The 69,171-nt window shown below is 45.5% G+C and overlaps 6 protein-coding genes and 1 pseudogene across 13 annotated transcripts; 2 read left to right on the top strand and 5 right to left on the bottom strand.

Moving 5' to 3' along the window:
• Positions 1–1,112: 1,112 nt before the first annotated feature.
• Positions 1,113–7,426, top strand: LOC120651492 (G-type lectin S-receptor-like serine/threonine-protein kinase At1g34300). 3 transcript variants are annotated; one of them, XR_005666210.1, is made up of 3 exons: positions 1,113–3,937; positions 4,547–4,662; positions 6,935–7,426. XR_005666210.1 is itself a non-coding variant. In XM_039928981.1 (2 exons), the coding sequence occupies exon 1, from the start codon at positions 1,449–1,451 to the stop codon at positions 3,930–3,932; it is 2,484 nt and encodes an 827-aa protein (XP_039784915.1). In that variant the 5' UTR covers positions 1,113–1,448; the 3' UTR covers positions 3,933–3,937; positions 6,935–7,426. The 3 variants fall into 3 exon arrangements, 1 of the variants encoding a protein (XP_039784915.1); XR_005666209.1 differs by having other exon boundaries at positions 1,113–4,088; XM_039928981.1 differs by lacking the exon at positions 4,547–4,662.
• Positions 7,427–8,452: 1,026 nt separating this feature from the next.
• LOC120648715 lies at positions 8,453–13,364 on the bottom strand. Its single transcript, XM_039925402.1, has 9 exons — positions 13,250–13,364; positions 13,028–13,158; positions 12,785–12,866; positions 12,577–12,715; positions 12,318–12,469; positions 11,829–12,225; positions 11,656–11,711; positions 8,938–9,019; positions 8,453–8,822 (listed from the first exon to the last, which is right to left on the bottom strand). The coding sequence occupies exons 2-6, from the start codon at positions 13,146–13,148 to the stop codon at positions 11,964–11,966; spliced, it is 756 nt and encodes a 251-aa protein (XP_039781336.1). The 5' UTR covers positions 13,149–13,158; positions 13,250–13,364; the 3' UTR covers positions 8,453–8,822; positions 8,938–9,019; positions 11,656–11,711; positions 11,829–11,963.
• A 416-nt stretch (positions 13,365–13,780) lies between these two features.
• LOC120651490 lies at positions 13,781–24,328 on the bottom strand. Of its 5 annotated transcripts, none has more exons than XM_039928975.1 (5): positions 23,757–24,008; positions 23,423–23,507; positions 23,145–23,206; positions 22,943–23,004; positions 13,781–14,078 (listed from the first exon to the last, which is right to left on the bottom strand). In XM_039928975.1, the coding sequence occupies exons 1-5, from the start codon at positions 23,896–23,898 to the stop codon at positions 13,893–13,895; spliced, it is 537 nt and encodes a 178-aa protein (XP_039784909.1). In that variant the 5' UTR covers positions 23,899–24,008; the 3' UTR covers positions 13,781–13,892. The 5 variants fall into 5 exon arrangements, 4 of the variants coding, with proteins under 4 accessions (XP_039784909.1, XP_039784910.1, XP_039784911.1 ...); XM_039928976.1 differs by having other exon boundaries at positions 13,811–14,048; positions 23,757–23,999; XR_005666208.1 differs by lacking the exon at positions 23,757–24,008 and adding an exon at positions 24,211–24,328 and having other exon boundaries at positions 13,815–14,048.
• LOC120651491 lies at positions 21,180–22,643 on the bottom strand. Its single transcript, XM_039928980.1, has 3 exons — positions 21,811–22,643; positions 21,489–21,737; positions 21,180–21,408 (listed from the first exon to the last, which is right to left on the bottom strand). The coding sequence occupies exons 1-3, from the start codon at positions 21,900–21,902 to the stop codon at positions 21,321–21,323; spliced, it is 429 nt and encodes a 142-aa protein (XP_039784914.1). The 5' UTR covers positions 21,903–22,643; the 3' UTR covers positions 21,180–21,320.
• Positions 24,329–27,762: 3,434 nt separating the features above from the next.
• LOC120651489 lies at positions 27,763–39,727 on the top strand (annotated as a pseudogene).
• Positions 39,728–43,024: 3,297 nt separating this feature from the next.
• On the bottom strand, positions 43,025–50,557 carry LOC120651487 (serine carboxypeptidase-like 2). 2 transcript variants are annotated; one of them, XM_039928973.1, is made up of 13 exons: positions 50,138–50,557; positions 49,823–49,968; positions 49,389–49,465; positions 49,152–49,274; positions 46,405–46,525; positions 46,273–46,310; positions 46,089–46,190; positions 45,778–45,858; positions 45,494–45,673; positions 45,297–45,368; positions 44,855–45,087; positions 43,781–43,826; positions 43,025–43,631 (listed from the first exon to the last, which is right to left on the bottom strand). In XM_039928973.1, the coding sequence occupies exons 1-13, from the start codon at positions 50,305–50,307 to the stop codon at positions 43,548–43,550; spliced, it is 1,473 nt and encodes a 490-aa protein (XP_039784907.1). In that variant the 5' UTR covers positions 50,308–50,557; the 3' UTR covers positions 43,025–43,547. The 2 variants fall into 2 exon arrangements, with proteins under 2 accessions (XP_039784907.1, XP_039784908.1); XM_039928974.1 differs by having other exon boundaries at positions 46,423–46,525; positions 50,138–50,553.
• A 1,693-nt stretch (positions 50,558–52,250) lies between these two features.
• On the bottom strand, positions 52,251–56,577 carry LOC120651486 (serine carboxypeptidase-like 2). The gene is made up of 6 exons (XM_039928972.1): positions 56,177–56,577; positions 55,909–56,054; positions 53,644–54,553; positions 53,432–53,545; positions 53,241–53,286; positions 52,251–53,147 (listed from the first exon to the last, which is right to left on the bottom strand). Exons 1-6 carry the CDS (start codon positions 56,413–56,415, stop codon positions 53,061–53,063), a joined length of 1,542 nt encoding a protein of 513 aa, XP_039784906.1. The 5' UTR covers positions 56,416–56,577; the 3' UTR covers positions 52,251–53,060.
• Between the last annotated feature and the right edge of the window lie 12,594 nt (positions 56,578–69,171).

Here is a 69,171-nt window from a genome sequence, read left to right as displayed (position 1 = left end):
TACGTTAAAATTTACATAAAACACCCAAATTCTTTTTAAAAAGGATATTGCTTGCGAGCGGGATTAACTATGAGCGATTTTAGATTGATCCAAGGCTCCAAAAGTCGATGTAATGTGTGCAAAACGCCTAAGCAAACTATGGACATACCTGTAGCCAACCAAATAACTGGAAAAAATGTCTATTTTTATTACCCGTAACAAGAGATGTCCCTTTTCATTTCTTTGCAAAAAAATTGAGTCCCCCCCCCAATGTCAAAAATGTCAAAATCTATGAGGTGATAAAAAGACATGATATCCTATGTAAGAAGAAACTGAAGATTTTGTTATCATTACCTAAGAGAATTAGTCAATTTTTATGACATAACTTATGATGTCTTATGTCAACTCAATTGGCACGTGGTGTAATGGGATATATTGGGGCAATTAAAATGGTTCATATATGAGTAAATCGAATAAGTTTTTGTTCAGGCCCAAAGTGGACAAAGTGTGAGCGTTGTGAACTGTACTGTATAATCTCGAAAAATAAAAACAATCGACTTGTCTTGCACTAATTCAAAGATGGCAATCGACTTGTGCAAGTAAATCCTAGTGGAAGAGCAACATACAGTAGATATTTTCAAACCGGTGCGTGAGAAATCGAGAATCGTGAACTACTGAACTCTGAAATGGAAATCCAAGTCAAAAGTCTTGGGTCTCCCCCGGCCCCGGCCGACGTGGCCCGTGTGGGGCCAACATTTCTGTTCGTTGTCTTCGGGAATAATAAATAAAGTGAGCGTGGACAAGTCCACCACCGGCTCCAATGTGCGATCCCGATCCGATCCATTATTCCTGCGCCCACATGACGTGACTTTTGGTTTCACCGGAGGGGAAAGGAAAGAAAGAAATTGATTCCAAAATTTTATAAGATTCCCATCACATCGAATGTTTGAACGCATGCATGAAGTATTAAATGTAGCTAAATAAAATAACTAATTACACAGTTAGATTGTAATTTGCGAGACGAATCTTTTGAGCCTAGCTAACCCATGACGGGACAATAATTATCAAATACAAACAAAAATACTACAATGCTTTACACCCAAATCTTTACGCAACTAATCAAGGCCCAAGTCCATTCCAAATTTCCAATTCGCGGCGGCGACTAGACGACTGCACCCACTGTAGTCTCGGCAATCAGCCGGCTTCATCCTCCACAGGAGGACAGGATGATGTGATGGTGGTGGAATGGACCTGGAGCTGATTCGTTACGGTTAGCAGCCGCCTCGCCCGGCCGGGTCGGTCGCCCCGCGTTGTTTTCGTCTCGCAATCGCCATTGATTTCCAATCCACACCAGAGGAGGAGAGGAGGAGCAGTCACTCCGGGCGCTGGCTGCTCGATTCGCAGCGGCAGGGAGAGCGAGCATCCGTCTCCTCCGCCTAGCCCAGCCCAGTGCGCGGCCACCGGTGGCCATGGCGCCCCTCCCCCTCGTCCTCCTCTGCCTCGTCCTCCCCGTCGCGCCTCTCGCCGCCGCGCAGCCGATGCGCTCTTTCTCCGCCAGCGACGGGCCCTGGCGCCCCACCGAGAGCAACCGCACCCTCGTCTCGCCGGGAGGGGACTTCGCCGCCGGGTTCTTGCCGGCAGCCTCCGCCGGTCCGGGCACCTCCTACCGCTTCGCCGTCTGGGTCGTCGGCGCGAGCTCCGCCGACAGGACCGTCATCTGGTACGCCCACAGATCCAAGAACAACTCCGCCTACGTGGCCGACGGCGCCTCCGCGCTCGCCTTCGACGCGGCGGGCCGGCTGTCCTGGTCCGACGCCGGGAAAGGCACCGTCTGGTCGCCCGCCCCCAATTCCTCCGCGAACGCGGCGGCGCTGCTGCTCAACGACACGGGGAGCCTGGTCTACGGCGCGGCCTGGTCGAGCTTCGCCGAGCCCACCCACACGCTCATGCCGGGGCAGGCCATCCAGGGAGGCAACGGCACCACGACGCTCCGTTCCGCCAACGGCCGCTACGCGCTCGTCAACTCCGCCACGCTACAGCTCGAGGTCGGCGGTGGCCATCAGTACGCCAACGTCAGCAGCGGCAGCGCCCTGCTCAGCCTCACCGACGACGGCAAGCTCATCCTCAGCGGCGGGACCCCCCCGCAGCTCATCGCCTCCGACCAGGGCGCCACCAAGCGGGTGCGGCGGCTCACGCTCGACGACGACGGCAACCTGCGCCTCTACTCCCTGGTGCCCAGGACCCGGCGGTGGAGCGTGGTGTGGCAGCTCGTGCAGGAGCTCTGCACCATCCGGGGCACCTGCGACGCCGGCAGGATCTGCGTCCCCGTCGGCGCCGACGGCGTCAGCTGCGTCTGCCCGCCGGGGTACAGCAACGCCACCCTGGCCGGCCCCTGCGCGCCCAAGAAAAAGTACAGCGGCAGGGGCGGCGACGACAAGTTCGTCCGGATGGACTTCGTCGCCTTCTCCGGCGGCGCGGCCAGCACGCTGGCGGACCCCGGCCCCCTGATGACCAAGCTGCCGCCGCAGAACCTCGCCGACTGCGAGAGGGCGTGCCGGCAGAACGCGAGCTGCGTGGCGTTCGGGTACAAGTTCGGCGGCGACCGGACGTGCCTCCAGTACACGGCGCTGGAGGACGGGTACTGGTCGCCGGCGACGGAGATGTCGACGTACCTGCGGGTGGCGTCGTCGGCCAACGACAGCAACCCGTTCACGGGGATGACGGACATGATCGAGACGGTGTGCCCCGTGCGGCTGTCGCTGCCGGTGCCGCCGAAGCGGGCGCGGACGACGATCCGGCACGTGGCCACCATCGCGGCGCTGTTCGCGGCGGAGCTGCTGGCCGGGGTGGCGTCGTTCTGGGCGTTCCTGCGCAAGTACTCGCAGTACCGGGAGATGGCGCGCACGCTGGGGCTGGAGTACCTGCCCGCCGGCGGGCCGCGGCGGTTCTCGTACGCGGAGCTCAAGGCGGCGACGAGGGACTTCTCCGACGTGGTGGGGCGCGGCGCGTACGGGACGGTGTTCCGCGGCGAGCTCCCCGACCGGCGCGCCGTGGCGGTGAAGCAGCTGCACGGCGTGGGCGGCGGCGAGGCAGAGTTCTGGGCGGAGGTGACCATCATCGCCCGGATGCACCACCTCAACCTGGTGCGCATGTGGGGGTTCTGCGCCGACCGGGACCAGCGGATGCTCGTGTACGAGTACGTGCCCAACGGGTCGCTGGACAGGTACCTGTTCGTGTCCGGTGGCGGTGGCGGCAGTGGCGGCGGTGGCGCCGATGACGGGTCCTCGTCGCCGCCGTCGTCGTCGGAGCACCGCCAGCAGCCATTGCTTGACCTCCACACCCGGTACCGCATCGCGCTGGGCGTGGCCCGGGCGATCGCGTACCTGCACGAGGAGTGCCTGGAGTGGGTGCTGCACTGCGACATCAAGCCGGAGAACATCCTGCTGGAGGACGACTTCTGCCCCAAGGTGTCCGACTTCGGGTTGTCCAAGCTGACGAGCAAGCGGGACAAGGTGACCATGTCGCGCATCCGGGGCACGCGCGGGTACATGGCGCCCGAGTGGGTGATCCACCGGGAGCCCATCACGGCCAAGGCCGACGTGTACAGCTTCGGGATGGTGCTGCTGGAGCTGGTGTCCGGGCGCCGGAACTACGGGTTCCGGCAGGAGTCGGTGGGCAGCGAGGACTGGTACTTCCCCAAGTGGGCGTACGAGAAGGTGTACGTGGAGCGGCGCATCGAGGACATCCTCGACCCGCGCATCGCCGCCTCCTGCGCCTACGACGACGCCGCCAGCGTCGCCACCGTCGAGCGCATGGTCAAGACGGCCATGTGGTGCCTGCAGGACCGCGCCGAGATGCGCCCCTCCATGGGGAAGGTGGCCAAGATGCTCGAGGGGTCCGTCGAGATCACGGAGCCCGTCAAGCCAACAATCTTCTGCGTACAGGACGACTAGGCAATGTGAATTCCCGTGCCGTTTGTACAAATTACTGCTGCTAGTTACCACTGCAGGTCAGGATCGAGTTCCCCTGACTGGAAGAGATGAGAAGCTCATCTTTTGTGCCTGGTCTTTTTTTGAGACAGAGCAAGATCAAAACAGAGTTACTGTATGGTATGTACGGAGCATGAGTCAGTCAGTTAGGCCATGTTTAGTTCTCAAAAAAAAAATCTACAGTACCCATCATATTGAATTTTTCGACACATGCATTGAGTATTAAATGCAGTTGAAAAAATAATTAATTACACAGTCTAGCTGGTTACCACGAGATGAATCTTTTAAGCCTAATTAGTTTATGATTGGACATTGATTGTTAAGTAACAACGAAATATACTACAGTACCAAAATCTAAAATGTGATGGGGATGTGATGCCAGAAGGAGCCGGGAAATTGCTTTGTTATGCTACTAGTGTTTAGCGCGCGCCTATGCGCGCGGACGAGCACAGAACCTGAAAGGCGATTGTAATGGGAGTGCAAGGAGGGATTAGTTTAGAGTATATTATAGCATATTATAGCAGTGGGTTTTGTTGGATCAACTAAACTATAAGTTGTTTACATGTATTATTACATAGGAGGGCGATATGGTAAATTACAATTTGGACTGAGTGGGGTGAAGCGACTCTAGAATGACGTGCGGTGGGATGGTTGTTGATCGATCTTGTGGTCTGTGGGGTCATGCGCTGCACAGGTAAGTGTAGAGTTATTGTTATTGTTACTTGAATTTATAAGCGATTTGTAAGGGTATTGAAGATAGTGCTCTTACGGGAATGCATTTGAAGTCAGCGAGGGATGAGATTCTGTCTCTTCTTGGTCAGCATTTATGTTTCCACTCTGCAGGCTCGCGGTCGGAATCTGTTTCTATTTAGTTTCGGTAAATGTACCATTTGGAGTAGTGTTGAAAATATGAACAAAGTTGGTACTAATAGGCGGAATTTGGTCAAATTGCATACCATATGTGTAGTAGTCGCCATGAATGTCTGTGCCATTTGATGAATTGTATTGGGAGGGCTCGTTTGCTGATTTAGCAGGATTGGCCAACCAATCTTCATATTCTTTTTGAGCTGTTAAGAAAGGGAAAATATGATTTCGAGAAGTAAGCATATATTGTCATTGATTGAAGAAAATATGTTTTCTCGATGTCGTACCTTTCATTGTTTGGTAATCACATTCGGCAACCATATCTGGGTCTTCATATAATGCTATTAACTAAGTATAGTTAGTTTGTTTTCTTTTCCGATTAGATAGAGTGAGAGAAACTGTTTAGGACAAGAAAATGTTTACCTGGGTCATAGTGGCTTGAGCAGTCGTTCATATTGACATCTGCTGAAGGATCTTGTGCCCATTCTGAAGAAGGATTCTGCTCTTGTTCAATGTAAGACTGACTCCAACAAGGGAAGGTAAAATAGGTCATGCATTTCATCATTTGCATTCTACACAGTAGCAATGGCGGCAACACATTTTTTGTGAGCTCCAACAGCTGACGCAAATCGGAATGCGCCTCGCCTCCTCCGCCCATCCCACCCGAGCCCGCCGGCGGCGCCCCCTCCCCAAGCTCCTACCGCTCCTCCCTGCCGGGCAGACTAGGGGCCCGGCACGGTGGCTCCTCCGTCCCGGCTGGCGTCTCGCCGTCCTCCTCCGCCCACTTCGACCGCGCACGCCGCGGCGACGGCGTCCATCTCCACCGTGGCCGAGGTCGCCGTGCACCGGCTCATCTTCCTGGACTCGAGGCTTCGAGGTGTTCCTGATGGTGCTCCTTGCCGGCGGCAACGAGCGGAGCTTCGCACGCGCCGACCACGCCGCGGTGGAGGAGGACCTGCGCAGCCTGAAGCGCGCCTTCTGCACGTGCGGGGAGGGGCTGGTTCCAGAGGACGTGGTGGCGCGGGATGCCGGGACGGCCGAGGCTGTCGTGGACCTCATGGCGCACTACACGGAGTGCCTCATCGAGGTGTTCTGCGTCGCGGCGGCCGAGTCCGCCGGCGCCGGCAAGGGCGGCGCCACGCCGCTGCCGCCCACGACGCGAGAGGCCCGCCCACGAAGCGGAGGTTGGGAGGGCGCTGCGGAAATGGCGGATCCCGCCGCCCGGCGATGGCTGGAAGACGACGAGGCCCCGTCGCCCGGGATCCGCCGGAGAGGAAGAAGGCCTGACCTCCCCTGCTCCTCCGCGTCCCCTGCTCGGGAGGCGGTTGTGGCAGTGCCGGCCACTCCTTGCCGTGGGGCCGCCGTCTCCCTCGTCGCGCTCCTCCTCCCCGGCTCGGCCTGCTCGCCCGCGGCGGCGCTCTGCCCGCCACGCCCTACCGGCCCACCATGCGCCTCCACCCCGCGCCGCGCCACGCCTCCACCTCCGGCCCGCGCCGCGCCTCCGCCTCCGTCCCGCGCGGCCTCCCCGCCGCGGTCTCCTCCTCCCCTGCTCCTCCCCGCGGGCTTGCCGATGTTCGCCGGCCGCATATGCATTCGAGGAGAGAGAGGGAATGCAATTTCTCCTCCGACGCAATTTACCTCGCCGGTATGCATCTGCTGTTGGAGAACATGCCTCTCGTGAACAGTAGGAAAGGGAGAGGCAAAATGATTTTGCCTACCTCTGTTGAAGTTAGTCTAAGGCGTTGTGGCCAGGGTTATTGGAAATGTGTGTGTGGTGACGCCATCAAGGCGATGGTAATGAATGCCTAGTTGGTGTTCTGTCGGGATGGATTGTAAGTTTTTAGTGTAGGCATTCACTTTGCATGTGCCGGTGCTCTTGTCGAAATCAGCTGTCCTAATGCCACAATATGGAAGGAGGAGTGGCTTTAGGCAATCATAAAAAAACAGCTGAGGAGGTATACCTTCGATCTGCAGTGATACATGAGTGTTCCATTCTGCTATTTGAGAACGGTATTTGTTTGTCCATTGCACTAGAGTGAATCGAAAATTTGGGCCTTCTATAGTTTTGTGGTCTAATACAGTTTTCTTTTGGCTTGCATCAGGAAAGTATAGGATAAAATCTGGTGGGAAGGATGATATGTCGATTGGTTTGCCTGAGGAGCCACATTTTCTTTCAACGGCCATGTAAATGTCCTGTATTGAAGGAGGAGGAACGCATGGCCAACAAGGTGTCGCCACAAGAGCATTATGAAGCTTTTGTTCCTGATTGTAGATTGTTTCAGTCATGTCAACGATAGAAACTTGTTCACTATTATCTGCAGCCTTTTGCACGGAGTACAAGACATAATTAATTTATAATTATGGAGGCATTTATACCACTGTAAAAGTTTCTTACCATGGCGACGCCTTTGTTCCGTTGAATATGCGAGGCTGCTTTGTTCCAGCAGTTGTAAGCAAATGTCTGCGTGAGAAAGGAAACAGAGGCAGTAAGCCGGCGGCATGCACCGTTTGTTTATTTAGTTTTCCTCTCCTGGGAATGCGGGATTCAGTTTTGGAGTACATGGTATTGGTATAACACTATTTCAAATTTTGTAGATGGGTTGGATGCAGATATATCTCTCAAACTAAGAGGTAGTGTGTGAATCCTTTTTTTTCTTTGGGAAAGTTGTGTATCAGCAAGGTACTATAAATACTGTACTAATGCAACTTAAGATGGGGTGCAGGTTCTGTATGTACCGCTGTTTTCAAAGATGAAGGAGAATCTAAAAAAGGAGAGGGGCAGTTTTAGTTTGTATCTGTAAACCAGTTCCACAGGTTGCACAGAAATATTGTGTGAACAGATCTAAGCTTTTGTTCGCGGCAGGTGCATAACATCAAGACAAAATCTATTTGCTTTATGTGGTAGTCGAATTCCGTAAGCATAAACGGGGCATAGGTTGTGGAAGCATAGAATTGAATGCAGTGAACTTACTTTGGATTCAGCTTGTCTTGAATTGGAAGTCGGAAACCAACGACGCCTTGTGAGGAATAGACGCAGTGGCAATTTTCTCTTTTGCCGTGGTCGCCGAAGCGGTGTGTCGGTCGGGTTTGCGATATGCTGCTGGAACTTATATACGGAAGAAGCGAAGCTGGCAGCCGTTGGTTCCTACTGTAAGGTTCAGATGTGTTGAAGGATTTGGGCCATGGGCCTTCTATTGTGTTTGGGTCATTGAGAAGAATACGTAGATACGAAATTAATTGTTCGTGTGATTAAAAATTTGGAGGAGAGAAGGTTTACTATGCTGCGGGGCAGTACACTTTCGGTAGCCTAAGGGCATAGAATTTTGAATTGCGCAGAAAAGGTTAATATTTCTTGCTGGCAACAGGAAACTTGAAATCTGTGTTGCTACATCTATGTTAAGGTCGGGGGAATATTTTAATTGTATGGGTCTCCGTGGAGTGGGTGTTAAACTTACAAAGCAATCGTTGGATTAATCAGTTTCGATCTGAAATGAAAACCTTATGATGCTTACAGAAATTAATTTGCATTGCCGATCTTCATGGCTCGTTGGTCGCTGCTTGTTTGTGGGCTCAAAGCGCATGAGTAGCTGTTGGCAGAAGAATTGAAATCATAGCATTACTTAGGCAAGATCAGGAGCTTGTAATATAAACGTTCAAAGGATGACGATACTTTGGCAGATGGGATATATTACATGATGTAGGATTAGGTTGCCAGGATTCAGTGCACATGTACAGTGCGCATTACATTACCAGTACATAATATGCAAGCAAGGAGGTGACATCCCTGTTGGGCTAGATTGCTCTACAGCAACACGCATTTATTTGTGGGTTGTCAAGCTGCTAGGAATATTTACACAGGAGTTTGCGCACTCCAACAAAAGATTGTAGGTGCGAGCAGCTTTTCGTCACTAGGAGGTCTGTGGATGTAGTAGTAATTTCACAGATCCGATGGAGGATGATACAGTGGAAGTGAGGCTTTCAGTGGTGCACCTACAACTTTTAGTTCAAATTAGAAGTTGAACATAGAATACGTTCTCATATATAAATGGATGTAGCGAGTTCAGATACAGCTATCTGGAATTGGTGGAAGGCAGGCTGAACTGACCAGATATTTGTTCTTGTGAGAACGTAGGGTCTTTGCCTCGGAACCTTTGGTGCTTGATGGTTTTGGGTTGTCGTCAGAGGACCTGAAATTAGATGCGCAGTCATAAATTGGAAAAAGCGATAGTAAACTGTTGTAAGATTAATGCACTATTAATAGGTGTCAAATCAAATATGAGTACAAGAGGGTTATAACCTTTTAGGAGATGTGTGGGCTGAGGAAGTCTGCTTAGATGTTTCTGCAGCAGCTTTTTCTTTAGTGGTCCTTGACCGTTTAGGTAAGTCATGTTCCCCCTCTTTGGCAAAATTGAAGCATAGCAAATTTACTAAAAATTTATTTGGTTTGTGGATATGCAAGAATGTAGTTGTCGTAGTAACAAGGAATTGCTCATAGGTCAAGAGAATACATGTGCTTGAGAAGAGTGTGAAGCTACCTCATCGTCGGTTGTGTCGTCGTATGTGCGAGAACAAAGTGGTGGAAGCTTAGAGGAGAAGCGGCACAAGCGTTAAAGGAAAGGATGCTAGGTGAGGGGCCTTGGGAAGAAGGAGAAGACGCAGATGGCATGTGGCTAAAGATGGCAACATGTGTTCAGAAGGTGGCCTCAGAGGTGTTTGGCGTGAGTAGGGGAGGCAAATAGGAGGGGAAAGACACATGGTGGTGGAACGACGAGGTGCAAAGGGCTATTAAGGAGAAGAAGGAGTGTTTCAAGCGCCTCCACCTTGACATGAGTGCAGCCAACATCGAGGGCTATAAATTAGCGAAGAGGGTTGCAAAGCGAGCTGTGAGTGTAGCAAAGGGTAAGGCGTATGATGACCTGTATCAGCGGCTAGGCACAAAAGAAGGGGAGAAGGACATTTATAGGATGGCTAGGATCCGCGAGCGGAAGACAAGGGACATCAACCAAATCAAATGCATTAAGGATGAGACAGATCGACTGGTAGTGAAGGATGAGGAGATCATGGATAGATGGAGAGAGTACTTCGACAAGTTGTTTAATGGGGAGAGTGAGGGCCCTACCCTTGAGTTAGCTGACTCTTTTGACGATACCAATAGATGTTTTGTGAGGAGAATTCAGGAGGTAGAGATCGGGGAGGCTTTGAAGAGGATGAAGGGAGGTAAAGCGATGGGCCCTGATGGTATCCCCATTGAGGTGTGGAGATGCCTAGGAGATAGAGCAATAGTATGGTTAACTAAGCTTTTTAATCTCTTTTTTCAGTCAAACAAGATGCCGGAAGAATGTAAGAGAAGTATATTAGTACCTATCTTCAAAAACAAGGGCGATGTTCAAAGTTGTACTAACTACCGTGGGATTAAGCTGATGAGCCATACGATGAAGCTTTGTGAGAGGGTTATCGAGCATCACCTAAGAAGAGTGACAAGTGTGACCCAAAACCAATTTGGGTTCATGCCTGGAAGGTCAACCATGGAGGCGATTTTCTTAATACGACAATTGATGGAGAGATATATGGAGCAGAAGAAGGACTTGTACATGGTCTTCATTGACCTTGAGAAGACATATGACAAAGTACTGAGAAATGTCATGTGGTGGGCCTTGGAGAAGCACAAAGTCCCAACTAAGTACATTACCCTCATTAAGGATATGTACAAGGATGCGACGACGTTTGTCCGGACATGTGATGGCAACACCACTGATTTTCCTATTAACATAGGCCTACACCAGGGGTCAGCATTGAGCCCTTATTTATTTGCTTTAGTGATGGATGAGGTCACAAGGGATATACAAGGTGAGATCCCTTGGTGTATGCTCTTTGCTGATGATGTGGTGCTAGTTGACGAGAGTAGGGCAGGGGTTAATAGGAAGTTAGAGCTGTGGAGACGCACGTTAGAGTCGAAAGGGTTCAGACTTAGTAGGACCAAGACTGAGTACATGATGTGCGATTTCAGCGCGACTAGGCATGAGGGGGGAGACGTTAGTCTAGATGGGCAAGTGGTGGTCCAGAAGGATACTTTTCGGTATTTAGGATCGGTGCTACAAAAGGATGGCGACATTGATGAAGATATTAGGCATAGAATTTTAGCTGGCTGGTTGAAATGGCGGCAAGCTTCTGGCATCCTTTGTGACAAGAGGGTGCCACAAAAGCTAAAAGGCAAATTCTATAGGACAGCAATTCGTCCGGCGATGTTATACGGTGCTGAATGTTGGCCTACAAAAGGCGACATGTCCAGCAACTGAGTGTAGCAGAGATGCGGATGTTGCGGTGGTTTTGCGGGAACATAATGAGGGATAGAGTCCGGAACGAAGTTATTCGGGATAGGGTCGGGGTGGCACCAATTGAGGAGAAACTTACCCAGCATTGGCTGAGATGGTTTGGACATGTCCAACGAAGGCCTCCTGAGGCGCCGGTGCGTAATGGAGTTCTTGAGCGAGTCGATAATGTAAAGAGGGTTTGAGGTAGACCTAAACTGACGTGGGATGAGTCGGTTAAGAGAGACCTTAAGGATTGGAATATCTGTAAAGAGATAGCTTTGGATAGGAGCGCTTGGATACTAGCTATCAATGTGCCTGAACCTTGAACTTATTTCTTTCGGGTTTCATCTCTAGCCTACCCCAACTTGCTTGGAAAAAAAGGCTATGTTGTTGTTGTTGTTGTACAGACTAAGAAGTGGATTCCGTGACATGGCTGCATAAAGGCAAACAGAAGTTGCAGACATTTTGATTGATGTTGTAATAGCAGCTATTTTTTTGAATGTGGTACTTACCGAATCGACATTTCTTTAGCCGGAGTTTCAGCAGTTGTTGGGCTTGCTGGAGGAGTCTACAAATAGGAAAAGAGATATGTTCTGAGATTCAGTTGGTGCTAGTAATGGTGAAGTAGACGAACTAACTGTAAAATAAAATGCCATTATCTTTTACTTCTTATGGGCCAAAGTACCTGGTGCTGGGAAGCTAATTCAGAGACGATGTTCAACGCATGTTTGTCTAAGGTTCTGCTGGTACTAGATGTGGTGTCCCTTCGCTGCTCACTTGGCTGGGCAGCAGGAGCAGGTGCAGGAAGGTGAGGAATAGCTCACTGTCGTCCATATGAAGTGATTATTGAGGTGATCATGTACTTCTTGATACACGTGTAGAAACTCTGGCTCGTCATATTGATCGCGAATGTGAACTTATGAGAGACAATTCCTGCAATGTCTGGTGGGAAGTCCTCATCATGCCTGACAGTTCTCATCATTGAATCAACACTTCTCCCAACAATGCGCTGAGCAACAGGTCCAAAACATATCATTTCTGCTTCTGCGGTGCCATCAGTCGCTATAAAAGAGAGCTTGTATCTGCAATGGAAACGTTGATGGTGTCATTAGAAATATAGTGTCTCTGAATTGTCTAATGTCGTAAGGGTAATGAAGCATTGTGGATTGCTTACTTGTACTTGTAGTTTGAGCAGTCACATTGATAGCATCTAAAAGTGTTCCCTTCTACAGTGCACGCCTTACCACATCTAGTGCATGATGGAAACCACCAGGGCGCATCTGCGATGAGCCTGGCAATGGTAACTGTGCATAGGCAACCATTTGTCTGTGTATGAAGAATTTTCAAGCGCTCAGTTAATAACAGAAGTATAAGGTACTTATTTTATTAGAGTTTTTTTTCTAGCTTCCTGATTGTAGTCATGCATGACTTACCGGGAAATCGTACGGGTCTATCCTCTGTAGATCAGCGAGGTAGCTGATTTCTTGTTGCGGCATGCTTTGTGGCTGTTGAGGCTGGTTTGGAGGTGGTGGTGGTGGTAAATGGTTGATGTGAATTCTTTCGTTGCTAAGTCTGAAGAAGTTCATGTGCATAAGCAAGCAGCGTACACATGCCAATCTGCGAGTTAAGATAGCTGCACACCTGTTCGAAAACGCTGAGACTTCTGGAATGTCAGGATTGAAGTACCATTTACTGGCTGCACTGCCACTAATGTAGTCCTGACCTGTATTTCAATGTGTACAGAATGGTACGAAAAATCAGTGAGTTATGGAAAATAGTAATGGCGATGTAAAGATGTATACAGTAATACGGCGAGCTTGAAATAGAGAATCATATGTCCATGAAAGTTTCTGAATATAGATAGGACCAAATGACTAGGCTAACCTCGAAAGGTTTTCATAAGGCAGCCGACAAAGAGAACTGGAACTGGCTTGCCATCGTTAATGTTACAAAGCTCTTCAATATCAAAATTACTTGCTCGTTGGCCCCATAAAGTCATACTCATTTCAACATCTCTACTTAAATACAATTTAGTAGTTACTATGTGTAATGAATATTTGAAGACGCATGAGTGCAGCCAAAACTGGTAGAAGTAGATACTATTACCTTGCATTTCTTAGAGTAAGCTTCCTTGTAATGGTTGGATTCTGGTTAGGGGAGACCTCAACTGGCTGAATCTCACTTACTTCAGTCACCAAGCCGAGTACATATGCTCATAAGGGAAAGAGGCAAATGTTTAAACAAGCGATACACAGTAGTGTGAATAGCGTAGTAAAGCTCTGTGCATAGTTTGCTTGTTGTAATTTTGTGCCGAACCTAGAAATTTTCTGCAGTTCCCAACAAGGTCAGGCAGCTGATGAAAAGGAGTGAGGCTGTAAACATATTTTGGGAAACCACGAGGAGGATCTCTTGCAACTGCTACCCTTGTGTGATATGTGAACTCTATCATATAGCGGCCTTCAACAGCTCTGAAAAAGTTTTTGGCATTGGTAATCCTGAAACGGCTGATGACATAAATTTCACCTTCTTCAACTTGTGCATTGAAATCGTCTACCACGTCATGAGGAATCTCTACGTACATTGCATTACGCTGCAGGAAAAGGAAGATTTTCCATCATAATGCCAGTTCTTGCTGGAGAGGTTTTCCTTACGGCAAAGTCTAATTTTTTTTGGAGTTGTCAGAAATCTAAGGTGCGCAGCAGAGAAAGGAAACAATGGTTACAGTAGAGCACAACAGAGTGACTGTCAACTATTTTACTAACCTCTTGGTCGGCAAGTACAAGGTCAATATGAAGAATGGCTCCATCATCAGCAGGTCCCTGTATTCCCATTTTCGCACAACCTTGACGCAGATCGTTGCGAAACGATCACGAGGTTCCAAACCAGCAAGAGTGGCAAATGGCATCTTATATTTGGAGAGAAAATAGACGGCTAGCTGTTAGGAGAAGCAATTGTAACATATATAATAGTGCCACTGATTTGTAGAGCTGATATTGTAGTAAAATCATAAGATGTAGAATCAGTTCTTTAGCAAATGAGAAGAAAATGCAGGCAAACTTATGTTGAAGAATGTGAGCAGAATATAGAAGAAGCCATAAGCAGGCAAGTATGAGGAAAACGTACTGTAAGCAAGAGAAATTAAATACTGCAGTAAGTCATAGTAATATTTAGTGGTACCATTTCTTATATACATATGTGAACAGGAAGAGAAGCAGCCACAGACAAATACGGTAACAGGGCACAGTAATATCTACTATTACTGCTTGCTACATCCATATACAAACAAAAAGAGAATAGAGGGGAAAACTATAGACAAATGACCCCTTGCTACACTGGTGCTTGGGCTATTGCAGATAAAATTTCTTTGTAAACAATATTTTTTGTTTGATTGGTACACACTCCATGGTCGTCTTCTATTAGGATTTTTAAGCCTTTTCTAGAAGTAACACGCGAAACAGCAACATATAGTTGACCATGGCTGAACACTGGTGTTTTTAAGTAGATTCCAACTGTTTGTAGGGTTTGGCCTTGACTTTTATTGATCGTCATGGCATAACAAACTTTAATTGGATATTGTTTTCTCTCTAGCACAAAAGGCAGCTTTGTGCTTTTCAATGACAAGGTAATACGTGGGATTAGTACACCTTTTCCTGCATGCATTCCAGTCATGATCTCAGCCTTTATAATAGTGTCTCCCAACTCTAACACTATCAGCCTTGTCCCATTGCATAATCCCTCAGATTGATTCAAATTACACAGAAGCATAACAGGAACTCCCTTTTTGAGCCTCAAATCATGTTGAGGAAAATTATTTCCATTCAAAGAATTCAAAAATTCTACAGGGTATAATAGATCATACGATTCATGTGCTCCAGGACCTTTGCTAATTTTGTCACAGCTTAAATAGTGTTTTTCCTTGGTAGGTAACATGGACACAATATGGATATTGATTAAATCTGCAGTGTCATTTGTAGGTGTCAGAATTGCACGTGCTCTGAGGTATGAAATGTCAGAGTAATTAGTTTCGAGGTTCTCATATATGCTGTCGACAATGCATTGTATTTTATTTCCTGACGTCCAAAGTAAAAGGTCATCTGGAATAGTGACCCATGTGGCTTCTGATTCACCTTCGCGCGCTGTAGTGTCAAGTTTCCCTTCATCAACAGACAGAATTCAATCCCCAAATGATAACATTTCAGCGTAAGCAATGGAATGTAGAGTTGACGATGCTAGTCTCATGTTCTGATTTAGATGCAATACTTGAACACTTGGCCATAAAGGTGAATTCACAATTGCCGTGTTCACTATTTCCTCTCGGGAACCGCCTTCAATGACGGGCAAAATCTGTCTCAGATCACCTCCAAGAACAACTACCTTTCCACCGAATGGTTTATCTGCTGCCTCTTCTGAATGAGCTGCTAGGATATCACGAATTGTTCTATCTAAAGTTTCAAAAGCTTTTCTATGAGTCATGAGTGCTTCGTCCCAGATTATCAATGAGGTCTCAACAATTAATTCAGCGAGCATAGACCCTCGCTTAATATCACATACTGTATCTTCTTCGGCGTCGCAAGGTATTTTAAATCGTGAATGAGCAGTTCGACCTCCAGGTAGTAACAATGAAGCCACTCCGGAAGAAGCAACCGCGAGGACAAATTTTTTCTGAGCTCGTATGAATGTAACAATAGCATTCCATAAATAAGTTATCCCGGTCCCTCCGTATCCAGATACGAAAAAAAACCCAGGCATTCCATTGGAAACAGTTTGCGTTATAGTTTTAAAAGCATGCATCTGGTTGGTGTTTAGAGAGGAGATGTGCTCCTCAAATTCGCAAAGCAACTCAGCAATATCGTATGTTAATTCTTCTTGGATCAAACGGTTGCTATACACCTCTTGGGATGAGGTATTTTTTGGTGGCAAGTTGTAGTCTTTCATTTGGCCACCATTTTTACCGAACAGTATATCAAGGTCATCTAGCAAGTAATCTTTAAGTCTACTTTCATACAGCTCATACTTGCAATTTCTTGTGATACTCTTAAATTGGTACTGAATGTCGTCGGCTAAAAATTTCCAGACCTTATGAAAAAAGGCGTACTCATCGTTGACCTCGCAGTGTAAAAGCATTGTGACAAAAAGTTGTCTTAGTTGTGGAGATGTAGCCCATGGAACAACTTCATCGAAAGCATTCAGCCATTCTTTATCATCTCCAAGAAGGCCACGTGCATTGCACGCTGCTTTAAACGTCGGTAAAATTACACCTTTCCACGTGCGGATGTCTTCATAAGAAGTAGCCCCTTTGACCGTCATCAGTAGCATCCTAAGATAATATCGTTCCCCAACGGATGGATGGACATAGTAAACACGGCCAATTTTGAATCCTGATTTCCTAGGCTCCCAACTTCTAGACCCTTCATCCCAACGCCATTTGGATGGGAATTCACAGTAAGTTAGCTGTCTGGCAGCGGAATAAGATTCATTTGCAACAAACCATTGTGTCAACGTAGTTCGTCGCAAGAATTCTTCCGTTACTATTTCAGCCATGTTAGCATCTTCTGGATAAATTATGGTGTTCTCATTTGGCAAGTGCACAGAAAGCCTTTGCACAGCTGGAAAATGTCTGTGGATGTCGAAACCAAAGATACGCCAGCATGCATCTTGCTCACAAATGTAACGACAATCTAAGTATTCTTTTACCTCATTTCTTGTTTATGTTTCAGTATCATTAGCAGTCTCTTCACCATTGCGAAGTTTTTTGACATATATTTTAGCACAGTCAGCCCCCTTTGTTACATACTTGAATAAGTATTTAATAAAGATTCCTTTGTTGCACCATTTGACATTTATGTGGGCTTGGAATTTTTTGAGCAAGTACATATTATAGGGAACAATCCAACGGTTGTCTAGTTTTAGCCCTCCCTTTATATTGTACCGACCATTATTAGGTCTTTTGTATGTGGCAAAGCCTTGTTCATCGATAGTAGTCTTCTCTTGGAACTGTTTCGGAAAACCTTTTGTGCATTTCCCATTTTTCATGCAAGGGCAGTTGGGTTTTAGGGGCCCGCACGGACCATGAACCATGTGCTCGGCAACTAAAGCGTACCCTAAAGGATCCTCTTTTGGATCTGGTATTTCGGCACTAATGTAAGAGTCGATAAAATCTGGTGTAGGATGCATAGTATCGACTGTAAGCCATAAGATGATATGGGCATGAGGGGGTCCATGCTTCTGAAATTCTACAGTATGCAGTACTGTAGAGTAAACAATACAGGAAAATATAAGAGCAGACCGAAAAAAGGGAAAACAAAAGGTGATAAGCTTGAGCTAATAGCGCTTACCTGCACTAACGGGCCCAAATGCCGTGCCACTTTTAATGTCATGAAGCATCTATTCAAGCTTCATGTTGTACACCCTGACTACGATATCGGCTCTATCAGTACTTTTTTGACCGGGTTCTAAGATACCTTCAGATATTTCTCGCCACTTTGGGTTGCAAGTAAAAGTAGTAAAGAAATCTGGTGGTCCATAAACTCTACAGATAGCTATGGCGTCATGGTAATTTTGAACCATATATCATCTACCACCAGTATGTGAAGCAGGCAGAACAGTTAGTTTTCCCATCTCTGTGCCATCGATACAGCCACGGCCTACTGCATCAGCTATGCCTTGAAGATTTTTAGCACGGAGTTTAGATTGATTCTTAATTATGTACCAGTCTGTTTTCATCTACAGCAGCTCGAGCATCCACCTTTATTTGACTTGATAAAGAGCCATAGCATAAAAAAGGATTGGGTTGGTTGCTTCTATAATGGATCTGGAACAGTAGTAGTCCTGCATAGTCATTTTTACTCGAGCTCTACGGCTTGATGGTCTGTCCCCATTGTACAGAACGCCTATCTAGAAGCCACGGTCCCCATGAGGGAAAAGCAAAGGATATTGGAGTGCCATAAAATCAGGATGTAATGGTGATATTTGTTGTAAGCTCCCAGGGTGCGTTTGTATGATGATGTCTCGCTTGAATGTGTCTAGGGAAAAATCACCAACAACAAGCATAGCAAGCTCATCAGTACTGGGTAAGTTGTACTGGACGGCATCTCCTTCTTTGGCTCCAACTATTCTAATAACAAATTCCTCATTTCCATGATCGGCTAATCTGTCTCGAGCGGATCTAAATTTTTTGACAAAAGGATTGTATTCGTCTAACATTTTCAGTAAACTGTCAACTATAGTTGGGTCCAGAGAATTAGGAACAGAGTCACAAGAATCCAAAGCATTCAGTCTATTTTTAATTTCGTTAGCAGTGTCATAGATGTATAGTTGAATAAATTTTGGAGGAGTGCCATCCGAGGGGAGTAGCGATCCAATTCAATGGTGCACCTGACCATTTATCTTAAAAACAGGTGGCCCTCGGCCATCGTTGATAGATTGGTCAATGTTTGCCCCCATAGATGTGAATGCAAATAAACAGTTGTATTGTCTTATATTTTTCATTAATAGTTTCGAAGTAGTATCACCATTGGATGTTGCGAGAGAAGCTAACGGTTCAGGCCAACAACAAAATGCAGGTATAGCAACCTTTCCTCCCTTGCAGCAACTGCTATACACAATACGATTGTTCCGAGATGATGAATCTGATTTAATTCGCTCTTCGAACCAAAAAATGGCATCACAGTGTCGGCATTTGTATTCGGGAGGGCCGTAATAAGAACGTTGGCTGTAGGAAGCTGTTAGGCAGAATGCGAGCATTGGATCAGCGAAGCAACGAATGGACCCGGAACGAAAGGAAAAGGAAATGTAAGGGTATTGATCCACAAGGCTTAGACGAGGTCGGTGGCTAATGGAATCAATGACGAACCATACCTTTTAACGCATCTACGTAGTCTTCGTTGAAATGCCCACACCCGAGAGAAGTAGCAAAACCAAGTGCACTTCTTCCTAATAGGTTAAGCAGCAATAGGCTATTATGGCAAGCGAGTGATAAGCCATTAGGTAATAAACATGTAGGCAGGCATGGGCGCATGGCTAAGTGCACAGCACCCGATGAAGCTATTCGTTTCTCCTGTAACCTCTTCATACGCTTACGGCGGCGTTCGGCGGGATTTGAAACATCGGGCACGTAGCAACTGGTAGCATCTGCACCAGGTAAGTGGTGCAACTACTATGAGTACTTCGGTCGATACGGCACTGCTGATATCAATGAATATGAAAAGGAACACGTACAGTCTCGTTTTCGCCGTACGGTTCGCGTGGACAAGAGCACAGAAGAAGCTACATATAGCAGAGTACAGCAAAGAGAGAGTACCACACAAGAGTTGCTTATGTATAAGGTAACCAGGGAGGCCTGCAAATTAGCTTCAATTGAGAGTAGAAACGTACAGGAACTAATTGCCACATCTGAAGCAGTTCTTATCTGCAACGGGCGTTGACGCTCCATACCCACGCTGGTATAAAAAATTAAGGCTGGTAAGAAATGATTTCGAGCATAGCACAAGCGTGCACAACTGTGGACTTTTGGACGTGCAGGAACAAAATCCAAGCGCAGGAATTCTAAAATCTGGGGGCTAAAAACGTAGAAGGGTAAGAAAAGATTGAAATTGTTTGCCACAAGGCAGAGAAGGCAAACTTGCTGCGTTTGAATAAAGCAAGTAGCTCTGGGAAGGTAGCAAAATCTGTGGTAGTGGTACAAGACAGCAGCATATAAACATACCATGTACTGCTGCTTCAGACGAAGAGTTGCAAGTCAAATTCAGAAGAATAAAAAATTACATAGATTTGTTCCTCGCTGAGAAATGCCGCGCAAGAGGCGACAGCTCAAAGGCATGAGGCAAACTACGCGGCATTCTGTTTCCTTGTATGAAAAAGTCAGCAGGCATTTGGGCGGGTGTAGCAGTAGTAATAGCTTCAACAAATTTTCTGTAAACAACCATTCCTTCGAAGCTATAATCGGCGACGATGAACCCATATATAGACTGTAAGTACCGTACTGCCTGCAAAGCAGCTTTTTCGTAACCAGATATTGCATCTGGTTGGGCGTATGCCCAGAAATTTTTTTTGCCCGCCTAACAGTAGGTTTGGTGTGTGCAGTTCTATTTCTATCCCATAAAGCACAGTCTTGTCGTCACTGATTTCACAAACAGTAGACACATATGGCAACAAGCATCGAGTTGCCACAGATTGCAATAGAGACATATAACTGACACCAACGACGAACATGGTAACCTTCTCTCCGCCTCCTGGTTGCTTTATTTAAAATAAGATTTTGAAGGAAGTGTTGTTCGCAAATTTGTTGACGGAAATAAATTTGGAATATTAAGGAATTATGAATCACTCCGCACTGCAGAGGCAGCGAGGAGGACCACGAGCAGGTGAGGGATAAATAAAAGTCAGAGAAATACAGTTTGGCATGTTGAAGGACGGGAACGAAGCAAGAATGTGACAAAAGGAAATAGGAAAAACAGGGAGAAAGTAAGTGCAGAGTGTCAGTCATTATTTATATGACTGAATAGGAACTTAATTGGATGCAAAAACAACCTATGAGACAGCAAGAGGTGGCGGCCAGTGGTTCAAATTGTCGTAAAAATGAATTCACCTCTTGCAGCATGTGTAAGACACTGCGCGGTGGACACAGGCATTTCAGAGCACCCATCATAGCAGCACAGTGAGAAAATTGGTATTTGATACCTCTCACAAGTGGGCTTCGCTGAAATGAACCCTTTAGAGTGGGCTTCGCTGGAAAGGGCTTATCAAATGGGATCAAACTGCTAGAAAGGACTATAGGGATTTTGTATCTTTATTTACACAGGTTGAGTAAACATGAGCATACAACATTACTACTTTGCCCCTGCCCAGTTTGTAACCGATCGGATCCCTTCTTAATGTTATTCTTTCCCGTTTGGACGTACATGTGTTGTAAAAAAAGAAAGAAAGGCCAAGCGGCATCCTGGACACCTGTAGATGCTAGCCGCAAATCCCTGTCCTCACAAAGCCAATTTTTCTGATTGGTTGGAAACTTGGAATTTCATATAGGTGCAAATTGTCATTGAAGAACATAGACAATACTTATTCAATTCACATCTCACATAGACAGTATGTGAACAAGAACATACGAAAAAGATACATGCACAGTGAATGCCCAAATATTTTTAGTTCTCATTTCACTTGGTCTTCAACTTCCTTGGAATCAGCTTTTTTGCTGGTGATCTCTTGGGGGTGAATTTTGCATGGTTGCCTGCTCACCTCCACCTTCTCCCATTAGCATAGCAAGTCGACTGCAAAAGTGATATTGTGAGACATATTTCAGCTTTTAATTACATCAACACAACAGCAATAAATTGATAGTATTCCTAACCTTCTAGTCAGCCTGTGGGGGCTGGCTTGCATTATTGACTCTTTAGTTGGCTTTGATGGACTTCGGACAGCAACAATGTTTTCCTGGACATTTGGGGCTGCACCATTGTCATCGATATTTGCTTCATTTTCATGTACATTTGGGGCTGCACCATTGTCATCTATATTTGTCTTGGTCTTTTGCTTTTTCTGGCTTGGTACTTTAGCTTTGTCACCATACTTGGTGGTGTTCTTTCTTGGCTTTCTCTTCCTGCAAAATCAATTAAAATGGTTGTAGCTAGTTTGGAACATCAATGAATTAAAGAGATGTATTGTGTACTTGCCTTTTCTTTGTGCCATTAAGTCGGCACTTGTAGCTAGTTTCACCGTGACCCAACTCTCCACATCTGTTGCACCTTCTTTTGCCTCTAATCATCTTCTTTTTAAATTTGTCAGCCTCTTGGCAGCCTCCTTGTCAGCCTCATTAGCAGGCTCCTTGTCAACCTCCTTGGCAGCCTCCTTGGCATCCCTTTTTCCTTTGCTGCCTCCACCCTCTAGGAAGCCTTTGATCCTTAGTTTTCTGTACCTTCCTGCAGTCTTTTTATCAAGTGGTGCTCCAACCACAAAAGGCAAATCCACATTTGGCCAATGCGTTCGGTCAGGCAATGGCTCAATTATTGTATAATATGCATTTTTGAATCTCTGAACTGAGTAGTACTCATGCACAAAATCCTCCAAACTCTAAGGTTAATGAGCACAGCGGTCGGATTCATAGGTCCTGGCAAATTGAATCAAATGCACAAAATCAAAGCAAATCTGAGTACACACCTCAAAATCGAAATGAGTTCAACGCGCCATGGCCGCCGCCCGCGTGCAGAAGCGCCACCACGCCGGAGCTGCGGGCCCAAATCCGGCAGGACGAGCGCGGCGCTGCAGGCCCAAATCCGGGGCCAGACACGCGCGCCGGAGGCGGAGACAGGGACGGGCCGGGGCGCTGCCGCACCGAGCGAGGACGGGGCGGTCGGAGCGGTCGGCGCCGGCGCAGCAAGCGGCGGCCCTCAACTCCCTTTCTCCTTTGTTGCGAGCGCACGAACAGACTACGAGAGAACAGAGCCCCGTCCAACAAAACGGATCTCAAGCTGGTCAGGGGCAAAAGAGTAATATCCCATGTTCATGTTGACTCCAATGATATAAAAAAAATTATAAAATCCCCGGAGTCCTTCTCAGCAGTTTGGTTCTCTTTGATGTACCCTTTTGAGCGAAGCCCACTCCAAACGGGACATTTCAGCGAAGCCCACCTTCGAAAGCCATCAAATACCAATTTTCTCCAGCACAGTAGGCATCGGCAGCCAACAGTAAAGGCAAAGAGCACATATGGAAAGTAAAGGCAAAGAGCACATATGGAAACCGACATTCGCACCACATTCAATCTTAGAATACGTTCAATTCTGAAAAAAATAAAGAGGTCGCACTTACCGTGAAGGTGCCCAGAAGTGAAAGGAAATGGTCAAGAGAACCGAGGCCGGAGTCCAAATAGCCTGTTAAATACAGTAGTCCAGAAATCAGGAACATCTGACGGAAGCCAAGGCACCGACAACAAAGAAGCCGCAGCACGGCCTAAGGTGCTGCTGAACAAAGGGGGAGAATGCAACCAAAAAGATGAAGAGACAACACTTACCGTGACAATGCCCAGAAGCCAAACGAAACTTGCAGCAGTCCCAAGGGGTTAATCCAAGAAGCCTGGTAAGTAGAGTAGTTGAGAATTCAGGGAAACCTGACAGAAACTAAGGCCGGAAGAACAATGAAGATGTAAGACGGCTTCAAACGGTAATGAACAGAGGGACAAATGAGTAGCCAAGGGGAAAACAATCTTGCACCAGATGAGCCAAGAGAGTCATAGGGACAGGCTGGCCAGGGAGCTAATCGGCGAGGTGCGAGGTGACAACAGAAGCTCACCTCACGCGCAGCGAACGAGCAGGAGCAACGGAAAACAACGAGCACGTGTACGGAGGCAAGATTCCTCTCCGAATCCGAACAAGACCTGCGAAATAAATTGGGAACACAAAAGATATTTACATTTTGATATCAGAGAAATAAAGAGTACAAAGAGGAACGACCAAACAGAAGAACAGGTAGTCAATAACTGTGAAAGCACGGAAAGAAGGAAGCTACAGCACGGAGCAATGAAGCACTAAGAATCAGCAGCTAGCTGTGGGCGCGCCACAAAGACATTCCGGCAAAGAGCAGTATTCCTATCGATGCATGGGAGAAAGGGAACAAATCCACGAACAGACGGACGAAGATACAGCGACGAGGAGCTCCCTAGTCCCGGGGGTGCAAGGACGGCGAGCTCCCTGGTCGCAGCAGGCAGCAGCGACCGTCGAACCCTCACGCGCGAGCGGCGGCTGCTGCGCCGCCACCGCCGCCGCCATTGATGGCACCGTAAGGGTGATGAGGATAGGACGATGGGAGGCAGACCAAATTGACCCATCTAAATTGTCAACCCGAACCAAAGCAGCCCAGAACCCATAGCAGGCCACCTATGCGCAGGCCATGTTGGCCCAAACGCAGGCAGCGGAGCACAAAAACTGGTCCCGGAAGCAGTGAAAGGCTAGGAGTCAGCAGGTTGCTGTGAACGCGGAACAAGGCCGCCACAACGACGACGAAGAACGCAATTGCAACTCAGGCAAATAGCCGCAGCAGGGAAGGGAAAGGCGGAGAGGAAGAAGGCGGCAGAAACTTACCCCAACAGGAAGGAGACGGGAAAGAGGGTCAATGGAAGAGCAGGACATTGGAATTTATCCGTCGATGAATTTATCCCCGAACCGACGAAGCACCGTCGGCCAACGGTACGTCAGGATGAAGGAGGCACGTGGCACAAGCGCAGTGGCGCACAAGCGGTAATAAAGGCACGCGGCGTCCCGTAGGCACGGCACGCATCACCTGAATCTGGGCACCGAGATAAACACGCACGGAACCAGCACTGTGATCAGGCCGAGCAGCCCTCGGTTCAGCATGCGACGGGAACCGAGGGATCAAGATCGGACGCGCCGCCATTTTCCCGCCTACGTAGCCAGGCTGTGCGGCCGCGGCGCCCGCCGAGTCTGTTATATAGAAATGCATCTGGTCTGGCCCTTGAATTTCGAGGTCCCAAGCGTGTCCCTTTCTTCAGACCGGCCGGACAAACACGGGCGGCTTACTAGAGCCAGACTACTGTGCAGCGTTGACTTTGAAATGTCGAAGATTCAGCATGACTGACTTGCTATTGTATTATTTTATATGTATATCCAGCTTGCGTCGATCATAACCGGGGGTTAGCTAAAGCCAAGCCAAGTTAGGTGCGAAACACGTCACGAAAGCTCAGCTTTCAGCAAGAAAAGGCCTCAGCTCCTCTTTCTTTTTAAACAACAAACAAGATGAAGCACGTGCCATTCCTATCAAAAAAAAAAAAAAAAGATGAAGCACATGCCATGGTATTCGCATGTGAACACGCGACTGCCGCAATACCAATGGGCGGATCCGCTACAATGGTAGCCGTAGTATGTCCGCCTCCGATTTCATTACAGGATTCCATCAATCAAATCCCTTTCCCTCTCTTTATTAGTTTCCCAAGTCTGTAGAATTGGAGAACGTCTGACCATCTATGTTTATCTTGCTAGCTATTTGTTTCGTGCAACCTTTGTAACAGCAGTACATAAATGGCACGGTCTATGAATGTGCATCTCCACTACTTTTGATACAAAGTACATAAATGTATGTCTGTTGGAATTTACGGGCTTTGTTGGAATTTACGGGCTTGGTTCAATAATATTTCAGCTATTTCAAATAAAATCTCAAAGATCCATGGGAGCATGAGAAAGTGGAGGAGTGATGCAAACCTTCAGTCCCACATTGCTAGTGGAAGATGAGGATACCTAACTTAAATAGTGAGGCTATCTTTGCACCTCCAAGCTATATGATGGGGAGAGAAAAGAAACACCACACGTGCACGCTCGCTCGCCTCGCTCGGACCAGGGTGATGGCCGCGAGCGCGCGGCCCTGCTCTAGGGTTTTGCCTCTTCTCTTGCTGGTGCGCCGTTGCTGTAGCTTTCTCCATCCCGAGCGTCGGCGTGCATCAGCGATCGGGAGAGTAGATTTCCGGAACCTCTGTCCTTGCGATCCTGCGCCGGAAGAGGACGAATAAGGTTTTTAGGAAGAACATGTTTCCGAAACCTCCGTCCTTGCGATCCTGCACCGGAAGAGGCCAAATAAGGTTTTTTTGGGAAGCGCTCAGCGCGACTGCTCAAAGATCTTCATCACGGCTTGTTCTCTGTCCAAGTGAGGCACTGCGGCGAATCATCATTCGTCTTCCGGAAGACAAAAGATTAGTACGTACACTGTTGTTCAATTCAGTTCTTAATAATGTTTTCTAAGATCATGATCATGTTATGTTCTATTACTAGTTTGATAGAGTTGTTCATGCTAGATATTGTCATGTTCATAATTTATTTATTTTGGAATTTAGTCATGCCGTTGCCTAATTATTCAACAATGTCTATGAATGTGCATCATTTGAAATTTGTATACTCGCAACTTTGAATTTTAAGGGGTTTTCACGTTTTCGCGGAGAAAGTGGTTTGCACCAAATATTCCTATGTAAACCACCGAAAGATTGAGAACCCCTCTCAAATATGTTTGTTAGAAATGATACCTCGTAGTAAAATATTTCGGCGCAACAAATATAAATGCTCTAGCATTGACTAATCTTTCATACCCAAATAGAAATGTTGTTGCCCTTACAAATTAGTATCCAACTTGGTTATATTTAATGATCAGAAAATTTTTAATGATCTGTAGCACAGTGAAAAGAATAATCTTTCAGTAATTCAATATAATGTTTGCGCTCGCACTGTAAATATCATGCAAGAAATCCCTAATGCAACTATTTTGACTTTGTCTCTGGCTCATCCAGCGTATAGGTACCAGTTCAGGATAAGACTTGAGCAAATAATATAAACGTAAACCCCTAGTATACTGTATAGACCACGTGCATTTTTATTTCTTGAAGAGGATGAGATAGACTCTGTTTGGTTTCTAAATGTCCCCGGACTATTTTTAGTCTCTAGGCTAAAACAAAAAGTTGCTCTTGTTTGGTTTGAGGGACTAAAGGCCTGTTTGGTTTGGCGCCTATAGCGCCACACCATGCCTAAGCTGCGGCGGCCGATTCGGCCGCCACACCTGCGGCGCGGGATGTGTGGCGCGGTGTGGCGCCGTAGGCCACGAACCAAACACGCCCTAAAAGAACTAGAGATTATTAATTGCAATAGTGAAAGAACCAAATACCCATGCTAGTCTGCTACTGCTACCCACGCCAAACCACCAGTCTATCCAAACCACCAGTCCGCCTCGCCGCCTCTGACGCGACGAGATGGGGTCGCCCCCTCCCTCCTCGTCGCCGTCCTCCCACGGACACCGACCTCCCACCGGGCGCCGACCTCTCCCTCACGCTGGCGCCGTCCCCGCGCGTCTCGCTCCTCATCGTCCCGCCGCGCCTCTTTCTGGACGCCCCCATTGCCCGCAACTTCCCTGCTGTCCTTGCCGTGGACCCCTCCGGCCTCCTCCTCCACGCCAACCAGGTCCGTGCCGCCTCCGCCTCCGTGTTTGCCATCCCGGAGCCCAAGCTCATCTCGAAGCGGGCTTTCCTGGGAGTGGGTGGAGCAGGTCCAGGCGGCGGGCGAGCCCTCCTCCTCCTCCTCGCTGGAGGCGCCGGCCGCGGAGCCGCGGGGGGCGGCGCGGGTTGCTGGCTCCCTGGAGGAAGGTGCTGCGGCAGGTGGCCGGGTTGCGCCGCCGCCGCCGCGGGGGGATCCGACGGGGACGAAAGGGTGTGTGGCGGCGGCGAGCGGGATGCTGCGGGGGAGCAGGCGCAGGGGAGGGGGAAACGGGTCGGGGGGTGGGGCTCATAGGGGTAGGCTGGAATTGTAGGCTAAAAGTCCCAATAAGTTTCTATTGAGAGTCTTTTTTTTCTTTAGTCTCTAAAGGACTTTTAGCACAAAAAAAAGTCCTACCTGTTTGTTTTTTTAGACGTATAAGTCCCTGAGACATATGCAAAAGTCCCATGAAAGGGCCATAGTCATGCGGGAACAACCCAATTAACTTATCAGTTTGAGGAAATAGATTTTGTTGTAGATTGATGCCGGCCAGTAGCTTCCTGATAGGATCTGCAGCGATTGAAGTCGAACGGGATGATGAATGATGATGGCTGGCGCCGACACGACTACAGTGCGCGTGTGGCTCCTGCCTTGCCTATTGACGCCGATTTGGTACCGAATGTCTAGCAAGTTCCCTGATTCCTTGACGCACCTGATTCATCTAAAAGTGCATGAATTTGACCAGGACAGATCACAATAATGGAAGAATTTAGCCCACAGGCTACAAACCACATAAACCATCATGGCAGGGTGGGCTTACTGCCTGCCTCCTTGACCCTCACGGGCTGTCTCCCTTCTGCAGCCATGCCTCCGCCGCCATCTCACGTGCTGCCGCATCTCCCCCTAGTCCGCTGTTGCGCCTCTACCTCCACTTTACCCACCGCCCACCACGCCTCGCCTCCTGCCTGTTCCGGCAACCGCCTCTTGAGTTTGACGAGTCCAAGAAGCACTCAAGAAGTGTTCCCTCGCAGCAGTCAAATAAGATGAGATCCAGGTATGCCTCATCCCGTCTCCTCGACAACAAGATCCGCATCCACAAGGTGCGGCAAACACCAGAATTGCAGTTGGTGGATACTAACGCTGCTGGCTCACCTAAATACCTAATTACGTAGCTAGGCAATCGATATCTGAAATATTTTAATTAGTTATTGAGGCTATGTAATTGAGGTACCTAAAAACAACCCTTCCCCAGACCCCGCACAGTGCGGGAAGCCTACGGCACTGGGTACGCCCTTTTTTATTGAGGCTATGTAATTTAGGTACCTCATGGACCCCAAGCTATATAATTTTAAGTACCTCACCTTTGAAATCATCAAACTAATGATCATGACAAATATAAACAGGTAGAAAGAAAGAAACTAGCATACAATACGTTGCAAAACAAAATAGCTTGGGATCTTCATCATGGTTTGGGTGATTGTTAAGTCCTACTTCACATTGTAAAAAATGTTGAGCATGTACTATAATCATAATATAGGGAGCTCTTATTAATTTCTACAATATTATCAGTCTCCTCCTCCCTTGTCCTAGAAACCTATTAGATTGGCTTTCAATGGATATTTGCCGAAATTGAGATGCCATTAGGTGTTGTATACACCTTGTTAATTACTCCAGATGTTTCCAATTGTTTTAGTTTGTTCTTATCACATTAATAATGTCAGTACAAGATTATAGTTGGATTTACATTGTATTGGATGATTATGGCTGTCATGCTCTAGTGGGGCTGCACAACACATTCTTTCTAAGGTCATGCTTTTGAATGTGGTTTCTAATGCTGATAAATTTGTAGTGGGCTATCCCTGTTGAAGTTAACACAATTGAACTAGATGGAAAAAAAACATAATAAGCTCACATCTGTTTCAAAGGGAATTTATATGTGTACACTAGATGAACTAAACTTGGAACATACATGCTAGACTCTGTTGGTCCCTTTCGTGGCCACACCTCTCCATGGCACCTCCATCATCCCCATCATCGCCGCTGCCAGTGTCGAATGGCCACCTCATCATACTATACGCATCACAAACCGGTAACGCCATGGACGTCGCGGAACGTGTATACCGTGAAGCTGAGTGTGGTGGCTGTCGGGCCGTTGACGTCCTCTCCATGGACAGGTTCAATCTTGTAAGATCCGAACCCTCAAAACCCACCCTCACAATCTTTCCCTTGGATTTCATGTGAAATATCACTTGCTGCTTCTACTTGTTTGTGTAGAGTTGCTTGCCAGATGAAGGATTTGTGATCTTTGTCGTGTCCACCATGGGGCAGGGTGATCCCCTTGATTCCATGAAGGTAGGGACATTGGAATTTTATTTTTACATAGCAGTTTTTGGATTATCCATTTGTTAGCTACAACTTTGATTTGGGTTTTGCACGTGGTAGGGTTTCTGGAAATACCTTCTCCAAAAGCATCTGGGTGCACGGTGGCTGGAAGGATTACATTATGCTGTGTTTGGACTTGGCGATTCAGGATATCAGAAATACAACGTGAGTCTTATAACCATGATTTTATAAGATGCTATTGCACTATGTGCTGCTTTTAGTACAACATTGTGCTTTTTTTCCTACTAGTTTTGCGAATTAATTGTGGATATGATGTTCAATAGTTCTAGCGACACATAATGGTGCACAGGGTTAGAAAAGAATCTTCACATGCATTATTACCTCTTTTGAGTAGCAATAGCTGAATCAGCACAGGGTTAGAAAAGAATCTTCACATGCATCATTACCTCTTTTGAGTAGCAATAACTGATTCAGACATTGAGCAAACATTGCAAATCTTGCTAGAGTTATGGCCTGTTCAGAAATTCACAGTTTTCATATGTTCTGAACATGCATTTAGCTTCATGCTAAACCATGATGATTTCTCATCACTATTCAGCTGCAGTCCATGATTTTTGTGCTCATAATTTTTTTTCAAGAAAATCTTGGCTAGTAGGTTGTCCTCTGTTACTAACAAACCATGACTGTTTTGGTTAGCAAAATCATACAGCCACCTTGTTTCTAATTACATCTTCGCTGCAGTTTCCTGCAAAGAAGCTTGATCAAAGGCTTCTCGATCTTGGTGCAAAACAAATTATAGAGAAAGGCTTAGGGGATGATCAACACCCTGCAGGGTTTGATTTTAATATCTATCATTTTTTTCATTCGCTATTATTTCTATGTTCATAAGTAAGCTTAGGAGAAGTCAAATGCCATATGTTTTTTTTTGCTAACATTCAAGATTTTTTTCCTCTTTGTGTTGGAAATCATTTTACCAAAACTGTACTAAGATATTTGTTGTTGTATACTGTTACAAATGGAGGCTTGATGTATTGAGAGAGGCCCAAAGGGCAATATATAGTACAAAGGAGAACCCCAAACCCTAGACAAGTACATTGACTATTATACCCTTAACACCCCCTCTCAAATGCAACGTGAATGCAATGACGTTGCATTTGGAGAGTTGACACTAAGCACTAGGCTAAAACATAAACATGAAAATGATACATCCAAAGTCTGAAATCGAAGATGTCATCAAAGCGTGCAACTCTTGAACTTGTCGATGTTGATGATCTCCTCAACAAGAGGGTATTGCCTTCACAACCGTACTTCAGCAAATAGCCCGAGTCTTCACAAACCAGTACGTCGACTCTTCACATGAACCTTGTTTTGGAGACTTTGAACTTGACAATAATAGTGAGATGTGTCAAACCAGCCAAAGAGAGGAATGAGAGATCACTACTGCAAGACGGCAAGCAGGAGGACATGTGTTGATGACGACAAATAGACGGCCATTGATCATGACGTGGAGCAAAAACAGCTCCGAAAGGGACCAAGAGGGCAAAGGTCGCATCAATAACTGATGACGGGGCAGCCACACATCATGGCAAACCCGAAAGAGAAAATGAAAGTGGCTGATTTGGCAAATAAGATGATGACACGCACGGCATTGACGAACTATATGTGAGCAATTGGACTTGGATTGACACTGATTTGGATACATATATGAGCAGCAACAGACAGATAACACAATGCAAACAGCAGGACTAAGATACTAAACAGGCAGCAGCAAGGCATCCAGCAAAAGCAAACTATGGATGGATTGACAGTGATGCAATGGAATTTAGGAAATTGGTAAACAAATAGGTGATAGCAGCAACAGATTGGCACAGGCGATTGACAAATTCCACCAAGAGCAGCACATTGGTGCGCAGCCCAACATCAGGAAGCCAAGTGCCTCTGCAAAAAGAAGAGACATGCAAATAAAGCATCGCGGGTTGCTGCAGATAGTACCGAGCAGTTGCAGATGGAGGTGGACAAGCGACGGGTGACATCCTCTGCGATGGTGGGCGGCAGGATGACAGGGAAGACGCGGACGACCGTGATTTGAAGGAGTTGGAAGGTGAGCAAGACCTCTGCTGCTCCAATCCCATCTGCAGGAGCAGCAACAGAGGGCGGCGGACGGCCGCGACTCACGCGGACGAGGGAGATGGCCACGACGAAGGGAGTGGCCGGCGGGCGGAGCACGGAGAAGCTCGAAGACGGATCGAGGCCGATGTCGCTCGATCTGCGGCCGGGAACAATGAATCGAGGCTGGGAAGGCGACGGGACGACGGGATGAATCAACGAGCGGACGGCGGCAGCGACGGGCTGCGCCGACCGCGAGGACGAAGACGGCCGGATCGACGAGGCGGCCGGATTTGCGACGGGAAGATCCGGCGCAGATCAGAAAGAGACAAGAATGGACGGCACCAGATCGAGGCGGCGCAGGTGGACGGACGGCGGAGACGATGTGCCGGCGGAGGAGGCGAGCGGTGACGGGCTGGACAGAGGCGCTGGCTGCTGCTGCTGCGATACTACCTAAAAACAATGGGTTTGGGGGGCTGGACGGAGGAGTTGCCACCCCTGGGAGGGAAGATCGACCCTCCCAGGGACGGCGCAGCGGAGATCGACGGGGGACTACCGGATCGGGGATTTCAACCGTGGCTGTGATACCATGTTACAATTGGAGAGGAAGAGGAGGACTGAACTATATGCTTGTATTGAGTTAGACCCAAAGGGCAATATATAGAGTACATAGGACAGACCCCAAACCCTAGACACTAGTACATTTACCATTATACCCTTAACAAATATCATCTAGCCAAAGGAGAACAAAGAGCATACAGAGCATGGATCTTCCAATTCGAAGTGGCGGACATCTCTTTCAGAGTCCTTCATAGTCAAACGTTGATTTGTTACCTACAGAGTTTAACAATATCAACAGAAACTAAATAAATAAAGATGGACACACTAAATTAGAACACAACTGTTGCACCATCCAATTTCAGTGGACGATACCCACAATGAACCATTACATCCTTGACCTGCTGTTTGTTATAGCAGTACAGATACATCCCAGCTATTATTTAGTAATTCTTCTTTTTCCTTGCTGGAAACTGTGGCGTAAGTCCCCACAGTGAGAGCCATTTTTAATTTATACAGAGCAAAGCCAGTCCATAATATATACATAGCGAAAAAAGAAGAAGGAAAAACAGATGATACTAGGGAGTCAAAACCAAATTATGTTAAGAGCCGCAATCCAAATCACAGCAAAGAGTCAAACCATAAGTTAACTCATTTTAGGCAGGGCTGGTCATCCTAAAACCAAGTAGCATGGCATCATTCTTGAAGCACTGTTTCCACTGTGCCAACCTTGGAATTTTGACCTCGAAGGTTATTCCATTGTGCTGTTTTCAGATGCTCTAGGCAGTATTGGGGAAAAAATTCCATGAAGGGGGTTGAAAGTCAGACTTGGCATGGTGAATCATATAGAAGAAATTAGAAATTCAGATAAAAATGTAACATGTTAACATTGAGCCAGTGATGGATCATACTGTAATGGCAGCTGAAAAAGAGATAAAAGGCATTGGCGGACACTTTTTAATATTTCCAGCATTGTAATATCCTTGTTGAAAGATGTTCTTTTGTGTTTAGGCTGTCCATGAATCATATCAGCAAAACACCCTGAGCTTCATTGTGCAATAGCTTTTCCAGAGCCATTTAAATGGGAGTGGAGGGTTCTGTTTTTCGCAGCTCAGCATATACAATTTCCTTGAGGTGTATGCGCCCCTGCCCATATATATTGATAATCATATCTCATGATGTCACACCACCAGAAGGATCCATCTTCTTTACCAGCATGTGGAGCAGCATGTCCTTCGTGTTATGAATCATATACAAGCTTCACCAGTTCACCAACAGGTGATCATGTTTACTTAGTGATTCACTGATTTTAGACTTTGTTTGTGTATGGTACTGAGCAAAACAGCATCACAATCATGACAGAAAAATAGAATGGACTGTTTAGGTGTCTATAGAAGAAGCAATTGCATCGCACTCAAAGCTTGCCTATGGAGGAAATTGCCAAGTGAAAAAAAATTTGCAAACTAAGCTAAATCCAGCATAATATGCCACACTAGTCAATAGGAAATGAGAAAATTTCCCATTTGACACTGGTAAAATGGGCGGATCCTTGGCCCTCAAAAGTTTGAACTTCCCCTATTTGACACAAGGCCTGAGTTTGGTTCCTAAAATGACACTACCGCCAATTATGTTAGTGATTTCTGTCAACATGAGCTTCTCCCTTGTCAGTTTTGATATGTGTAGACAAAATGCTCCTGGTTACTTGAGTCCGAAGAGGAGCAAAAACATTGGCTACCCCTTTTGGGCTGCATCTCCCATCGTGTATGAATTTGTAACCTTCCTCATTATGTTCTAACACAATATTACTGCTACACAGCATGCTTGCATAAACAAAAATGATACTGCCTTTATGATATGATGTCCAAAATGGTGCTCATACAAAGCCCTTATGTACAAATACACCTTTCTGAAATTATGGATGGCAAAACTGCATCAGCTATGCTCAGGGACAAAATGATGTATTCAACTGCCACTTAACACCATTTCTACTCAAAATGGATGGCAGTATCAATTTGGGAACAAAACTCAGACATAGTGTCAGATAGGGAACTTCAAACTTTCAAGGCCAAAGGAAGGAACCACTCATTTTACCAGGGTCAAATAGGGGATTTTCTTTCTATAAATCTACTCTGCATGGGCTTATGCATGATAAAATTTTACCACAAGGCCAGTGCAAAATAGCCTACTAAACTGTAGGTATGGAAACCTACTACTATACAGATCAGTTCAAACCCGTACAACTACTGATGAATATGGTGCGTACAGGAGATGAAAGGTTCTGAGGAGCAAACAATTCAGCAAACTAATGCATACAGCAATATTTATGATGCAAAAGATTTTCTAGACGAATGTATATCCATATCTAGAATTGCTAGATTGGCTAAACATGTATAAATGGGTGATTTCTTCGCAAAAAAAGTATAAATGGGTGATAAGAAAACAACAACAACAACAACAACATAGCCTTTTGTCCAAAGCAAGTTGGGGTAGGCTAGAGATGAAACGCTAAAGAAACAAGGATGAGAGAAACACAAAAAGAACACAAGACAGAAGGTAGAGTTAAGGATATGAAACCCATAATAAATGGGTGATAAGAATAAAATAAAAATATCTTATTAGCTCATGGAGAGGATACAGAACATACTATTCGCAACATGTAGTGTGGCTCTCCATCATTGTAGAACTTAAGAGTAGGGGATATCGAGCGTGCTCTCTCAATTAATCTTTTGGTGCCTGCTGAATAGATAGATAGAATCTTTAAGAACAAACATTACTTGATAGCTCACAGATTGTCGGCAAATTATCAAGACCTCACACCTGAAATGTTACCATCTTCTGGAGCCAAGAAATATCTGACTTCAACCTTTGCATCCCCCAAAATATCCAAATTAGGTTGAATAATATCTGTTATTTTTGGTAACAGTAGAGGATTAGTTTCATGCAGTGATGTCCACAAAGACTGCAACCACGGATCTAGAGCTCCTTCGTATCTAGTATATGTTAAGGGTATAATAGTCAATGTACTTGTCTAGGGTTTGGGAATCTCCTTTGTACTATATATTGCTCTTTGGGCCTCTCTCAATACATCAAGCCTCCATTTGTAACATGGTATCACAGCCTTAGGTCCTGTTTAGTTGCAAAATTCAAAATTCCAAATCTATCACATCGAATAATAATCTTACATGCATGAAGTAGTAAATCTAGACAAAACAAAAAACTAATTACATAGTTTGCTTGTAAATTTGGAGACGAATCTAATGAGTCTAATTAGGCAATGGTTAAACGCTAAATTGCTACAGTAATTGCTGCAGTACCCATACTCTACTGATGGATTAATTAGGCTCGTTAGATTTGTCTCGTAGTTTACAGACGAGTTCTGTAATTAGTTTCACGATTAATCTATATTTAATACTTCAAATGCGAAAAGATTCCATTTCAAAAATTTTACACCGGCAACTAAACAAGGCCTTAGTTCGATCCGGCCGACCACCCTCGCCGTCCCCGGGAGGATGGATTCTTCCCTTCCGGGGGCGGCATCTTCAAGCCCCAAACCCATTCTCTTTTGTAGATAGAGTCATAGCAGCAGAGAGAGAGCAGAGCGAGCAACGTACCATTTTTTCCCCTCCCGTCGGGTGCCGTCGCCGCCAGGCAGACGTTACCCCGCCCACCGGCCGCCGTTGCGGCCTCCTCGGATCCGCCCGTCGCGGATCCCTCCTCCGCTCCGTCCCACAGGGGGGCGGTGCAGATCCGCCCGTCGTGGATCGACCGCCGCGTCCGCTGCTCGTCGGGCGTGGGGAGTGGGGAGATCCGTCGCGGATCTGCCCTAGTGCGGCCGCCTGTCGCGGCCCGTCCCCGCAGCGCGCAGCTGCCCGTCGAGTTGAGAGGGGGAGCCTGCCCGTCGCAGCTCGTCTTCCTCTCCCCGTTGCGGCTCGTCCCGGCATGGATCTCCTGCCGCCACCGCCGGCCGCCCGCCCGTCGCGGTCATCTCCTGCTGCCCGTGGCAGCAGCACCTCCTCTGCTGCATCCGCCCGTCGCGGCTGCCCGTCCTTCTCTTGTGTGCTGCATCTTCCTGCTGGTGGTATTGCTTTGTTTCGTTGCACTTGCATCTGCATCCACGCCAATCCAAGTCCAATTTCATTGCTTCGTAATTCTGCTGCTTGCTTATGCGTGCTGCTGCTAGTGTGCGGCTGCGCTGCTCTGCTCATCATCTTTTGCTTGTTGCTTGCTGCTGCTTGCATCCATCATCAAATTTTGCCTGTATCTGCTGGCTGCTGCTATCTTAGTCCTAATTGTCTAGTTATGTCATATCCATCCAAATCACTATCAATCCAAGTCCAATTGCATACCTTCAGTTCATCAATGTTGTGCGTGTCCACAAAATTCATTGTCAGATCAGCCAATTTCTTTGTTTTGTTTTATGGTTAGCTGAGTCCCGTTGATTTAGCTAATCACATCATCATTGTGGTGCGACAATGCCCTCTTGGTCCCTTTCGGAGCCGTCTTGCTCCATGTCATGATCAATGGCCTTCTATTTGTCGTCATCACCTTCCTGTCTCACCACTTGCCGTCTTGCAGTGGTGCTTTCTATCTTTGGCTGGTTTGACACATCTCACTATTATTGTCAAGTTCAAAGTCTCCAAAACAAGGTTCATGTGAAGAGTCGACGTACTGGTTTGAGAAGACTCGGGCTATTTGCTGAAGTACGGTTGTGAAGGCAATACCCTCTTGTGGAGGAGATCATTAACATCGACAAATTCAAGAGTTGCACACTTTGATGACATCTTCGATTTCGGACTTTGGATGTATCATTTTCATGTTTATGTTTTAGTCTAGTGCTTAGTGTCAACTCTCCAAATGCAACATCATTGCATTCACGTTGCATTTGAGAGGGGGTGTTAAGGGTATAATGGTAAATGTACTAGTGTCTAGGGTTTGGGGTGTGTCCTATGTACTCTATATATTGCCCTTTGGGTCTAACTCAATACAAGCATACATTCAGTCTTCCTCTTCCTCTCCAATTGTAACAATATTCACTTGCAATTATCTGCTGAACGAGATTGAAAGATTGTTTCCTTCTTTTTATATTAGGGCATCAATTATCAAGTTGGTGATTCTCTAGAAATTCTACCAACTCAGAATCCAGCAGCTATTGATGCTTTTATTCAACACTGTAAATTGGATCCAGAATGTTACATAACAGTATGTTGATCTGTTTTGTTGTCTTGCAGATTTAGCCTTGTTGTATCTTTGTGTGTTCCTCTGCTGCGGTTTCAACTTTAGTTTCTCAACACTTTGCATCTATATTGGCAGCTGTATGCACATTATTGGTTGCCAAATCAACATATTTTTGCTTTAGACAATACACCCATATTTTTTTTTACAAATGCTCCTAGGTTTGTTCATTAAAAGGGATACATCAGGTGGTGGTGCTTTTTATCTGGTCAACCTATTGCAATTATCCAGCTACCCAAAGAGATTTAATCTTTTTTGTACCCAGATTGAAGCAAAAGGCAGGATTGGTATTCCCAATTGTTCGATTATGAACAGTTCGACAGATCGCATCAAGCTGAAGACCTTTGTTGCTTTGACAATGGATGTTGCATCAGCTTCACCTTGTCGATATTTCTTTGAGGCAAGATTGATTGCCCTGACATCCTTTTGCCTCGTCGATGAATGCTTCATCTCGTATACATATTCTCCAGTTGTTTGATATATTATCAATTATCAATAGCTCTTATATGCCGATGTCAATGACCAATATGCCCACTCTGACAAATGTTGTTTTGCAGATCATGAGCTATTTTGCAACAGCTGAACGCGAAAAGAGGAGACTCAAGGAACTTGCTTCTCCTGAAGGAAGAGATGACCTCAACTGGTACAATCAGAAGGAGAAGAGGACTGTTCTAGAAGTAATGCCTTCACCATAGATTTATAACAATTTTCCTGCCGTACATATGTTAGCATGCTAGTAGTGACATTAACACGGATTTGTGCTGGTTTTAGGTATTGCAGGCTTTTCCTTCGGTGCAAATGCCTTTCAAATGGTTGGTGCAATTAACGCCTCCTTTAAAGAAAAGAGCCTTTTCCATATCATCATCCCCACTGGCCCATCCAAATCAGATACACTTGACTGTTAGCATTGTATCATGGCTCACTCCTTTAAAGAGAAAACGGTATGGTCTCTGCTCAACATGGCTGGCAGGGCTCAGTCCAAATAAAGGTGCGTGTTGCTTCTTTTAGTTGGGAATCTTTCTCCGCCGTGTTTTTTTTAATAACGACATTGTGTTGTGTTATTCTTCCTCGTTATTTTCCTGGATGACACTCCTGCAGCTACAATAATAACAATAATACGTACTCTTCACTTCAACTTAGTCAGGTGCAAGCACACGCTTAACCATGCGAGCAAAGCAACCGTCAATCCGCACTCACTGTGTGCTTTACGTGCAGAGAATCTTATACCATGTTGGATACGCCGAGGATCCCTGCCTCGTCCACTTCCATCAATTCCTCTCGTGCTTATTGGACCGGGAACAGGATGCGCACCATTTCGTGCATTTGTAGAGGAAAGGGCTACACGGGCTGTGGCAGTCAGGGTTTTTTTTTCCCAACCGGACACCCCAAACCGGAGCACTCCGGTTCCGGTAAACCGGACCGGTTTCACCGGTTACCGGTAGAAACCGGTCAAATTTAAATTTGAATTAAAAAAACTCAGTTCAACCGGTTTGTACCGGTATACCGGCCGGTTAGACCGGTTTACCGGCCGGTTTGACCCGTTTGAATTCAAATCCAAATTTAAAATCGCATGTGTAACCGGTATACTGGGCGGTTAGACCGGTTTACCGGTCGGTTTGACCGGTTTACCAAGTGGGCCTTAATGGGCCGTCTCATTTTTTTTTCTTTTTTGTTTTAACTTTAAATGCCCGAAAAGTATGTTAAACGAACGAATTTTTGAGAAAATTTGACACCATTAGATTCGTCGCACCTTGAAGTATTTTTAGGAACTTTTTATTCTTTTGAATTCAAATTTAAATTTTGAATTTAGGCCGGTTTGATACCGGCCCAAACCGGAACCGGACCGGACCGGTTTGACCAGTAACCGGTCAAACCGGACCGGTTCCCAACGGTTAGGGGAACCCTGGTGACAGTACCAACTGCTCCTATTCTATTCTTCTTTGGTTGTAGAAATGAAAATAGTGATTTTCTGTACAAGGACTTCTGGTTAAGTCATGCCAGAACCACGGAGTGCTGTCTTCTGAAAAGGGTGGTGGTTTCTTTGTTGCATTTTCTAGGGAACTACCTCAAAAGATCTACGTACAGGACAAAATAAAGGAGCAGAGTGCAAGAGTGATGAACATGCTATGCTCTAATAAGGTTGCAATATACATTGCCGGGTGTTCTACCAAAATGCCTGCTGATGTCACGGCTGCACTAGAAGAAGTTATCTGCCAAGAGACTGGTGACTCAAAAGAGAGTGTTTCAGAATGGCTCGAGGACATGTAAAGGGCTGGTAAGTTCATAATTGAAGCTTGGTCCTAATTGAGTCGAATAACTTGTATGTATTACTATGAAGTATTAACTTTCAACAATTATCTATGAGATACGGAACTGTGTACAATGACGTTGAAAATGCAACGTGTATGCTTGTGGAGTCTATGAATATTTTATTCTTGCAAATTTTTGCTTGCCTTTGTTGTGACCCAAGAATTGGTTGACAAGATTTATTCTTGACTACAACTAGTGGCATCTTGATTGGTTTCTTGGTTTCATTCAGACTTTGGTCTAAGTGTTATATGTTGGAAGAAGACAGATAAATGCTTTGCACCAGTTTCTCTTGGATCTGCCACTTCTAATCCTGTTGGCCAGGGCCTAACCTGGCACAAGTTAATAGTTGTCTCTTGTTATCTATGCTCGGAGCTTGTGGCGTGGTGTGGGCTCGTCAGCCGGTGGCGGGATGGGGACACAGGGCGAGTTCTCTCTCCCTCTTGCGGGCGCAGTACGGCTCGGGCTAGCATGGCCCGGTGGAGCAGGCCGTGCCTGGGCCACAACCCAGGCACGTGGGCCGGCATGGGCATGGTCCGTCCTAAGGGTCAGCCCGGCGGCGGCCCGTTAACACCCTTTCTCTCCACCGGTTCTCTGACCCTGAGGTGCCGGCCCAGCTCACGAGCCGGCCCCAGCGCCCCCCACAAACCCTAAATCCCTAACCAAGCCGCCCTGCTATCAGTGAGTCGGTCCATCCCGTGGTCCTGCCGCCGCCGCCACTGTCGCCACCCACGCGCCTCCTCCCGCAGTCCCGCCACAGCCCATAGGTGCCTGCCGCAGATCCTAGAGCCGGCGGTGCGCGCCGCGCAACCCACAGTTGCTGCCGCACCTCCTCCCGCCGCGGCGCCCCGCACCTGGACCCGCAGCCGTCACCGACGCACCTCCTCCCGCTGCCGTCGCGTCCCGAGCCACCTCCCATCGCGCGCCACGCCGCGCCACGAAGATCCAAGAACCGGTGGAGGCTGAGGAAGATTAGGTGGAGAAGATTGGGGATTTTTTTATGGGTGTTGGGCTATGGGCCGGCACGGCCCAAAAAATGGCCCATAGTGTCGTGCCTGGGCCGAAGGCCAGGCACGAAGCACGCAGCGGCCCGGCTCGTGAGGCACGACGGCCCGTGATGGCCCGACCACTAACAGGCTGTGCCGGCCCGACGTCGTGCCGGGCCGGGCCGGGCTGGCCCTTTGGACATCTATAGATAGGCGAGGCGTCTTGGCCCACGACCACAATCTGTTTTGTTTTTTAACTAGTAGCGTGCTTGTGTGTTGCTACGTGATAGTAAAATTTTATACTAAAATATACAAATCGCACAAAGAGATAATAATATTATAAAATTAAATAGACATTAAAGTAACAATTAATCCAAAAAATAGAGTTGCTGAAATTAACAACGTCACGAGCGTAGTGTGCTAGTAATAAGCAGTGTTCTAAATAGCAGGCTGTAGGCCTATAGCACAGCTATAGTGGTAAAATTTCTTCGGACAAGAATCGCGGACTCCGCCTCGCCCGACCCCTGTCCGAAGTTGACGTGATGCAAGCGGAGTATTGCAAGGAGGAGCGGGCGGTGCGGCAGGAGATGAATGGCCGGTGGCAAGGGGCAAGCGACGTGAGCTAGCGGCTTGATATCGTCGTGGTTGCCGTCGCTGACGCCACCCTCCGCGTCGCAGCGCTTTGAACTAGCTCTGCCTCTGGAACGCGCGCGGGCACGCCTGATCTGGCGGTGGTTAGGGGTTCTGCATAAGCGGTGACACCGTGACACCATCGACAAGTTGGAGGTTGGGCAGTGACCCGCGATCTGCAACGATAGTTGGAGGAACTTCAGGACTACGTCAACCTTCGGGATTACTTTGAGTCGAGGGCAGACGACAAGGTCAAGGAAGTTGAGGCTAGGTTGGAGGCCAACAAGTGGAACATCGCTAAACTCACCCGCATTGCTGTGTTCCTACGGGATAGGGCCGCACGTGCCATGGAGACTTGGGCAGTGTCCGATGCAATGAGAGTCAAGGAGATCCAAGCCTTGGCAAGCCAGCTACCAGAGGAGAAGCAGCCCATGGTTTGGAAGGAAGACTTCAAGTTGATCCCCACAGAGCTTCTGTTGCACAAGTTTGCTCACGAGGACTTGCCACCGGCCGTCGAGACGAAGGAGGTGCTAGAGGCCCTCGCCGCCATCAATGGGATCTTTCCAGAGGGATACCCTGAGGACTGCAAGAGAGTGTTGACTTACAAGAAGCCACGTGTTGCTACTGAGTAGGTGGTCTTCCTCGAGTCAATAAGAGTAGGATGTAGATAGGTAGTTTGCCGATGACCCATTCTGGCGTAAGTTTTCATGAGTCTTGCTGTACGCCGAGATGTTATGACGGCAGAGTAGTCATGAGGATCGAGGTTTCCTAGGTGTGAGTCACCCTTTGGTATGCTATCACGATGTACTCTTAGAGCGTGAGTCGGGTGTGAGATCTCTAAGGGAGTTGGCCTATAGATAACCCCAGTGTCCTGTGTACCTTGCACGAATGAATGAATGGATCTTATGCTTTTATGGTTGTTATTTGGATTTTCCCATTGAGTATAACTTATAGTTGTAATTATTTATCTACTACTCCTATGTTTTGGAGAGCGACGTGCCATATTAGAACGTGTCTGGGATATGTTTTGTGCAGAAGATGTCCATCCAGAGGTCCAACCGTCTGATCGCTCGCTTCCGGCAAGCCGCCCAGGAAGAAGCTGCTACCGTTGAACGCGCACGAGGCTGTCCAGGAGGTCGCGGATGAGGACGACCCCCACAAGCACCAGCCCCGGCCGCAGGACAAGGCAGGGGAGGAGCTCAAGCCGCCGCCACCGCTCCTCGCCCAATTGGATACAATGAAATATGATCATCTCTATGATTATGTCTAGGGCATATTTCTAACAGTCGCTACCCTGGATGGTGAGCTTAGCGGTCATCCTTCCTGATGTGTTCGACTCTGGCGACTCCGATACCCAATCCGAGACGGACATGGACGATGACAACCGTCGGGGCTACATCATTCCAGTCACCAGGGGTGCCACTCTGCGCATCTCCCACCACGCTGACAGCTGCAACCGCTGCAATGTGCTTGGTGGTCCATTCTATGAGGCCTTGTAGTTTCTTGTGTTGTGGGCTCGGTTATTTCCATACTTTGTGTTGTAGTTATATTGTGTGTTTAACCATGTGCAGTGACCTTTGCAACATGCGCTTCGAGACCATCATCAAAGCTGCTTCATTGAACTATTATTTCTTTCTCTTAATGTAACATGTGCTCAGGTTCTCGAAAAAGAAGACACAAAATTTGGATATTATAGTTGAAATTGTGTCTGTGTTTGTGATGTTGATCTCAGACTCTTAGTTTATATTTCTATTTATGAAAAACCAGTGTGAATCAATGGCTGAAAGACCACTTCGTTACGTTATAAAGGAAACAGAATGCAGGATAATCTAATCCAACCTAGAGCATTGTGTGTGTTGGAGTGAGAAATGATACAACTCTACTCCTTAATAAAAATTAGTTGACCCTGGTCAGCGCTGTGGTTTGAAGGATCATTGGTGTATATACATCCAAATAATCACCAACGTTGTACAGATGGTTGATATTTTTCCTTTTCTTCACCTATCATATTTGTATAGATGCTGAGGTCTTTTCCTTTCTTTTTCAGTGTTTTTTTTTTCACTGCTCTGGAACGGACATGGAATCCTTTTCATCCATCACCAGGATGAAATGATGAATAGATGATATACACAGAGTAATTTGCATATAAACCAGACTACCTTCCACATTTCTTTTCCTTGTTCCTTTCTACATCAGCTTCCTTGCAAAACTCCATACCAACCAATGCATTTCTCTTACAATGTATTGCAGCGAGTAACTAATTAATGAAACTTGGAGCTCGAATGCACGCCATCAGAGGGGGTCACCAGAAACCCACCTTTCAAACATAGCAAAACACTGCCTTGGCATGTACTCCGGAGCGGTATGACCACCGCCCTATGATGCAAACCATAACATACAGAGGAATGTATTAAGATCGATCTTTTTGGTGTGATGTCAGACAATAATATTCATACTAACATAACAAAACAAGAAAGGCTTCCCCACTGGATGGATAATTGAGAATTGAAGATACACGTTCTCACCTTTACAGTTGCGAATGTAAGGTTATTAGAGTATGATCTTGTAAATCTGCATAAAATGTATATTCGGTCAGACAGGCTGTTGCATAATTGAGTTTGTCAGAATCATTAGAGTGAGATATAGGGACACGTAAAATCAGGTTATTTTCTACTTCCATTTTCTGCATCTGGCGGTTTCATGTTTGGACAGTAGTCTGTCTGTCTGAATAACATGTAATTGTGTTTCTAGACCAATCTTACTATTACTAATTGGAGGCTCCTAGCCTCCAGGTGATGCCACTTAGGATTCTAGGTGGACAGTCTAAAAAATAGAGAAATTCTACAAATTCTCACAAAATTCAGAAACATCTGGCCATCAATTCAGTAACTCTAATCATAATAGCCATTGGATCTGATATCTTTTTCTAATAAATTACCCACCTTTGCCATTATGAAAATAAAGTAAAGTAACCCTATACACATGTATCTAAATTACCCACCTCTGCCATTATAAAAAATAATCTAAAGTAACCCCCTAATCTTCATGTAAATTATCCACTTATGCCATTATAAAATAATATCAAATAACTCCCTAAATTTTTGTATATAATATTCAATGATATCATAATAAAAAATTGAAATAAACCCCAAATCTGAATCAAAATTATATTATTATAATAAAATCTTAAAGTGCATCAATATAAATTCTAAATTATTATTTCTATCATTATTAGTATATTATTTATGTTATTATTTATATAAAAATACTAACCATAATGTGTGTGTCACCATATATTCATGTATAAGAGAAGAGATAAAAATACTAATTTTCATGTTGTCCACATATCTCAAATAAAGTGTTCAATTAAATACATATCAAACATATATGGAGGTATGATGCAATGTGAGAAAAAATTGTTAGTAACTAAACCTATCACATTTATTACAATTACATAATGATAAATATGTATCTTTATAATACTAGATTAAAATATTTAATTGGTTAAAGAGAATGTGAGATAAAAAATTATTAGATATCTCTAACTAGTCCGTGCAGGAGCACGGGTTGATAGACTAGTTACTGTAATACGGACTCACCCTGCAACTTGCCCATCGACAAACCATGGCCTCCAGCGATCGACAATAGAGAAATTAAGTGCCTTAATCCAGGCTTGCGTGCCGATATAAGGTACAACCATGTCGTGATCACCACTGTAAACAAGGCTTCTGTAGCCTTTAGTGGTCACGTTCAGATGGTATTTCACCGTACTTGGAATATCACTATTATAAGGTATGTAGTAGTTGCATCTTGACCATGAAGGAACAGTTCCCTGTGTTGTAGACTTTAAGAGTTATGTTTATAGATTAAGAAAAGGCAAAACTGAGGACAAGTTCTGTTTAAATTTTAGAATCATGTATGCAGAGTATCATCATTCAGCATTAGTGCATCGCTCTAGCATGAGTATGATCATTCAGTCATAAACATATTGTACAGGAGAGTGTGCTTCATTTGTTTAAAATCAGTTTTAAGCTGTCAAACCTTGTGAATACCAAGAGCCTCTCTTACTGAGGCATTGTTTGCCCATATGCTGGACATTATGTATCCTGCAGTCTGCCAAGAATGTTGCGATAGTTTTGAGACATCAGATTAGATCTCTTGAAAGCTGCACATAAGCCAAAAAAGGCCCCAAGTATTAAGAGGGAGAAAAAAATGGGAGAGCACATTTGGTCACTGACTCTGCATTGCAATGAAATCTCAGACAAGTGAAGCTCTGCATCTGCAGTATACTCCTGGAGCTGGAGCATCTCCCTCGTGCCTGAATTTAATTTTGGCTTCGTCTCCATCTTGTGAGCATGAGGACTTGCAAAAGCGCAGAGGGGCTCCAGAACATGGTTTGGGCATATGCCTTTGAGGCACTTTGAAAAATAAACCATTTAATTTGTCAGTCACTCTGTAGCCGTTAAATAGAAATGTCATGCTTGGAAACAAGAATGGGGTAATAGTGGTTAAATATATGTGCCTCTTGTATGGCGTAAAGGCTGTTGATGCACTCAATGCTTTGGTGGCTGTTGTCGCCAACGCTGCAGCTCTTCTTGTATGACTGAAAACAGCAAGAAGCAAGAAAATAAGCAACTGAACAGGGAGAGCACTATTGCACCACTCTACTGAAAACAATTTAATTGCCAGAGTATCGGTTGAAGTATAGTTTCACACTTGACGTCATATAAGGAACTGAGCACTAAGCTTTATTGAAATTTGCAAAGTAAATGGTGCGTTAAGCTAAGTCTTAAAAACCGTGACAGATGATAAATTAATTTTGTCCATTCTCACCTCATATATTTCGTCCGATATGATACCCATCCCGTGAGCAAAAGGAATTCTGGATGGACCATCAAAGTCAAAATCTGTGACTGGATTGCCTACGACGTAGCCCTGAACATGATAGTCGGAAACACTATGAAACCTTTATATTGAGAGCTATTAATTATGGCTAATTGTACTGCAATGATCAAACCTTCAGATTGAAATTTTGTTCACGGCCATCTTCTTTACCTGGAAAGTTACTAGTTAAGTTATTCATAGAGAAAAAATGCATAGAGAGAGAAATGGATGTGAAGAAAAAAAAAACAAAAAAGGCAACAGAAACCATGAAACAGTAAGTTACCTCTGGCGATTTCAGATGTGACAGTTGGTACTATCTTGCCGGAGTACGAATCGCCGGCGATGTAAAGAGGATTTGACATGAACTCTGGATGCTCATCCAACCACTGCAAAATTAGTTAATTACTTTAGAATGCATATAGATGCTTATTGTCAATTAGGGTTTCTTATAACTGGAAAATAAATTTAACTAGCAAGGTGCCCCGCGCAAATAGCGCGGGTAGCTAGGTTTTTCCGGCTAACATTTTGGCTTCATTTTATTTGAAAATAAATTATTTAAATATTTTTAAATTGTCCATGACAATGGTTTTCTCCATATTTATCATTTTTCACCTCTTCCATTGTCTAATGGGGGAGTTTCATTTCAAAAATATAAAGGTATGAGTATAATAGTTTTATTTTAATTTAGCAATTAACATATTCTACATGGTCTGTTTATTTAATTATTATGCTGGAATCTGATATATGTTTTACATTTTTTCGAATTTATTTTGCTATTTATTTTGCTATTTTGGTTCTAATTTAAAATCAGGTACTACTATTAATCTTCCTACTATGTTAATTCTGAATTTAGCTATTCGTCATGTATTCTTTAGGTAGACCATTAGATTATCATAAAAAACCAATGGTGTAAATTATTTTTTATTGTCACAGTAATTAAGTCTTAATTCGAAATTTAACTATTAACAAATTGTATTATACATCGGCTCTCTATGCAATTAATTAGCTTCCCAATGACCCAATCTAAATAGAAATTGAAAAACAATTTTCTTTGGCAGACCCTGTCAGAAATAGATTTCCGCGTACTCGCCCTTTATTTAGCTATTTTGCTTCTCAATTCATATATAAATGAACTACTATTTTTTATTTCAAATTTATATATTTATTAATCGTATTCACCATGGACTCTTTGTTTAACTAATATTTTTCCATTTATAATTCCAAATTTATTTATTTGATATTCAGATTCAACATTGATTATTTGGATTTTTGTAGATCACTGAATCATCTTAAAACTCAATGTTTCCTATTTAATCATATATTTTATTGGAATTATCATGAAATATTTCTAGTCTTTGCATGTGAAATTAGTATTCTTTATCTACTATAAAATTAGAAAAAAAAAATGCACCATTCCACATCAAGGATCGGTATTCTTCAATGTTGCCACAATGCTATCTAGCTTGTCCATGTATGACTGTTTTATTTCTATGCCGCAACTTGGCCAATTAGTTATACGAGTTTTGATCCCCATTGATTTAGCGAGAACTGTTGCTCTCCATGTGCACAACCTAAAGCTTCCTTTGAATGTTTTCACATTGAGACAATGTTGCTTAATAAAGCAAACCCTTTTATCTAGTCTCCCGCCGCTCCTCGCTGCTCAATCTATGTGACCTGCCACTCCACTTCAGCGCGCTCGCCAATCTGGAAGGGCTCACATTCGGGTATCGCAAGCCCACCAAGTACAACCATCATGTATAGTGCACAGCTTGGAGAGGACAGGACATATGAGAGCTGCAGAGGAGGGCGCAAGACCTAGACAATGATAGGCCCGCCATCAAGGACAGGTCAGCGGAGAGTAATAATGTGGAGCGGAGAGTAACAATTCGTGAATTTCTGATGAATAACCAGCTGACGCGGTCTTTCGAATTCTTAGCATCTAAACAACTGCTTGCTATTGTTTTGTATATCTTTCAACCGTATTCGATTACGCGTACGGATTCTTTGAATTAGCTTGCACCATTCAATCTTCATAAAATTCAACAGTGTACTTCTCTTTTTCTGATTAACATGGAATTTCTATACCCTCTTGGCGAATGTGTTGATTTTTTAACACTCTACATAATATCCACAAAATTAGCTGCAAAATTAATCTATTTCCACATTCTTATTATTTTCTCTTTAATGTTCCATGCTTTGTTGCCAGCTGCCTAAGTTTTTTTTATGCCATGATGATGTTTTCGCCAAAAGGGTATTTGTTGGTCATGTCTAAAGATTTGCAGTTGTATATATATTTGTATGGACATTTACTATATGCAAAACCTGACATAAATTGAAAACTTTTTGTAGCAGCATGTGCGATCCAGGTAATAAATATGATGTGCTAGTCAATTAGTTCACACTTGATGTGCTGGTAGATTCATGTTGTCCAAATACTTGTGATCCTGTGGATGAATCTGTGGCCAGGTTGACGGTAGAAGATGGAGAAATTATTTTGGTTAGAAAAATTCCAGCAACACCAAAGTTGTACCAATTGCATTAACATTCTATTTATATATTGATGAGGGTAAACACATTTGTGTCAGCGTCGGTCATGGACCTGACCGACCTAACGTGGATTTGCTCAAAAAAATATTTAAGTTTTTTTCCTCTTTACCTTTTTATTTACCTAACCGATTATGGAAATATGGAGTACAAATCCTTTTTACGTTTGGAAAGCTAATGGAGTCTAAATCTGATAGGAAATGCTAAATTAATATGGATTCTCTAGAATAATATAGACCGTTATATTTTCATAAAATCCAACGGTGCAAATTTTCTCTTTTTTGGATTAACGTGGGAATTTCTAGCCACTCTCGACGAACGTGGTGGCTTCTTTAGATTTTCTTAAAATCCAACAGTGCAAATTTTCTCTTTTTTGGATTCACGTGAGAATTTCTAGCCCCTCTCGACGACAGTGGTGGCTTCTTTTAACACTATTATATTAAGATAATAGATGGCAAGAGATGTGACCTCTCTGAGGAAGATGAGAATTTGGTCGACTGCTTTGGTATCACTTGAAATGTATCCTTGCTCCGTGTCGGAATACGAAAATCCAGCACCAACTGGAGAATCAAGAAAAATGATATTGCACACCTGGATTGGGCAAACACGACTGAATTGAAGGACGAATGACAGGTTGCATTTTGCCATATACATGGATGGTTTGAACTTGAAAGAGATAGACAGATACACAGATGAAGTACTAACCTTGGTCCATGAATGTTGATTGTACACCAACTTAGGCAAGCCATCGACATAACCGTTAACATCGAAACTCAGAGGGCCTGCAAAAGTAGTACAATGTTGTACACATCACATTCTTTTCTCTGCTTTTTTTTCATCGAATGAATGAAACAAGATAACGATAGCAACTACCAAGGCATGACGATGGCAAAACAAGGAAACGACAACGTCGATAGGTTGCAATTGTATGGCTACGTTTGAAATGGACAATCTAGGCATATATATCTATTGGAGAAACAACGGGGATGCCTTCGTGTGCATCGAAGGGAGCATGGCGCTTTCTGTTCCTGATGATGCATGCAGCGTAAAATAAAATAAAAGAAGAGAAAAGAAAAGAAAAGAGGAAAGAAAAGGAAGAACAGCTCGATCGATCACTAGCTAGCTGTATAGCTGCATACCAATCTCGTAGGCGAGGCCAGTGAGGACGGAGCAGCCGGGGCCGCCGGTGAGCCAGAGCATGAGAGGGTCGTCGGCCGGGCTGCGCTCGGAGCGGATGAAGTAGTAGAAGAGGCGAACGCCATTGCTCTTGTCCACCTCCACGTACCTGATGCACACACGAGGAATTCACCATGTTCATATGGAATGGAAGCGGCCAGGAAGCAGGGAGACCACAAGCACAGGTCGATTTAACTTTAAAAAAAAAACAAGCACAGGTCGATGGATGCATGGTCCAGGGAGGGCAAGCAGTTGCTATAGCTAGCTAGAGGACGCACCCCGTCTGGAGGTGGAAGGGGAGGGGTCCCTGGAAGCCAGGGAGATGGGTGATGACGCCGCTGCTGTTGGAGATCAGAGGGCGCGGCGGGGAAGAAGCGTAGGAGCAGCAGAGCAGGGAGAAGAAGATGATGCAGTAGCGGAGTTCTCCGGGGAACCTTGTTCGTGCCATTGTGGCCGGCCGGCCCAGGGGTGGTGGAGGCCTGCTGCTAGGCCGCTACTACTATACTTCCATACTTCTAGACGTGCGCGCCTCTCTTTCTCCAACTTTTCTGTTTGTTGGTTTGTTCGTTGGTTCGTTTGTCCACATGCGTGTGTTTCTCTTGCCTTGCCCTGAATTCCTCCAGCTCCGTTCCATACTTGTTCTCTGCTCTTCACTTCTCTACCCTGTTAGTTCTTCTGTCTGGTGTCTGCAGAGCTAATGAGCATGACGATCGACCGATCGACTACTGTCCACTGGACTAAGCCGGAGCAGAGGAGGATATATCACTCTCTATCCCTTCTTCCTCCCACAGAGGAAGAGGAAGAGGCACAGGCGTCTCCTCCTCGTCGTGCCTTGTTTCCTTCAATTTCTAGGACTAGGAATACGACACGACGCGAAAACGGGCGGCATGATAGTCATAGAGCCAGCCAACTTGATAGCGTAGAGCCAAAGCGTATCCCGTAGGAAAAATCAGCTAATCAAGGGTAGCTTTCAGTCTAATGTACGCGCCGTGCCGCGTGATAACATTGATTATACCAGGAAAGTCCTGTTGCTTACTCCTAGCTGATTCGATAGATGATTACCCCGCTTGCAGATCATGCACTCTGTCTAGGAGTTGTTTGGTTCCAGGGGTTAAACTTTAGTTCATGTCACATCAAAAAGGATTTTAATATTTAGAAGTATTAAATAAAAATTAATTATAAAACTAACAGTAGAACCCTGGGCTAAACTGCAAGACGAATCTAATAAAATATATTAATCCATGATTAATGGATTGTTACTGTAGCATCATTGTAGCAAATTATGGATTAATTAGGCTCATTAAATTCATCTCGCAAATTAGCACTCAGCTGTCAAAAAGAATTTATAAACAAATTTTATTTGATACTTCAAAGTAGTAAGATTCTTTTTGATGTGATTGAGACTAAAAAATAGTATCTGGAAACAAACAGCACCGTCTCGTCATTGGTTGATTAGATAGATGCACCTCCAAACCTTGGCACGGGACATCCAGAAGGGAGGATTTTTCTTACTAGGAAGAATGAATGGATGGCTCCACAAGTCTGTGGTATATATGGTTTCAGTCTAGCCTATGTATTTTTTTCATTACTACTTCCTCCAATAAAAAATAATGCACAAGTCTTTCTATTTAAGATAGTATATTTCTTATAGGTGTTACTAGTCAAAGTGTGATGATATTGGTGACTAGCTATCACTCCATTCAATATTGTTCTGTTAGAGAAAATAAGCCGGAATAAGACGAAACCAGAGAAGCCGAACAGAGTGATACCGATTGCAGGAGGTACCATGAATAACCGACTCGACATGATCTCGACCAGAGTCTTGATTTATTTCAGTCTCCAATTCGGCTATAAGTTAGTACAGTTTAAGCTATAGCTGCACTGGATAAGTAACAACATAGTGAAAATCGCCTTTGTAATTCTTCCCATACTGATATTGTTGATGATTATTGCATTATGACATCGACATATGCATGAGAATTGATCCTTTATGCATATAGTTATGCATTTGATTTTTTCCTTTAAGAACAGGATGTAACGGTGCGTCATGCTTGCCTGCCTGTGCTGCGGCCAACGAGAACGCTCATGCCCAAGCTTGTTCTCCTCGTATTTGTAAGAATCAGGGTTTGTTAAAGATAGCTGCCTCCTCGCACGTAACCCATGGGATGACACCGTGGGAGCGCTGCGAGACAGCAAACGGAGACCAACCCGCTCATAGCTATCTTTTTTTTTTGCCAAAAAGTCCTCGATTTTTTTACTAAGAGCCCAAATAGGATGCACCATTATATAAGTTGAGGGGTAAAAATGATGCATACATTGAGACATGTATGCAAAGTGTGCCAAGTATTTTGGGGAATAGTAGTATCTTGGTCAAAAAGGTTCCAAGTAGTATTTTTAGAAACGGGAATATATTAATATTTCAGCCGCAGCATGAAACTATGCATATAGCTGTTCATTATTACACTCGAAGTTCTTCCGAACACCAAAAAAAACGACTTAGCTTGAGAAACAAGCACAAAATTATCCATTGGAAATTCTATAACTAAAAGACCATCCATTACACGGCACCCTAGAGTAACTTGAGGCCGCTCGTTCTCCTTCTGCAGCAAAGCCCAAAAGCGGATCCAGTGTGTCCCTCGGAATATTACCTGCAAAGGAGTAGCAGCTTTGGAGTTGTTAAAAACCATGTCATTTCTACTTAACCAAATTGCCCAACAGACAGCCGAAGCTCCAACCAAAATTTTGTACATAAGCTTCTTATTAAGCTCAATTAACCATCCATTAAACATATGGAGAATATTCATGGGTGGTGTAATATTAAAAGAAACATGTGCAATCCTCCAAATAATTCTAGCCAATTAACAATCGAAGAAAAGATGTTGAATAGCTTCATCGAAATTACAGAAACAACACTTTATACTTCCCTTCCATTGTCGACGTGCTAGATTATCTTTGGTTAGAACTACTCCTTTTTGTAAAAGGTTCCAAGTAGTATAGTGAGCTAATAATAAGCTCATCATCTCTATAGTTAAATGTAAGCTGCCCCGATCCTATTGCTGCGCCTGTGTCCCAATGAATTTAAGCCCGTTTTTAATCTTATTACATCTTTGACAATGAGATGGAAGTTAAGGACGCCCACTACTGTATATACTGTGTTGATTATTCCCAAGACCCCCCGTGCCATGCATGGCAGCTCGATCATCAGAGCTGTCCTGCTGCTGAGGTCCATCGATCCAGCATGGCCTGGCACTCCTTGGGCCTGTACTCCGGAGCTGTGTGCCCTCCTCCCTGTCGTGTGTTTGGAGAACAGACGAGGACACATCAGTAATTTGTATTGTGTATACCCCGAATCCATCAGAGATCAAGTGCATTCATCCATACCTTAACCGTGGCGAAAGTGAGGTTGTGGGCGTAAGTCCTTGTGAACCTACCCACAGAAACAAGGATGGATCGATGAGAAGGAATAAGGATGGTCAATTGCAGCTGAATTGAAGTGATCAATGACAATTGACAAGCAGATTGGAAATCTGAATTGGTACAAAGTAGAACAGAGTGAGCAAGCAGCAACTCACCCTGCGACCTGCCGGTTGGCGAACCACGGCCTCCAGTCGCTGACGATGGGGTAGCCGATCGATCTGATCCACTCCTGGGTGCCCACGAAGGTCATGTCCATGTCATGGTCGCCGCTGCATGCACACCAATCCATCGCCCGATGATCACTCACATGTAGTAGTAGTAGTTAAATAAGCTTGATAATTAGGATCAGCGATGCATGGTTGGTTACTTGTAGACGAGCGCCCTGTATCCTGCCTTGGTGAGGTTGACGTGGTAGGGGATGACGGTGGTGAGGTCGTGCCTGAAGTGCGTCAGCATGGTGCAGCGGCTCCAGGCCCCGATGGAGCCCTCGTGGATGCCCAGCGCCTCCCTCACCTCCGGGTCGTCGGCCCAGATGTAGGACAGCCGGTACCCGTTGTCCCGGCACTCCACGGGGAGGCCCAGCCTCCTCTCGTCGAAGAAGCCCGGGTGGCCGACGTCGTCCCGCACCAGCATCGACCGCCGCCCGCCGCCGGCGCCGTAGCCCTGGAAGATGCTGCCGGGGGCGCCGCGCACCGCCGCGCCGCAGAAGGGCTCCAGGATGTGCACGGGGTTCACGGCGAAGGTCACCATGCTGATGGCCATCATCGCGCTGGCGCAGCGCGCGTTGGCCGGGTCCGGCGTCTGGTAGAAGTCGCCGCCGCAGCCGGCCCTGGCGGCCTCGTAGAGCTCGTCGGAGATGAGCCCCATGCCGTGCATGAACGGCACCTTGCCCCCGGTGTCGTACCGGTCGTCGGTCGCCGCGTTGCCGACGAGGTAGCCCACCAGGTTCAGCTTGGGCTCGTCGGTGTTGGTGGTGGCGGCGATGTCCAGCGCCGTGACGGGCACGGTGTAGCCGGAGTAGGAGTCGCCGCCGATGTAGAGCGGGTTGGACGCGAACTCCGGGTGCTCGGCCAGCCACTTGCGGAGGAAGGTGTGGTGCTGGCGGCCGGACCCCGTGAGGCTGACGTTGAGGCCGGCCTCCTCTCGGGAGTAGGAGAAGCCCGTGCCCACCGGCGCGTCCAGGAAGATGACGTTGCTCACCTTGGTCCATGAGTCTTCGAAGTAGACCAGGCGCGGAAACCCTTCCGTGTACCCCGCCACATCGAACTTGAGAGGGCCTGCGGGCGCACCAAGGCAATGCATACATACGTACGAGCGAGTTAATGATGAGCTACTACCATGGTTCTGGGATATCGATTCGGTCCGAGATGACCGAATTTCACCGAAATTCGCCCATTTTAGTGGAGACCGAAATGAAACTGAATCATCCAAAAAATTTGATCTAAACTGAATTTTTATGCCATGACTATGATCCATACAAGTCTACGTACTACTCTAGGTATTAAAACATGAATAAACTCTAATTATAGACCTCTTTTGTGCTTCTTTCAATTTAAGATAGTTTAGATCTCTACCAATATACTCAAAATGTATGTACACTAGAAGGTTCCATAATTATTCTATGATAATTTCGGTATTATAATTTAGATGCATATATATTAAGTAAAAGCTATTTATCTTGAAAATCTGAAGCAATCTATAATTCGGAACGCTCATATACTCCCTCCGTGTCGATAAAGAAAATCGTTTTGAGTTTGTCTTAAATCAAACATTTTAAATTTTGACTATAAATAATTTTTTTGGTCGACTTTGAAAATATTAAAGCGATGTAAGTTGATTTATCTTGAAATGTAGTTTCGTAAAAGTATATATTAACTATATTTGTAAATTTTTATGAAAAAAGATAGTGTGGTCAAAGTTGTTTTGAAGACTGAAACGACTTTTTTTTTATTTACCAACTTGGAGGCAATGTATAACTGTCTCAAGCGATGCAGGGAAATGACACGTGGAGACAAGAAAGCAAGATTGAGAGAAAGGAAAAGGCACCGGGCTAGGCGCCACTCTGTTGCTGTCAAAGGACGAGGAAACCGTAGGCCTTCATGCCCCATCCTCTCGTTTAGGCGGCCGCTACAAGAGACTATTAGCTAGCTAGACTCTCAACCTTGCCGCTCGGTCACGGTATACGGTCGCATCACTGTATGACTCGCACGCATGCATACAAAGTTAACTAGTCAGAGTGGCCTCTAATGTCGTCCTGTAACGTGCTAGTAATAAGCTAGGTATGTACTATGGTAATTAATTACTATATTAAATAAAGGCAACACTAATTACAACGGTGGATGCATGTTTGCCGGCCGCCGGCCCGCCGGCTGTCATAAAACAATTTTAGCTGGCACGCGTCTCTGCACTCTGTGCCGGCCGGCCATGAGCATAAGCATGAGCATGAACAAGAGTTGTGCGCACGGCCGGGCCGGGTAGCATCTAGGAGCCATGCTCTAAGCGAATTGAAGGAGAGATGAAGGATTTGACGAGCGAGAAGCAGCAGCCACCCATGCAGCTGCACGCGTATCCACAGAACTGGAATTCTTCTATCTCTAGGGTCTAGTAGGCCGCCGGCGGGTTAGTTACTGACCGATCTCGAAGAGGAGGCCGGAGAGCGCCGAGCATCCTGGGCCGCCGGTGATCCAGAGGATGAGCGGGTCCTCCGCCGGGTTCCGCTCCGACGCGATGAAGTAGTAGAAGAGCCGCGCGCCGTGCTCCTCATCCACCTCAACGTACCTGCAGTACATACCCCGAATTGTAAGCGCCGTGCTCCAACGGATAGATGATGGGCATGGTGGCACTAGCTACTACCCCTTGTACACAACAATTCCTTCAACAAGCTGCTGCTCGTTACCCACCCTGTCTCGAGGTGGAAGGGCAGCGGGCCTTCGAACCCCTTGATGTGCGTGATCACATTCCGGCCCTCCGCCGCCGCAGCCGCACACCAGAAGAGACCGCTGCTCGTTGCGACGATGAGCATGAGCACGGCAACCCAGCGAAGCAGCGGCGAGCGGCGACGACGGCCGCCGCCCGAGGCAGGAGGAGATGACGACAGGGCAGCAGAAGAGGATGCAGCCATGGCAGCCGCTGCACCCATCCCCCTTGCTGCCTCGCTCGTATATAGTAGCAGACTCTCGCCTGCTATATATTATATGCTGTGCTGCGCTTCATATATAACAGCGGCGCAGGCGGCTAGTAGATTTACCGGCCAGAGTTATGGAGCTCCCTCGCACACGGTCTCCGGCCACATGTACACCGGCTGGCCAAGTTGGAGCGCTACTTTCTTATCTTGAGTATATAGACGACGTCAGTCTAGTGTACCTGCGCTCTGCATGCACCCAGGACCTTCAACTTTATATTATTCTTATATAGAAAAACACTACTATCTGTGAAGCTTAAGAAGTATTTTATTGCATTGGTATATAATTAATTTATATATATATATATATAGCATACCACGCATAATTTAGTCTATATATTTATATATTCAGTTTTATGTACCAACATTTAATTTGGGATCATACAAGAGTGCTGCAGATTGATAACAGCAAATTTGTACCGGAATTCCTGTCCAGCGTGTCCAGCCAATAAGCTCTTCTAGAACCGAGTGAAGCGTCTGTGCACGGAATTGACCTTGCGGGGCTTCTCGCAGTCGTGACAACTACTCCCTTGTTTGTCTGCCTAGAACGAAATAACAACCAGCGCAGCAGAGCAAGGTTGAATCGATAACGTTGAATCTTTATACATGTAACATCATCGATCTTATCTATCCTTGGCCCTCTGTAAAAATGCAAAGATCAAAAAGTCTGCAGACTGATGGAGACGTGCGTATCAGCTAGCATGCGGTCACTGATTGCGTAAGCTAAGCTGGCTATGTAGCCTCTGCCTCGGAGAAGTCGATCGGTCGGCGCGCGCGTAGGAAACGACGACAGATGCTGAGGGGGTCGACGGCGACGAGAGCTACATGATCAATGTGCTGCGGGGATGCATGTCATCTAGCTAGCGTGCGTCGAATCTCACTAGAACGTAACGCGCACAAAGTCTAGCACGCTAGGTAGGCAGCAGCAGCAGGATCGGACAGCAGCCCTTAGCTTGCATTCATTTTCTTCTTTCTCCAACGAGGAAGAATCGTTCCCTTCCTTCTCGTTGGTCTTTCTTGATGTTGCTGTCGATCCGGAATAAAATAAACGAAATGAAAGATGATGTGTTACAAGCTAGTTTTGTTACTAGAGTTAGTATATCGTACTTACTTCAGATAAAATATAATCATATAACTACACGGGTCCCTCGATCATCTAGCAACAAGACAACCATATATATGGGAGGAAACGGGATGGGAAGGATAGGAATTAGGATACGTGTGGCTCACAACCAAACAAACCACCTTTACTTGCTAGAACCGACGCTACACAGCACATGCATGAATTCGTGCTCCACACGGCGAGAACTCTCACCGCGAGAAGAGTCATCATGAGCCATGACGGATCTCCTGTGGTGCGTGGCCTGCTAGAGGCTCAAACCCGTCGAGCTTGTGTCCCGTCTTTAGCTCTGGTTGGGCAGCTACGGAACCATGCAATTCTCTCACCAATGTCAGTCACATTACCGAACCCTCCCCTCTGCAGCCAAAAAAGACTCTCTCTCGAACTCTCCCGAGCGCTACAGTTGAGAGAGGCGAGAGGGCGGCGACCCGTGCTCCCGCCGGCGGGAACGCCGATCCCCTCCATCTCCGGCGGCTTTTCGAGCCTCGGATGTGTGGGGGATCTGCGTCTCCTTGTCCGGTAGTGTAGAGTAGGTCCTAGGTCATCTAGGTTTAGGTTTCCGGGCGCCGTCGGCGAGGCGGTGACGGCGGCGGCGCGGTGGAATAAGTCCCTCCGGCTCCTTCATCGTCTCGGTGGCGCTTTCTCCAGCGTCGGCGAGGGGCTGGTGAGGGCGGGGTCTGACGGAGCTGGGTGCCTTGCTGCCGCGAGGTTGCTTCCGGTTCTCGGAGATTCCGAGGTAGGAGACATGGCCGCGACTCTTCATCCAGGTATGGCTTGGAGGTCGCCGGCAGGATGCAGAGGGTTGGCTGTGGGGTTGAGGTTTGCAGGGTGGGTGGACCGCTTCTCTTTTCTTGCCGTTCGCCGGCGGGGAGGGCGGATCCATGGCCAAAGGAGCTCGGGGTGTGTCCCCGGCCGATGCGCTTTCTTCGTTCTCCTCTACTGCGGCTCGTGTCAAAGCTTTGCAACGATGGGGTTCCTTTTGGTCTCAGTGTCCATGTCGTCTTGCTCTGGTGCTGGCCCTGGTCACGGCGGAGGAAGGCGACGGCGTCGGCGACGACCGGTGGCCACTGCAAGTGCAAAAGATCTACAGGACTTCGTTGTATTATTCTTTTTCTTTAGGGTCTTTTGTGCAAATGTGCGTGGACAGCTGTTCCCTCTGTATGTTTCTAGTAGGTGCCTGTATCGTCTGGGTCTTGTACACGTATGCTGCTTGGTATAATACAGGTCACTATGGAATGCGTTTCCGTTTCAAAAAAAAAATGTCAGTCACAGCCTATTCACCGTCCTCAAACACTTGGAAATATGGGTAGTAGTCAGGCACGACACGCCCAAGCTCCTCAAGCGCTTCTAGACACCCTGCAACAATACTTCTTTAAAAAGTCAGGCTATTGAGTAAGTTCGTTACCACACGCGCGCACATACACACACTTAACACTTTGTATATCTATATTGCACCCAGGCCAACATACGCGTCTGGTCCAACCAACCAGCCCGAGGTCGAGGCCAACCTGATGCCGATGAACAGAACCCAAGGGCGGTGTGGTCCCCCCTTAAGAATACCATGATTAGGGGGAGGCGTGCACTCGGACGGGACGATGACCGGCCAGGGGAGTCTCTCCCCCCGGGTTGCGTCACAACACCCAAGAGCGGATGGTGTGGATACCACCATGTGTCGCATCAGTGCAGTCCCAGGACATGCGGCCACATCCCGGGATGTGTTGGCGTTCACCAGTGTCACCGCTAGCAGCTGGGTGTCCCTAGGCAGTGGCACCCACGAACGCCAAATATTTTTTAAACCACGAATAAATCCGCAAACACACGAAATACCCCTGTAGCATTTTATCTGAGAGTATTCCGGGTATCATTTATATTTCCGCAGGGAAGGCGCCGGTTAATATATTGACAAGTTGATGAACTAATATTGATTAGATATTCAATTGAATAAACAGGGGTAAAATAAATAATGGATAGAGGTAGTGTGACACACAAGTTTCATGCTTAAACTCAGAATAAGATAAAGACAGGGAGAAAGGAAAAGTTACAAGCTCGGGTTTTATGTTCTTTAGCTAATTATCCTAGCTCTAGTCAACATAGTACTACCGAGAGACTACTTTACAACTCACAGATAAGACTGACCAGATCGTTATGGTACTTTATGGACCTCCTACCCCCTAACCGAACATGGAGGGTTTTGCTGGCACAAAATAGGGTTTTCACCACCCGCATGCTACCTTTACAAACCGTGGAATTGAGCAACACCCAACAACACTTAATTAACCCAAACACCATGCCTACATTAATAAACGATACTCTAGTATCCCGCGCGAAGATCATCCTTCGGATGGACATACATCATGATAGAGCAATCGTTCGAATACTGGAACGGGTTCCACTATATATACTAAAGCTAATTGTCTAATCATGCAAAGCATAAAATAAGCATACAAACTAATCATGAAGTATATGTCTGACATCGCCGGATATAAGTCATGCCAATATAAATAACTATAAGATATGTCTGTTACAAATATTCGAGAATTACAAAGGAGAGCAAGAGACGAACCCATACCGAAACTCCTGAGCAACCTCGGGGACCCGAAGACTACTACTTCAGCCAAAACTCCACTAACCTAGAGAACTAAGCAAGAGAGAAAGCTTGACCTTGCAACTTGTGGTGTGTCTTCATTTCACACCGCCTACTATGTATAATAGGGAGCCATGGGGCTTCTTGTTAGGGTGCAGCAGCTGAGCCTCCTTGAACCGACATTAGGGACCAATCAGGGAGTGACACATCAAAGATCAAAGGCGGTAGAGCTCATGGGCCATCGGCCGACAGGGCTGGTCGGCCGAGCCAATCTCGACTCCAACCGGCCCTAACTTCGTCTGTGAAGCTATCTTGTGGGCCCTCGTGAGGTGAGTTGGCCGCCTATCCTAAGATGGTTGCCCTGGAGGTGGGCCATTTGATTTGCGTGAGTCTGAATTCTGCGCTCTGATTGGTCGACGCGTTTCTACCTCAGATCAATAGGTGCCTGTAGCCTGCATTTTTGCTCATTAACCAATATTGCATATTTTTCAAAGGCATATTGGGTTTTGGCATTATTTTGGATATAGATGTGTGTAAGAAATGCAAACTCACATGATTTTTTGATCAAATTGATGCCTGAAAATGGTTCGTAGCAAGCGTCAGCAAGATCCCCCCAAGCTGTCCTTTGTTCGTCCCGAGCAAAGTAGGACAAATCAGGTTGTTAATCAGAAAATCACTACCGAGTCTTACGTGCTTGTTATGTCATAACTCATAGCAAATTTATTCATCTAGAAATTTGAATAAGTTGTCTTGTGTACCTTTTTCCTTAGCTCCTTGCTCATCCACGAGGCTTTTAGCTTCTCCATGTCTTGAGTTGTTGAGAGTTAGAATGGTTCCTAGAACAACACTTACTCATAGAACAACAAGCCTCCAGAGGTTTTCTTGTGAAAACATTTTGAAACCAAAACTAAGTTTCTCGAATGATTCGCTCGAATCACTCGATGTGCATGGTTCCTCACCAGGGCAATCTTGCCTCTTTTTCATCCATATTAAAGATAAAGCCTTTGTGGAGCTCAAGGTAGGGTATAAGACTGGGGCAAACTTGCATTCCATACGTTGTAAAGTCAAAAAGTGTATTCATGGAGAAACAAATCGTACAATCAAAATCAAGATGTGCATGTGTGTGGATAGATGGATGATAATATGACTTACTCCTTTTTGAGTTGACTCCCTCTCGCCTTTATTTTTCCCCCTTTTTTAGAACATGGCTACCCTCTTTTTTTTTCATGATTCTTGGCATGGCTTTCTTTTCTTTTTTGGGATAACGATGAGAAACATATAAATATTTCAGGGATGTTGCTTTTGGAGAGAAATTGTCAACACATGGAGCATTTATTTGGAGATGGTGGATCATGATAATTCCCGATATAGGAATTTCGTAAGTGGAGGTGGACGTGTATATGATCTTGATCGAGAAAACATAAAAAGATCCTCACTAGGGTCACACATTATGATAGAACTCAATGAAATAGCAAGCAAGATATTTATAGGGTATTTGAAGTTGTATGACATATGGCTCTAGTAGGAGTTTATCATCATTGAGGAAGTTGCCTTCCTTTTTATTTTGAAAACCAAAAATTCCAGATTTCAAGCATTACTTAGAATGACATTGTAGAGCTCTATTTACCATATCTAGACTCACAACAACTTAGATTTGGACCAAACATTTGCAATCCACAAGATTTTCAAGTTCATGGCAAGAGATTTAAGAAAGCCAACGAAGTCAAACTTAAGAGAACACTAAGCCATAAACAAGACATAGAGAGTTAAGTAGATCAGAGCAGATTTCATCTTTTCAACTTAGAGAAGTTAAAATATTCTTACAGTGCATATGGAAGGAAAATAAAGCAAATAAATATTTTTATTATTTTTATGAGTTTTAATTTATTTTATTAAAAGTAGTAAAGGATACAATTGACCTAGGAGAGGGAACCTCCCCCAAGCTAGCTCTTGGTTTAGGGTTCAATGAGCAGGACCTTCTCCATACTTGATCAGATTGAGGTCGAATCATCCGTATCTAGAGAAATTGTAGAGGACGTTGACGTCTTCTTCTTAATCCACACCTTCTTGGTCTTCTTTGGTGTTGTAGGTGGCGTGGAAGATGGATCCCCGGACTTGGGAATTTTTGATTTACCCTTCTTCTTTGGCCTCTTTGCTTTTCCTTGGTTTTCTCTCATGAATTTCTTTACAAAGGTAATGAGACTATCCTCCTTAGGGGGTGTAACTTCGACTTCTCTGATCTTCTGAGGATTTGGCCCAAATTTGATCTAAATAATCAAACATTGTTCTTTCTTTGGCCGAAAGTCAAACTTTTCCTCTTTTCCATTAATATGGAGTCAAATTTCTCTAGCTCCAACATCAATATGCGCATCTGTTGAGGAATGACCGTCCCAAGATGAGGGTTGTCTCTTTTTGGTCATCCATGTTAAGCACCACAAAGTTGATAGGGATGAAATAGTCCTATACCCTTAACAAGACATCCTCAGCAATTCCCTCTAGGTGCCGAACTGACGAGTCTACCAGCTGCAACGGCATTGGTGTTGGGGTCAACACTGAGCCGTTCAACTGATCAAAGACTGCCTTGGGCATCATACTGTCGCTGGCACCCTATTGACATAGAGCCTTGTCAAAATTATGTGTCCCAATTGAGCATCTAATAGTGGGACACCCTAGATCCTTCATTTTCTCAAGCAACTATTGAAGTATAGCTGCACTACATACCTCGGTGAGCCTGTCTTCTTCTGTAGTCGGTAGTGGCCGCTTGTTGTTAATTATGTCCTTGAGATAACAAGCATAAGTTGGTTTTTGCATTGCATCCATCAAGGGTACATTGATGTTCACTTGCTGGATCATTTCCTCAAAGTGATTGAAGTGCTCATTCGTAGTTGACTTCTTTACTTTCATGGGAAATGACAGTACTTGAGTGTCATAAAATTCATGCGGAGCCGTCTTCCCTTCATGTACCTTCTTGATGTCATCATCTCTAGGTGGTTCTTCCACTGTAGTATTCGACTTTTTCCTGCTGTCAGGGTTAGGATAAGGGGGATCACGAGTGGTATTACCTCCTCTCATTGTCACCGAATTGACATTCTCCATAGCAGAATGAATGGCAGCAGCCAGCTGAGCTAGTTGGATTTCAAGCGTCTTGTTGAAACTCAGCTGGTTTTTGATAGCAGTGGAGAAGCCATCCATCTTAGAATGAATGGTCTCCAAGGATTTGTCGTTGGCGGCCAACTTCTTTTGGATCGACTCATTGATCTTTGCTTGCTGTGGACAAGATCCCTCAAGGTAGATTGGTTAGGATTAAAGAAATTTGAGTTGCTATTACCTCCTTGGTAGTATGGGCGTAGTTGATTCCACCCCTTACCTCCTTGTGAACCAAACCCGTTGTTGTTATTGTTGTTGTTGTTGTTGTTGTTGTTGGTGGTGGTGGTGGTGTTTAGATACATTGTCTCTTCTTGGGTTTCTGAACAATCATTGCCCGAATGTCTGGTGTTTTCACAGATCTCTCATGTCATACGAGCATCCAAGACTTGAAGTGTCTGCATTTGAGTCTTGTCTTAGGAATAATCCTCAATTTTTTACAGAGGAGATCAATCTTCGCAGCACGCATGGTTGTCTCCCTGACGGTGTGCATACCCCGCTAATGTGGTTGGAGTTGTTCATCACTCCATCCTTTGTTGGACACCATCTACTAGATCGATGTTGTAGCTCTTTTAATGGTTAGCGAGAAGAAAGCTCCACCCACAGCCGCATCCTCATGATCACGGGCTTTATGAGTCAGCCCATTGTAGAAGTTCTGAAGAATGAGCCAACTGTCCATCCTGTGGTGCGGACACACAAGGATGTACTCTTGAAGCCTTTCCCAAGTTCAAGAATGGTCTCATTAGACGCTTGCTGCAAGCTCGAAATCCTCCCATGAAGAGCATTGGTCTTGCCTATCAGGAAGAACTTCGCGAGGAATGCCTTAGTGTAATTATTCTACGTGTCTACTGAACTCTTGTTTGCATAAAACTACTCCTTCGCTCTCCCAGAAGAGAGAACAGAAATAGTCGGAGCCGTATTGCATCTTGCAAGACTCCTTTGATCACAAAAGTACTGCAGAGCTCCATGAATTGCTGGCTATGAGTGCTGGCATCTGTAACGGCCCAGGGTTTTAAATAACCAATTTAGGGTAATTAGAATCAAATTATGCATCATGTGCTTGAATTGCTTGAAAAAGGATCTTTTTGTAAATATAAAGGTTATATGTGTAATTATGATTTTATGCAAGGTCCTTTCTGCAGTTGTGTTGAATAGGTTGTGTAATTATAGCTTTAGTGGAGGGTGTTTGTGCAAAATTTCAGTGCATTTATTGCTTGGCATCCAATTTTGCTTGAAGGTCTACATTTGAAGTGAAATTGCTTTGAAAAAGACAAATTTCCTGGAATTCAAAATCCCTTCAATGATTTTAATTTTAGATCTTGAATCTTTGATCAAATAAATTTTTGCACAACATCAAAGTTGTAGATCTTGAAAAATTAAACAACTTTCATGTTGGGCACTTTTTCATTTGAGCTTTAGTTAAAAAGTTATCTTTGTTTTACATTCTGGTCCTTGGAATTTTCAGATATTGCAATCAGGCCCCCTTTCTCCTATCTCCCTGCTCCCCTGCTTCCCGCGCCGCCGACAGCGCCACGCCGCCCGCCGCCGCGCTGGGTCGCCCCCGGCCAAGTTCAACTTTGCCTCCGCTTCACGTGGCGCCTTCACAAGCTCCTGGAACCACTGCCCCCGCGCGCTGGAGCTCCCTCCCTTCGCCACGCCGCCCAGAACCATCTCGCGGTCGCCACCTCGCCGTCGCCGTGGCCCGGCCAAGACACACCCCCAGAGCTCGATTTCTCGTGCGCAGCCGCAATACAAGTACCCCAGAGAGCTTCATCCCTCGTTCTTTTGCCAATTCCCCACTCCCAGAGCTCGGAACGCTGCTGCCGCCCATATCCACGCCGACGAGCTCACCCTCGCCGTCGAACCGCGCCTCCGCAGCTCCTCCGCCCGCGCTAACCCCCTAACGAGCTCCGACGTGAGCCCGTGTAGCTGCTCGACCGCTTTTCCTCGCCCAAACCCCACGGGAACCACCCCGCCGCCGTGCTCCGAGCCCTCACTGCCGCCGCTCGCCGTGGACCGACGTCCTCCGACCACCTCCTCACCAGCCAAGGGTGCCCAGAGGTCCGCGTTGGCCTGCTCGTCGTTTCCCCCAACCCCAACCCCGCCGCCGGCGACTCCTTTCGCCGGATTTGGGCCGGCCATCCTCTCTCTGTTCTTTTCCCCACGGCCAGGGACCCCGAGTTAGAATTGGGAAAAGCCCAGGGGGCTGTCTGCGAAGCTCTAGACTCAGAGGAATAGTGCTTCAAGGACCTCCTTGTAATTTCTAGCAGTGATTTTTGAAATTCCATAGAAAATCGTAGGAAATTCATAAAATAGCAAATCTTGATGTTTTGGAATCCTTGTGTAAAGCTCTTTGCAGTAGAACCATAATATGGTAGGTGTTTGTTGCAAGTTTTTGCTGTGCAAATGATTTTGTGTCACTAGTTAAATAAATACTAGTTCTTTAATCTTTTTCTTATCTGATGCTTTAAAGCTTGTATTGCTCTGAAATTTTTGTGTTAGTTTACTCATGTAACACTTGTTTTGCTATAAAAATTTCATGGTCAGTTCCCTTGTGTAGCTATTTATTTGTTTTAATCTTTGTTTAGTACACTTTATTTATGGTAAATAGTTTCTGTTTGTAATAAATCATGATTTTATTTTGGCATGTTCTTTTTGAGTATATTAGCTTGTCCAGGAAGTTTAAGCTTCAGTTCATGGCTAGAATAGGAGTTAAAATTGAATCTTGTTAAACTGGTGTCTGTTTTGTTTAATTTATCTGAATTAATTCCGTGTATATAAAATCATCAAAAATTCACAGTAGCTAGATCATCCCTGTGTAGATCTCCTGTTAAATTTTGAGCTTCTGTTTTGATCTATTTTGATCTGTATAATTCAGGCTTGTACTAGGTGTTTCCTGCATAAATGATTTATTGTGATTAAATGGTTACATGTCTTCATATGATTTTTGCAGGATAGCTTAGTATGTTCATGTTATGTTTAGTGTAATTTTGGTGTATTTTATTTCTATTTGTACTCTGAGTTGTTGATTTATTTGTAAACCATGACTTAATTGTATAGGAAATCACCACCACTCATTTTATGAAGTTAGTTAACTTCTTTTGTGCTGTTGATCATGATGCCTTGTGTAGTTAAATTTGTTATTTAACTACTCTATAAACGTTTGCCCATGTTTGTTTATAATGTTGTTCTTGCATTACATATAGATACGACTACTTTGTCAGACGGGACGTACGAGTTGATTCCGGAGTCTGACGGAGGTGATCTCGAAGCTCAAGTGAACACTGCGGAACTAACTGAAGCCCCGAACCAAAGTTCGGAAGAGCCTAGCGCTGAAATAGTTAGCAATTACCGAGAAGGCAAGCCCCGGACATAACCTATACTTCAAATTAATTTCATTTACTGTATTATTTTACTTGTGCATTTACAGTTCATAGGAGTTGAATTGAAAACCTAGATGCATGATCCTAGGAACCAATGTACTGAACACTAGACTTGAGTTCGAGTAATTGCTAAGCTTATAGGAACGGTAAAAGTCGAGTGATCGCCTGTCACTCGCGAGCTTTATAGGAATTTCCTGTTTACTTTCTGTTATCAATATAAGGACTACGGACGGGGTTGTGCTCGATATCATGACCTTATGTGATACCCCGTCTGTGTTGATAAACTTGCTAAGGTCGCGGTGTGTGGTAGTGCTGGTTAAGTTTTTGAAAGTACTAGTCACATGCCGTAAATATGGTACGCGGCAAGCCTAGTAGCCGATTGGACCGGGGAGTGGATATACCTCCCACTCTCTCAGTAGGGATAGGTTTTATTTTATGTTGCGCAACACTACGACTTCTAGGGACAAGGTTCGGCCTTGGAGCCCTGTAGTCGGGGAGAGTGGCACTATCCACAAGCCGGAAAGAAAGGTTAACGGTTGTTTGGGAATGACCCGACGGTATTCCAGACGTGTGTGCTAGGTTACCCTTGCAAGGTTGAATTTCGATTCAGAATCGTCCGCCTCTCACGATGAAATGAGACTGCTTGATCTCTTTGCCACACAGAGTAATAAGAGCAACAATATTCTTATTAATCTTGATGTTTGCTTAGAAGTTTCACCATGAATGGTTAGTAGATGCTTACATAGAATGGTTAATCAACTAGAATCTTGCAGCTAAAACTTGAAAGTAAGGACCTACTCTTTATTGCTTTTCAGCAAAGGAAAACCAGAGCCTTACAAAGCCTTGCATAATCTAGCTAAGGTGGGCTACTTATACCCGTTGTCGGTTAAGTCTTGCTGAGTATTAGAATACTCAGCCTTGCTGTTGAAACCCTTTTTCAGGTATGACTTTTGAGGATCAGGTCGCTAGCTTGACCTATCCTTGCTCGTTGCCTCCTGGCTGGTCCGTAGAATGGGATACGTCTTCGGCCGGCAATGACTATGACGAGTGATACCCGGCTTGGGCTAGCTTGGTATACTTTTGGCGACGTGTCGTAGAGATCGTGTTTCATCTTCCGCTGTTTAGACTCTGAACTTATAATCATGGCTTGAATAACTGTTTTACTTAAGTTGGTTTTTGTAATAATCTTTTGAACTGGTTTGTAATCTTTAATATGCCTGTGTTGTAAAAGTGTGGTTGTAATATCTCTGAACTCGCCTTCGTGCGGGGTATGCTTGTTCGATCCGAGAATCGGTGGTTGTATCGGGACGTTACCCGACAGACTAAAAATTGTTCCGTTTGAAGTGCGTTTAAGCTAATGTTGCCTTTATGGTGATGGTTTACGCACTTGAGCCGGGATAATTTAGGTGGTTCTGCCACAGCTGGTATCAGAGCTACAAGCATATACCAGAGGTGTTGGAACCTTAAAAATCGATTTCCATATAAAATTGGAACCATAAAGAATTTCGGAAAACTACGTTGGATTCGTTAAGAGTTGTGCTTAGAACGTAAAGTCCTAGGGAATTTATGGGAATTACTAGGTGGTTATTTTTGTATGGTTTATGTTATCTGACTTCCAGTACTTTGCATTTTGTCAAACCATACTCACAAGCAACTCTTATTATTGTAACGACGCACCTACGTGAGGTAAGATGGTAAGGATCCTCAGTCAGCTGAGAGAGTCTGACCTTCCCGTCGGTGATGCGAGCCGAACGCTGCCCTCAAGCAGTGGCTTACTTGAGGTGCTCCCAATATACCAACGATTAGTTGACTATATTGGAAGTAAAGTGTGCTCAGTCAGCTGAGGGAGTCTGACCTTCCCGTCGGTGATGCGAACCGAACGCTGCGCTCAAGCAGTGACCTACTTGAGCTGCTGCCAATATACCGACCTCGGTCGACTATATTGGGAGTAAAGAAATTTGTGAATACGCCTCTGAGTAGCGTATGCTAACGTTGGCCATACGGCGGAAATTGTATGGCTGCCGCTTCTATAGTGAGCGGTAATGTTTGGGAACGCTTTCATGATTGCTGGCATGAAAGGTTCATTGGATATATATATATGTTTTGTCAATCTTCTGCAGGTACACTAACCACGATTCGATAAGTTAAGAACGGTTAGAATGTATCGACTAGCTATATAGGGAGAGCCGTATTTATGTATGCCATCGTGCTAACCACGTAAGCCCAACGATAGTTGGCAATTGTTTATCTTGTGAGGACGGTTAGGACGTGCATGCATATTGGTTGATGTTTACTTTGGTTCCTAGTCTGTGAAGTTGTTACATAAGCTTTGTAAGAAATTTCTAGTATGAATCCTCATAGATAAATGTTAGTGTGCTTAAAACATGAGTGAGTGAAATTTTGATTTTTGGAGCATGCTTGTTAAATGCTTAGACTTTCTTGGTTGAAAAAGATGGTTTTTAGTCATGCCTTCATCTGAAGCC

Source organism: Panicum virgatum, chromosome 9K (assembly GCF_016808335.1).
Source record: "Panicum virgatum strain AP13 chromosome 9K, P.virgatum_v5, whole genome shotgun sequence".
Lineage (NCBI taxonomy): Eukaryota > Viridiplantae > Streptophyta > Magnoliopsida > Poales > Poaceae > Panicum > Panicum virgatum.
Note: the sequence above shows the minus strand (reverse complement) of the source record. Positions and strands in the feature narration are given on the sequence as shown.

Bases quoted from the DNA above. Each gene is read 5' to 3' on its own strand.
- LOC120651492 (XM_039928981.1), top strand. From the start codon at position 1,449: ATGGCGCCCCTCCCCCTCGTCCTCCTCTGCCTCGTCCTCCCCGTCGCG.
- LOC120651490 (XM_039928975.1), bottom strand. From the start codon at position 23,898: ATGGCGGCGGCGGTGGCGGCGCAGCAGCCGCCGCTCGCGCGTGAGGGT. The intron at 23,508-23,756 runs GTTCGTGGATTT...TTTATTTCGCAG, and splicing joins CGCTGTATCTTCGTCCGTCT to GTCTTGTTCGGATTCGGAGA. The intron at 23,005-23,144 runs GTAAGTGTTGTC...TGTATTTAACAG, and splicing joins GGCTTCTGGGCATTGTCACG to GCTATTTGGACTCCGGCCTC.
- LOC120651486 (XM_039928972.1), bottom strand. From the start codon at position 56,415: ATGGGTGCAGCGGCTGCCATGGCTGCATCCTCTTCTGCTGCCCTGTCG. The intron at 53,546-53,643 runs GTAACCAACCAT...GTGTGCATGCAG, and splicing joins TACAGGGCGCTCGTCTACAA to CGGCGACCATGACATGGACA. The intron at 53,148-53,240 runs GTATGGATGAAT...AACACACGACAG, and splicing joins TCACTTTCGCCACGGTTAAG to GGAGGAGGGCACACAGCTCC.
- LOC120651487 (XM_039928973.1), bottom strand. From the start codon at position 50,307: ATGGCACGAACAAGGTTCCCCGGAGAACTCCGCTACTGCATCATCTTC. The intron at 49,275-49,388 runs GTTAGTACTTCA...TGCCCAATCCAG, and splicing joins ATCAACATTCATGGACCAAG to GTGTGCAATATCATTTTTCT. The intron at 45,088-45,296 runs GTTTGACAGCTT...TCTACAACACAG, and splicing joins AGGCTCTTGGTATTCACAAG to GGAACTGTTCCTTCATGGTC.
- LOC120648715 (XM_039925402.1), bottom strand. From the start codon at position 13,148: ATGAGTATGACTTTATGGGGCCAACGAGCAAGTAATTTTGATATTGAA. The intron at 12,716-12,784 runs GTGTGCAGCTAT...GAACTTCTTCAG, and splicing joins GTCTCAGCGTTTTCGAACAG to ACTTAGCAACGAAAGAATTC. The intron at 12,470-12,576 runs GTAAGTCATGCA...CTTCATACACAG, and splicing joins TAGACCCGTACGATTTCCCG to ACAAATGGTTGCCTATGCAC.
- LOC120651491 (XM_039928980.1), bottom strand. From the start codon at position 21,902: ATGATTAGAGGCAAAAGAAGGTGCAACAGATGTGGAGAGTTGGGTCAC. The intron at 21,738-21,810 runs GCAAGTACACAA...TTGATTTTGCAG, and splicing joins CTTAATGGCACAAAGAAAAG to GAAGAGAAAGCCAAGAAAGA. The intron at 21,409-21,488 runs GTTAGGAATACT...TCACTTTTGCAG, and splicing joins CCCCACAGGCTGACTAGAAG to TCGACTTGCTATGCTAATGG.